Source organism: Humulus lupulus, chromosome 8 (assembly GCF_963169125.1).
Source record: "Humulus lupulus chromosome 8, drHumLupu1.1, whole genome shotgun sequence".
Classification (NCBI taxonomy): Eukaryota; Viridiplantae; Streptophyta; class Magnoliopsida; order Rosales; family Cannabaceae; genus Humulus; species Humulus lupulus.
The window spans coordinates 91273656-91344993 of NC_084800.1; the positions used below are offsets into that span (position 1 = coordinate 91273656).

At 36.5% G+C, this 71338-nt stretch overlaps 5 protein-coding genes, 1 long non-coding RNA gene and 1 other non-coding gene across 11 annotated transcripts; 2 read left to right on the top strand and 5 right to left on the bottom strand.

The window, feature by feature from the left end:
• Positions 1-2831: 2831 nt before the first annotated feature.
• LOC133795808 (uncharacterized) lies at positions 2832-4704 on the bottom strand. The gene is made up of 3 exons (XM_062233266.1): positions 4579-4704; positions 4462-4527; positions 2832-3548 (listed from the first exon to the last, which is right to left on the bottom strand). Exons 1-3 carry the CDS (start codon positions 4702-4704, stop codon positions 2832-2834), a joined length of 909 nt encoding a protein of 302 aa, XP_062089250.1.
• Positions 4705-4838: 134 nt separating this feature from the next.
• LOC133799042 (small nucleolar RNA R71) lies at positions 4839-4945 on the top strand. Its single transcript, XR_009876250.1, has one exon. It is a non-coding gene; the product is annotated as a small nucleolar RNA R71 (small nucleolar RNA).
• Positions 4946-9494: 4549 nt separating this feature from the next.
• On the top strand, positions 9495-17275 carry LOC133798096 (uncharacterized). 2 transcript variants are annotated; one of them, XM_062236286.1, is made up of 15 exons: positions 9495-9743; positions 9821-9955; positions 10295-10381; positions 10766-10837; positions 11573-11771; positions 11893-12011; positions 12247-12633; positions 12754-12888; positions 13515-13646; positions 13814-13969; positions 14225-14464; positions 16364-16530; positions 16623-16737; positions 16811-16891; positions 17034-17275. In XM_062236286.1, exons 1-15 carry the CDS (start codon positions 9615-9617, stop codon positions 17244-17246), a joined length of 2367 nt encoding a protein of 788 aa, XP_062092270.1. In that variant the 5' UTR covers positions 9495-9614; the 3' UTR covers positions 17247-17275. The 2 variants fall into 2 exon arrangements, with proteins under 2 accessions (XP_062092270.1, XP_062092271.1); XM_062236287.1 differs by lacking the exons at positions 9495-9743; positions 9821-9955 and having other exon boundaries at positions 10308-10381; positions 11584-11771.
• A 95-nt stretch (positions 17276-17370) lies between these two features.
• On the bottom strand, positions 17371-23289 carry LOC133798095 (uncharacterized). 3 transcript variants are annotated; one of them, XM_062236283.1, is made up of 9 exons: positions 23007-23289; positions 22214-22307; positions 21886-22071; positions 21406-21517; positions 21224-21255; positions 20994-21146; positions 18363-20845; positions 17926-18009; positions 17371-17790 (listed from the first exon to the last, which is right to left on the bottom strand). In XM_062236283.1, exons 2-9 carry the CDS (start codon positions 22282-22284, stop codon positions 17741-17743), a joined length of 3171 nt encoding a protein of 1056 aa, XP_062092267.1. In that variant the 5' UTR covers positions 22285-22307; positions 23007-23289; the 3' UTR covers positions 17371-17740. The 3 variants fall into 3 exon arrangements, with proteins under 3 accessions (XP_062092267.1, XP_062092268.1, XP_062092269.1); XM_062236284.1 differs by lacking the exon at positions 23007-23289 and adding an exon at positions 22742-22950; XM_062236285.1 differs by lacking the exon at positions 23007-23289 and adding an exon at positions 22449-22704.
• A 1825-nt stretch (positions 23290-25114) lies between these two features.
• Positions 25115-28840, bottom strand: LOC133798098 (uncharacterized). 2 transcript variants are annotated; one of them, XM_062236289.1, is made up of 8 exons: positions 28276-28840; positions 27486-27633; positions 27221-27371; positions 26969-27094; positions 26791-26871; positions 26461-26653; positions 26103-26373; positions 25115-25676 (listed from the first exon to the last, which is right to left on the bottom strand). In XM_062236289.1, exons 1-8 carry the CDS (start codon positions 28480-28482, stop codon positions 25396-25398), a joined length of 1458 nt encoding a protein of 485 aa, XP_062092273.1. In that variant the 5' UTR covers positions 28483-28840; the 3' UTR covers positions 25115-25395. The 2 variants fall into 2 exon arrangements, with proteins under 2 accessions (XP_062092273.1, XP_062092272.1); XM_062236288.1 differs by having other exon boundaries at positions 25115-25679; positions 28276-28838.
• A 9002-nt stretch (positions 28841-37842) lies between these two features.
• LOC133793955 (uncharacterized) lies at positions 37843-38613 on the bottom strand. The gene is made up of 2 exons (XM_062231177.1): positions 38396-38613; positions 37843-38332 (listed from the first exon to the last, which is right to left on the bottom strand). Exons 1-2 carry the CDS (start codon positions 38492-38494, stop codon positions 37961-37963), a joined length of 471 nt encoding a protein of 156 aa, XP_062087161.1. The 5' UTR covers positions 38495-38613; the 3' UTR covers positions 37843-37960.
• Positions 38614-42264: 3651 nt separating this feature from the next.
• Positions 42265-49288, bottom strand: LOC133793956 (uncharacterized). Its single transcript, XR_009875045.1, has 3 exons — positions 49162-49288; positions 48623-48720; positions 42265-42615 (listed from the first exon to the last, which is right to left on the bottom strand). It is a non-coding gene; the product is annotated as an uncharacterized LOC133793956 (long non-coding RNA).
• Between the last annotated feature and the right edge of the window lie 22050 nt (positions 49289-71338).

A 71338-nucleotide genomic window follows, 5' to 3' on the forward strand; every position in this document is an offset into this window, starting at 1 on the left:
TTTCAAGTTCCACAATGGGGACGTACCGTTCGGGATTATAGTACATGTCCTCATCATCCCTGGGAGCCGGAGGTGCTGGAGGTCCTCGAGAATCGGAGGACTCACTTCTCTCTTCAGGTTGAGGGTTCGTCATCGGCTGCTTCCCAGGGCATCGTGGATAGTTTTCTTCAGGAAAATTCTGATCATTCACGGCCATAGCTAATCAGGGATTGTATTGCTTAAGGCTCTCAATGAAAGCACCAAACTGTTGATGCCATTTTTTTGTCAACTTAAAACGTAGAGCGAATAAACAATAGGAACTATGGTGCATATGAACAATACAGTAAAACAACAAGAATTTTATGTGGTTTAGCAGTTAACTCTGCCTAGTCCACGAGTCAATTTTATTAAGACTTTGGAAATTTCAGGAAATTCTTCAAGGATGAATTCTCCAGAAATTCTCTCAAGATATCAAAAATCTGTCCCTCACAAGTGTTCATGATCTATCTATTTATAGAGGGTTCTCAGAGTTCGTTCCCACATATTTCGGGAAGATACTCCTATTTATTAATGAAAATAATGACATTAAATTCTGTAACTCCTATATACAAGGAAACATCCCCTGAAGACCAGGGGGCATATAACAGACTTGTTAATATCCCTTTAATGTTGGGATGTTACAACAATAAATATCTTTTAAATGCATGGACTGCGTCTCATCAGATGACCCACCAAGTCGTTCGAGGTCGGCAATCAGCATCATGCCAGTCCAGGTCTATAGATAAGTTATGAGCTAGGCACCTATCCCCAAGACCAGTTCGGAGCGGGTAAATACCACAGAGGATGTCACACTCCGAGCTTATACTTATGCCAAGCTCGGGCTACTTGATCTGCAGACACCCGACATCAGGTATATCTTGATGCCAAGTCTTTCGAGCTCAGAAAGAACTTCGAGGTTAACAAATGTCTTCGAGATTGCCATCTTGATTCGAGGGTTCGACACCTGAGTCATGCATATGCGTTTCAGATATTTCGAGCTCACAATTAACGAGTCCAGCTTTCGAGATCACAATATCGGGGGTCTCGAAATCTGGGTGTAACAAAAACTACTAAAAAATGCTATCATAACACCATCCAAGCATGGAAAAACTTATCAAATATTAATACAAAAATGACCTTATCAAATTCCCCGACACTTGAATTTTGCTAGTCCCTTAGCAAAACACTAAAATAACAAAAATAAAAATAATACATACTAATCTAGACTCACTAGATAAAGGTCTTGTCAAAAGCTTGAATATCTTTGAGAATTACACAAATATATAATGCTATAATAAATTCAAATTCCACATTCATTAGAATTTCAACCCCATAGTGAATCACTACTTAAATTCAATCTGTATAGCCTCATTCACAATCAATCTTACTCACTTAGATGTATCAAAATCAATCCCTATCCCTACATGTCAATTATTTATATATATGTGTCCCATGTATAAAAAATACTTCTCATGAAAGAACATTCACTTCACAGACATTAACAAATTATTCTCCACTAAAATAAATACACATAACCAAGAATCAAAAGGTCTTTATAAGCTTGTAATGTAAGGCTAAGGTTAGAGGTAGATGAAAAAGTTACATTTAGGCTCAATTCACACCATAGCATACATTTTTTTTCCTAATCTTTAGATCTTCCCACAAACTTCCCATACAAATCTAGAATAAACAATCTTTTATCTTCTTCTTTTTACATTGATCTCACTATTTCCCCCACTCTTATTCTTTTGCAATATACATTTTTGAAATTGTTCATTGCAAACTCTTTTTTTTTTCTTTTTTCAATTCACATTTCATAGGGAAATAGGGAAATAGGAGGTCCTTTACATTCAAAGCACAACCCAAACAAAAGAAACATTACATAATTTTTCCTCCCTTCTTTATAATATCCATCCCACAAAATAAAATTCACTTATGACTATGGTGAATAGTCATTATGGCTCAAAAATGGAAAACTATGGAATAAAATTTCAAGGGTAGGCTAGAAAGGCTCAAACGATCCAAATAACTTGCCTTAATCATCTCGCTAACTATGTGCACTCATGATTTCGCCTCAAATAATTAATCAATGCTTTCTAAAGTGATGGGGACTTTAAATTTCCAACATGCGAAAATTGTTTCCAATACAAATAAAAAGTAAAATCAATTGTGTACATAAATTCCAAAGTACAAGCTCAAGCTTAAGTAGCAATCCCACATGGGTTAAGCACACAAATCATACAAAATTCATCATTATTTAGCATCACATTTTTTACAATCCATAGGTATCATCATCGACCACTACATTCAACAAGACCAACACAAGAAAACACACAAACAAATAAAAAATTAAAAAACAGACTAAAAAAACAAAAACAAAAAAAATAAACCCAACAACAAACAAAATGAAATTGTTCCCTTCCCCCACACTTAAACAGTACATTGTCCTCAATGAAATAAAGCGAAAGATAAGGAAAAGAAAACTCCCTCAAGTACGCTTTGTTTAACGTCGTTAGCTCAACTGAATGCTGCTCTCAAGATCTTTATGTTGGGTATTTCAATGAAGTCTCCTTCCCTTTGATCTTACCAGGAGAATCAAACACATTGAATTTAATAACTTCACCATCAAATTCCATTGTCAGTGTTCCTACTCTAACATCCAATTTTGTATTTGTTGTCATCAAGAATGGCCTCCCAAATAAAAACAGAGTTGGATTGGGTATTGAAGCATCTCCCATTTCAAGTATATAGAAATATGCTGGAAAGACAAGTCCATCAACCTTTACCAAAACATCTTCAACTACCCCTAAACGCTAAGCATTAGTGTGATCGGCCAGCTGAACAATAACCCGTGTCTCCTTTAGTGGCCCAAGATTTAAAGAAGGATATGATGAATACGACATGACATTAATCGATGCTCCCAAATCTATCATACACCGCTCAATCCTTTTATTCCCAATCATACAAGGAATTATAAAGGTTCCAGGATCCTTACATTTTGGTGGTAGCTTCTTTTGGAGAACAACAGAGACGTTCTCCCCCACACTTATCTTTTCATCACCCTTCAATTTCTTCTTATTCGTGCACAACTCCTTCAAAAATTTAGCATAGTGTGGCACTTGTTTAATATCATCAAGTAATGGAATGTTTACCTCAACTTTGCGAAAAGTCTCAAGAATTTCCTTGTTAGCTTCCCCTTTCTTAAACTTTTTCAATCTGCTTGGAAAAGGCGAACGAGGGACATAGGTTAGCATAGTTGGTTTATGTGACTTTTTCTGCATTGATGGTTCATCATGGATGGAGTTGTCTACTACTTGCTTTTGCACTAGAGCTGGTGATGAAGGTTGTGTGGGTGGCTCATATTGTATACCACTTTGCAGTGTTATCGCACTTACATTCTCCTTGAGATTCTTCTCAAGTTGTGAAGGCAATTTATTAGAAAGATGATATTCCAACCTGTTATATGATGCCGCTAGTTGTCCCACCTGATTCTCCAAAATTTTGATGGACGCTTGGGTAGTTTGCTGAAACTAAAGCATATTTGTAGCAATTATATTGATTAAATCTTCAGTAGAGGGTTTTGTACTCGGTGGTTGAGCAGCTTGTGGTGCTTGTGATGGTCTAGGTGCATAGTTCTGTTGAGATTGTTGTTGAAGAGAAAAATCAGGCGGTCTAGTAGGTGTAGACTGCGGAGCAGCTTGTTGGTGATAGATAATATCTTTATCATTTTCTCCATCTCATTCATATATATATATATATATTACTTTTTCTAAATCTATATAGAATTAGTCATGCTATTTCTATGTATTTTATAAATAGTAAAAGTAATACTTGTGTTAGTGGGCTTGGTGCATTGGGCTTGCGTTGGCTTGGAGGGCTACGCTGGAGGAGCTGGCTGAAGGGAGGTGCTGGGCCTGCGTGGGCTGCTGGGGAGTCAGATGGGGCGCAGGTCTCTGGGTCGGGTGGGTCGCCAACCGGGTCGCTGGGTGCTGAAGAAGGCAGGGGCTGGGACGCGTGGCAGGCCTAGAGTGCGCCAAGTGGCGCGCTGGGGAGAAGGGAAAGGAGGAGGTTGGGCCTTCGGTTTGGGCCTTCAATTCTTCAAAAATGTCATTTTCTTCACTATATTTTTAGTTCTAATTCTTTCTTTTGCTTTCTTTTTTTTCTTTGTTTCCAAGTTCCAAAATACACTTTATTTTCTGCAAAATATAAATAAATTAAATTAAAATCACATATTTCCAATGTAAGAATATATCACATTAATTCCATGAAAATATTAATTAAAACTTAATTTATTTTGACAATTAAAATCAACAAATGTGCATTTTTCACCACTAATCAGTAATTCACATAACAAAGATTTGGATGATCACGCTAGCCAGGGTTATAAGTTTGTGAAAAAAATCCATAGTACATCTGGCGTAATTGACCTAGGAAATTACCTACAGCATTAACACCCTCAGTCTCTCCCTCAATTAGAGTAGGGAAAGTATCAGTAGCATGCCCCACAACCTGACAGATTCCACATGGTCACATCCATTGGCTTAAAGCAAGTTATTGTACCACTGTAGTTAATTGAGGCAATTGTTGAGCAAGTTGATTAGTATTAGAAGTGCTCACTTCATTAGCTGATTTGGGTGGTGGATTAGGATCTTGGCGAATGCCAACCTGTTGTGAGTTAGCAACCATATTAGAAATGAAGTTCCTGGCTGCAGCAGGAGTCTTATCAACTAGTGCCCCCCCCCCCCCTGGCTGCATCAATCATACTCCTATCCAATGGCTATAATCCTTCATAAAAGTATTGGATTAGAAGTTGTTCACTTATCTGATGATGAGGGCAACTGGCCCACAACCGCTTGAATCTCTCCCAATACTCATACAGTGACTCCCCTGAATATTGCCTTATACCACATATCTCTTTTCTGATGCTTCCAACTTTAGATGCTGGAAAATATCATTCCAAGAACATAGTCTTCGTACCATTCTAGGTCTCAATGGTACCGGGTGGAAGATAGTACAACCACTCCTTAGCTGCATCCTTCAAGGAGAAAGGAAAAGCTCGCAGCTTAATTTGTTCTTCAGTCACTGCAGCAGGTTTCATACTAGAACAGATAAGATGAAACTCCTTCAAATGTTTATTCGGGTCCTCACCGAGCAGCCCATAGAAAGAAGGCAATAAGTGGATGAGGCCCAACTTCAGCTCAAAGTTTACATCCAAAGGTGGATAATGGATGCATAGCGGTTGTTGGTCAAGATCTGGCGCAGCCAACTCTTTCAACGTCCTATTGTGAGCCATTGTCTTATAAGACTTAACTGAATCGTCTGAATTAGAGTCGTTGTCAGATGGTAATGGCACTTTAACAGGATTGACTTGTTGAGCAAGACGTTGAAAGAGTAGATTATCGGTGATAGTCCTTGAAGAACGAGAAGCTAATGATGACCCAAGATATTGTTTAAGCCTTAATAACCTTTCTTGGGTACCGTCTTCACCAGACATATACACCTGAAATTGCCCGAGTGAAACTAGTTAGTATTAGAAAAATAAATATGAATAATAAAATGAATAGCAATAGTCCCCAGCAATGGAACCAAAAATCTTATGTGTGTCGTGTACCACAACAAATTTAACAATTATTTTTCTTTCAATACTTCCAATTATTTTAGTAAAATAGCAAGCATAGGTCGAACCCACGAGGACTATCGCTCACTTTATTATTCAATAATTATCACTAAGACTTAAAAGAGGGATTTAGATTTTGAACTCAAAATTAAATAACATAAACTATAAAGCAAATAAAGATTGATATTACGATATTAAGAAACAATTAAAGGTTAATACCCACCCTCAACAATCATTCTAAATCAATAATAATAAAAATTATTCCAATTTCTCAATTAAACTATTAACCACACAGATAATGCTAAAGCAGCAATTATCTCAATCTCCCTATTACAAGTAATCAAGGCGCGGCGCTCAATGATTAACTCTTTTAGCCAAGCAATAAATCTATGAAGCATAAAATCTATTTAACTTAGGTAAAGCATTAAATCCTATGGAGACAAGTTAATCTAGACAATAAATTAATAAAGCATATAATTCATTTAACCTAGATTATATTTTTCATCACAATCAGCAATTCTTTTGATATTACTATCAATTGCAATTTATCACATACACTTATAATCATAAACTATTAGGTGAGTAGTAATTCTAAGATGACAATTGAACAATGTAAAACCTTAATTAGTTGGCCACCTAACAAGAAATCACAAAATTCATAACATTCAATTGGAAAAATAGAAACAATTTAATATTGAGAGAAATTAAAGAATAATACTCATTATCAACAATCAAGAATTCATGTATTGGGTTTTTGATTTAACCAAATATCAATCATAATCACAAACATAGTTATAATTAAAATTAAAGAGATTAAAGGAAGAAAAGAAACTAGATTGATGAACAATAGTGTTGTAGTCTTCTCTCCAACCCTTTCTGAGTCTTTTTCTCTCAAAAACCGTAATAAAAATTTAATCTCCAATTAACCCTAATAATCTTTCATAGTCCCTTTAAATTATATTTAAAATATAATTAAAATTTTGAAAATAGCGTCGTAGGCCATGACCTGAACTTCTGCGTGCTGCGGCCTAAAACGGAATATAAGCAAAACTGATCACACAGGCCGCGACCTGAAAAATCTAGGCAGCGGCCCGACTGGAACATGCAATTTGTAACGTCAATTCCAATTAAAGTGTCGTGGCCTGAGTTTTATGGGTCGTGGCCTAGCTTCAATTTCTTCAATTCTCGAACTTAGAGAGCTTGTACGTTGCCGCCACTTCAATACTTTAATCCCAAAAGCCTGGAATGCTCCTAAAACTTCATTTTAACATCATCTCAGCAAGTCTTTTTCGTCCTATGATTCATAAAGTACAATTGCCAACAAAATATCAGATTTATCATCATAAAATGTAATGTGGAAAATATGTTGTAGACTCACGAAACTAAGTTAAAACTACTAAAAAATGATATCATAACACTATCCAAGCATGGAAAAACTTATCAAATATTAATACAAAAATGACCTTATCAAATATGACCAAAATATTTTTAGGTTCTTTAATTTTGATGATTCAAAAAAAATAATATTTTTAATTTAAAAAAGAAAAATACTCGTTCGACCCTGCATTTTATTAAATGACATTTAAAAACTCATGTTTTTGCAAAATGGATCGAAATATAATCCTAGATCTAATTTTGGTCAAAATATTTTAGAATATGACCAAACTACCCATAAATGTTATTAAATATTGAACTTTAAATTAAATTAAATTAATTTCAAATATTAAAACTAAATTTAAAAATTAAAATATTTAAATTAAACAATGTTATAATAAAAAAATTAAAACTGAAACTAAAACTAAAACAAAATTAAAAATCTCTATCCTAAATAAAAGCAATAAAAATAAAAATTAAACTTTTTTGTCTTCACAGCTTATGCTCTTCAGTCTTCATCACCATCAAAACAAAATTTTATCAGTACCAAACTAAACATTTTTTTTCTCTTTAATTGTTCTTCATCTTATTCAAGATCCAAAACAAAAATAAAAACCTCAAAAACAAACCCAAAAACTCAAAAATTAAAACAAAAATCAAATTTCAGCCTTGAACTCATGAAACTCATTGTCAAACTTCACCCACAACCAGATTATGAATGAATGGAGACAATCTTGTCTTTGTGAAGATAATTCATGTTTAGGCAATATGACTATCATATTGGGCAAGCTCTCATCAACTGCCACTGATACACCATATTTTTCCCACGCAATATGACTATCATACCCAAAGCCTTCCTAATTATCTGTATGAATCAATTATTCAAACAAAATATGAGTAACTCTTATTTCTGCAAAATTAAGACAACAAAATTTAATAGTTATACAAAGAAAAAAAGGAAAAACGTACTTTGTCCAATGAGTATAGTCTATGCTGAATATAAACAAGCATGATTGTACATAGAAAATATAAATTTAGTAAATTTTAATAGAAAATGAGAAGAATTATAACTACTAGGTGTTGCGTTTACCGTGAATACATTGTAATTTTTTCCCTTTAGCCTTTCTATATATTGATGTGTAATTTACTTATGAATAACACTATAAATTTATAGAAAATTGTACAAATCAGTTTCACTGGTGAATCTGTCGAAGATAATAAGTAAATGAATAAAAGTATAAATACAGAATTACTTTAACAATCAATCAAATTATATATTAGTGGTTATGGTGTTTGAAACTCCACAAAATAATCAACATAGAGGCACCCCAAGATCACTCCTAACTAGTAACTACATCAATTGATGCCATCTCCATTCCTGCTTTAACCTTCAATAGCCAACAGTGTATAAATAGAAAATAAACAAAGTACTATAAAAAAAATAGAAATCTAGCAATAAAAGATTATGAGCACTGACATATCTAGCACAACAATCCATTATATAGAACAACAATTCAAGTATGATTTTTTTTTAAGGTAGAAGAACTTACCTCAAATTGTAATTCCCGGAGCTGTGCGCTGCAGCCCAGAGCTTCCACGACAAGGTCGCAGGCTAGAGGTGGCAGGGGAGGGCGGAGATGGCAGAGGAGCCTCCAAGTAATTGTGTAAAATGTGATATAAAAAGGGGTCATTTTAGCCAATTATTCTATTGATTATATGTTATATATTCAATATTAATTATAATAAATAGAAATATAAACTAAGTAGGTTTAGATTTAGATAAAAAAAAAATGACAAAATAGTAAATGAAATATGTGTTTTTATGTTTATTTGGAAAATAATGACAATTTAATAAATAAAGTATGTCAGATTTTGTAAACATGTCATATAATGTCTTATGATCGGTTGAAAATGAGGGCTAAATGGTAGCACTACTCTTCTAATTCATGTCCAACTTTTATAACAGTCTAGGTATTTTTTGTGACAGTTTTGCGTTTGTTATCACTTAAAAAAATAGATTTTTATTTAATTAATTAAAAATTTGAAAATTAAACATAAAATGTGTTTGGTAATTTTATTTTTATTTATTATTTTTTAAAATTTTAAAAATAGAATTTTTTCACTTTTAAAATTTTTTTAAACAATTTTTAATTTTTCTTTTTTTTTTCTTCTCTTCTTCAAATTAACACTTTATATTGTTAAACAAAAAATAAAAATAAAAGTTATCAAATGTGTTTATTATTTTTTATTTTTAAAAACAAAAAATAAAAATAGTTATCAAATATATTTTTATTTTTTTAAAATAAAGAAACAAAAATAAAATAATATTTTTATTTTTGTGTTTAAAAAATTCAAAAATAAAATTTTTACTAAAAACATTTAATTGCTAAAAGTAAGATAATCCAAAATTATATCACAAAAAATAATATAGGATTTTGCCACAAAAAAATCATAAAGGATCAAAATTGCCACAAAATATAATAAAGGACCAAAATGAAAGAAAAAAAAATTTGCTTAAGGAAGGAAGTTCCCGCTGGTGTTGGTTACTGTAACGGAGGCTCGACTCGAGTAGACTGACTCACCGTGTTTCAAATCGGAAGCGAAAATGGAGAAGCTGAAATCGGCGATTCCAGAGAGCATAAAGCTAATGTTGTGGGAGAGCACTGAAGAGGATCTTCCTCAAACATGTTCCTCTCTTCTCGACTTTCTTCTTCATTTCCCGCCGTTTCACCAAGTTGGTATCGTTTCTCTCTCTCTGTACCACCGTCTTCTCTCAAACATTTTCTAACTATTTGGAGATTTGAATGTTAGATGGTGAGAGACCTGGCTGACTTGGATAGGGCTTTGTGCGGGAAGAACAAGGAGGAAGCTTTGAAGTGGAAGGTCAAGGGTAATCAGTGCTTCGCTACCGGAGATTATGCCAATGCTTTGGACTCCTATTCCCAGGTCCTCTTACTCTCGTTCGAATCATATACTTGTTAATAGCTTTGATTCGATTTCTCTAATATAAAATATCAATTTTGAAATGTCAATGTAACCATGAGAGTGGGTTGGCAGGCTCGTTGTTTTGCTCCTATTAGGTCTAGTTTTCGATTTTTCATGCCAACTGACTTAGTAATTTGCTAGAGTTTCAGCAACAAGTATCAGAAAAAACTCAAATTATGTATATTTAGGATGCATAAATGATTTTTCAAGTGCATATTTCCTGTTTTATTTTATTCTATTTTGGGGTGTGTGTTTATTAGTATGCATATGCTTTTTCATTTACTTTGGTATGTGACACAGGCATTGCGAGTTGCTCCAATACAAGCTGATGAAATGGATAAAAACCTGGTTGCTACTTTGTACTTGAATCGGGCTTTCGTTCTCTATGTGAGTCTCGTTTTTCTATTTACTCTCTTGCCCTTTTTATTTGCATAATTGAATCTGGATTTGTGTATTCATGTATCTACGTACATACACATGCATGTATTGCATATTGTGAACATTATATATTCGTACATGCTCTCGGGATTTAAATAAAGTATGTGTTGCATTAGTGATTATCTAAAAGCAAAAGATTTAGAACCATCTAAGTTGTGCATCAATTTCTTTTCTTAAACTCTTTAAAACTGACTTGTACTGTAGCTAAAGGTATGCAATTGTGTCAGAGAATAATCTCTAAATCGAAAAGAAACAAGTTTTCTGCATAATATTTTTGTCTGTGTATTAGCGTATCTGTTAATTAATATATTGGCTTCTCCTGTTTCCCTTTAGAAAATGAAACTCCTAACAGAATGTGTACGAGACTGCAATCGCGCACTTCAGTTTTCTCCCAGCTATGCAAAGGTGAGCTGCTTTGTTTGGTGATATTTTGCATATATATTATGCTGCGTACAAAGAGAACATCTATGATTTCTTGGTCGGCTAGTATGGTTGCATTAGAAAAGTTGGAAAAGAATATCAAGGATGAAAAGAAGAAAGGAAAATGTGGTTCAGAATTTAGAAATGTTGTCTATTTTTCCATTTAACTAATTTCTATAGCACCCTTAGGATGGAATGTGTAACATGAATAACAGACAGTATTATTCCCAATTGGGTGATTATGTTCTCTCATCCTGAATGTCAATGCAGCTTAGGCATCGTCATTTCATTATCATGCTTTGTCGGAGATGTATGTTCTCAGTATTACTTGCATATTTCAAGGAATATAGTCCCTTGAAAGTTGAATTTTTATCATTTGGATTGATGTGTCATTGTTGATTTTTAGATCAGGGCTAACAGATATAGTCAGGAAAATATGTTACAGATTAATGGAAATGAATCACATAACTAGTTTGTATAACTTGGTTTTCATTTTTCTCTTTTAGTTGCTTAACTTTTTTGTAGGCATGGTACAAAGGACAGATTAATGGAAATGAATCACATAACTAGTTTGTATAACTTGGTTTTCATTTTTCTCTTTTAAATACTTAACTTTTTTGTAGGCATGGTACAGAAGACAGATGAATGGAAATGAATCACATAACTAGTTTGTATAACTTGGTTTTCATTTTTCTCTTTTAGTTACTAACTTTTTTGTAGGCATGGTACAGAAGAGGTATGGCAAACGCTTCTTTGGGAATTTATGAGTATGCAGTCAATGACTTGAATGTGGCCAAGAGTGTGGAGGTGTCATCAGGGGGAAGGAGTCAGATTGAAAATGAGCTGCAGACACTTTTAGATCGACATAGTAGAACAAGATCACCACAACAACTTTCTTTAGGAGACTTGAATATTTTTGGTATGATAGTTGGCATTATTTCTCATTAATATATCATTGCACTAATTCTGAATATTTTTCTTGTAGTTAAGGGCTACTTCTTAATTTGAAATATTTAGATGATATTGATACTATGTGGCAGATGAACTACACCAAATAAAGCTACAATGTGCCAACTCACCAGATAAAGGAAGGGGTATGGCTTCAACAAGTGACATTCCACAAGCCTCCTTAGTTCATACTGAAGAACCTTTTGCAATTGTATGAACAACCTTATTATAAGTGTTGTCATAATTTGCTTTATAATCACCCTTTATAATCAAATAAATAGCATTCAAGATATTGGTTTCCGCTATTTAGGTGCCACCTAATTGGGCATTAAAATATATTTCCATCTTGTTATAGTTTGGGGAAGAAATTTGTTTGGTCATCTGCTGTCTTGTTTTGTCAAATTAATAGTGAATGATATATATAACTTTGGCCTAATATGTTGCAGGTAATATTAAAGAATTGTCGAGAATCTCATTGTCATTACTGCTTGAATGAACTACCACTTGATAAAGTTCCTTGTACATCATGCTCTATACCATTTTACTGTTCCCAGAAATGTCAACTGTTAGCAGGGGGGAGACTGTTAAATTATCCCAAGGGTCGTGGCGCTCTTGAAAATTTATCTGACACTCTCAAACAGTATGTTGCCCAGATCACCTTAGGTGACAATTCTGAAACAGACATTGAGCATATTCCTGAGCATAAACATGAGTGTAAAGGTGCACACTGGCCTTCAGTGTTGCCATCAGAGATAGTTTTGGCTGGTCGATTATTTGTGAAGTCTGTAATGCAGAGAGGTTCCCAGGAGATTGCTAATCTCATAGAAATTCTGGTATATCTTATGAGTCTGATCTATATTCATCAATAACTAGTTCAGTTCAGCTGATGATCTTCTCCCAGTTTTATTATCAGATTTGATTTGCCTACTCAGGGTCTCCATCATTTTTTATAGGAGCTTTCGCACCATTATTCGCAAATGTCTCCTGAAAGCAAATTGGAATCACATATATATTCCACTGTATTGTTATGCTGTCTTCAGCATTCCAGTGACTTCGAAATTCAGATAAACGGGTTCACCATAGCACAGGTCTCTCTCTATCTCTCTCTCCACCCAAAAAAAAAGGTTTCCTTGTTCCTGTTTGCAGTATGCCCAATTTTTTTGAAACTACTAGTTATTCTCTATTCTTCTTAAATCTGTTCTAAACTACCTATTAATCCCCCCAAAAATAGAAAATAAAAAGCAATTCCAAGAATCACATGAAGGGGCAGAATGGTTCTCATCACTATGTTCCGTTTCCTCACTTTTCTGCAAAAATTAAATGTATAGTTTTTTTTACAGTGGAGACATAATCCTGAAAAATGAACTTGAGTAGCAAGGATAATTTCTAAAAATTGTGTACATAATCAATGACGGAGCTAAAGGGATTGGGGTGGCCATGCCCCCCTTAACTTTTTATTCTATATTGTTGTACCATATAGTTTTGAAAAAAATTACTATAAATATGCGTATAAATGTTTATTATCCCTTTAAAATTAAAAAAAAAATTAGCCCCCTCTATGTTTTAGTCCTGGCTCCATCACTGTTCATAATATTATATCAAATCGTGCTTTCTCATACTTTGTCAATATATTATCAAATATATCTTTACATATGGTATTTAAGACGTACGTTTTAGTTCTTTTTTACAAGATTCAGTTTCTTTATGGTTTCAGGTCGTCATTCTTATATCTCAAATTAGGGTAAATTCTATGACAATTGTTCGTATGAAATCCACTGACATTCATGGGCATGACGATCAATTTGATAAAGTTTCATCAGGAGCTCTTACTAGTAGTGTGGAACAGGTCTGCATTTCTTATTCTTGTTTCTCCTCCCTATTTGCTATGATCTTGTTATACTCCAATAATCATTGGACATCTCTGTTCGAGTTTTCTGGAAATGAAATTAAGTTTGATATTTATGCAATGCATTAGTGAATCTTACTGCATTAAAGTTTTTGTTACTTTTGCAGGTCAAAGTAGGTCAAGCTATTTATAGGGGTGGCAGTCTTTTTAATCATTCTTGCCAGCCAAATATTCATGCATATTTCATTTCACGTACACTCTGCATACGAACAACAGAATTTGTAGCAGCAGGATGTCCCCTGGAGTTGTCCTATGGTCCGCAGGTATACCAACCCTTGACACAAGTAGTCGATGTCCCGTTTTGCAACATGAGAAAATATCATAATTTTCTTTGTTATTCTATCTTTTTGGACAATAAAATTCAGCATCGTCCAAGGGTCAAATAAAAAGTTAAAGCAGCCCTTCTTCACAGAATAACCGTCCTTTTCCCTATATTTTACACTAATATTGTTTGAAGTTTGAACTTTGGATCATGCAAAATTTGATGTTCACAGAAGAATTGTGGTTTTGCTTTACAGGTTGGGCAGTGGGATGCCAAAGATCGTAATGAGTTTCTAGAAAATGAGTACTCATTTCGCTGTCAGTGCAGTGGTTGTTCAAAAGCAAATTTTTCTGACCTTGCTCTGAATGCTTTCCGGTGTGTCAAACCAAATTGTCCTGGCATCGTGTTAGATGGCTGTGTTCTCAACTGTGAAAAGCATAAAATAAAGAAACTTGCCCACATCAGCAGAACAAGCAGCTTGGAACCTTATTTCCAGGTATCTTATATTCTCGCAATATAATTTGAAATAAGCTTCATATGTACCGTATATTGACCATGGAGTAGAATCTTTGAATTCTAATTGAAGGAATTCCATCTATCATTTAATCACAATACAACTGATCACCATCGTAGACAATACTTGTAGGTTTGTGTATGATTGGATTGGATTGGACTAAAAAATATAAGAGAAAAAAAATCGAAGAACGAAGGTGTTGATCATTTTCCAATAACAAATTAAAAAAAAAAAGTTGGATGCAAAGTTGTAATTTTCTTTTTTTCTTACAATTGAAATTCACGAAAATTGGGAGATTGAATAGGAAAAAATTATGCTAAAGTTTTCCAATGGGATTATTTTGGTAGTTTTTAATTTTTTTGATATCCTCTCGAATTTCCAAACAAAATCACATAATAAAATTTACAAAATTACCTAAGATTTAGAAGAAAAAAATACTAAAAATATGGAGTGTGTTTGGCTACGCAAAAATTGTATTTTGAAAACAAGTAAGGATGTTTGGCATTGTTTTCAGAAAACAATTTTTAAAAACAAACTTACAAAAAACAAAAAATTTTGAGAACTCACATAACATTTTTAATTATTATTATCTTACATCATTTTTTCTATCATTAATTTATCTCTACCCACTTTCTCTACCATCACTTTCTATTCTCTCTCATCACTTTTAATCTCTTTATTTTCTCTCTCATCACTTATTATCTCATTATTTTCTCTAGTTACTACTTATATCCTAATTTTCTATCTCTTCATTTTTTCTATCTCGCCATTTTCTCTTCTTTTTTTTTTTGCTTGCATGAATTTCTCTCTTCTCAATTTTTCTTTCTCAAAATTTCTATCCTTATTTTATCTCTCCTTATTTTTCATCATTTTTTCTTTCACCTACTTTATCTAATTATTCATTATAAAATTTTGAAAACAATTATATTTGTAAATATATTTATTAATTTTTTATTTAATTTTTTTAAAAATAAAACTAAAAAATTATTTTTAGAAAACATTACCCAAACACTTGTTGTTTTTTTAAAACTACAAAAACTGTTTTCTGTTCTCATTTCTAAAAACATAATTTTGAAAACAAAAAACAATACCAAACAAGCCCATGAATTCTAGATTAAATTACAAAAATACAGAAGGGTATAATCGTAAATACATATTTTTTTTACCATAGTTTACAAATTTGTAACTAAAGTTTATAAGTTTGTAACTGTAAGTTACAATTTTGTAAACAATAATTACAAGTAGAAAATTTTAACAGATACAAACTATTATTTGTATTTTTATAATTTTTGTAAAATTTCGTATTTTAAAAAAAAAATTAAATTTACAGAGCTATGTGTAATTTTTCCTAATATAAAAGGGTTTTTGTGGCAAAATTACTCTATATTTACATAATGTAGTATTTAAATTCCTAATTTTTTTTAAGTAAAAATTACTCAAAATTGTTAAAATTTAGCATTTAAATACCCAAACTTTATTTTTTGCTGTAAAATTAAGCAAAATTATTAAAACATTGCACCTTTACTACCCAAACAGTTAAAAAAATTAATATAAATATATTTTAAGTTATTAAAATAATTAAAAATATACAAAAAAAAACATAAATTAATTTTAAAATTAAAAATATAGTTTTATGTAATTAAAAAAAGTTTTAAAAAAAATTAATAGCTAAAAACTATTAAAAGTTATCCAATCTTATCTATTCCATCTTGTAAACATCTAGTATTCGGCAAAAATTCCTAATAAAAATTATCCAATCCTATCTAATCCAATCTTTCCCTCCAAATGTAATGCACTTGTGCAGAAATATGCTGAATTTAGCTTCTTTTCCTGCCACTCTGTTTTACTTAATCATTTTCTTTTATCGATTATATTTTACAGGCTGAGAATTTCAACAGTGATAGTATAAATGAAGTGACGCTGGATACATTTTTGCACAGCAATAACTTATCAAATATGAATCCGGGATTTTGTTTGAAATGTGACTCTTACCGCGATCTAGAATCTTCTCGTTCAGCGGTAAATAAAGGTTGGAAATGTATCAGGAGGTATGCAACTGAAATGTGGTTTCTTGTGTTATTGGACGATGGGCATATCTTCCAACCTCAATCTATCAACTGTACTGTTTAACTCCTTACAGGTTACAAGATGCTATAGTTTCAGAAGATATATCTAGTTCCAAACTTTCAGATGCCTCAAGATCACTTCATCTACTGAAGTCAATTCTACATGCATACAATAGGAGCATTGCAGAGGTAAGTTTCAGCCTTCTCCATATTTACCTTCTCAATAGTTGTATTGACTTAGAATGGTTTAATATATTGGTAGGTGGAGGACATTCTTGCGCAGGCTTTCTGTCTGGTTGGAGACTTGCAACCAGCAAAGGAACACTGTAAAGCTTCAATCGAGGTAACTAGTAATGTTATAACTCTTAGAATCGTTTTGCACCAATTATGCTAACCTTTTTTTTTTTTTACTGATTAGTATTAGCAAGGATAACATTTGTATTCTGATTTATTGTTTATTTTTCATACTTATGAATAATTGCCAGATTCTGGAAAAGCTCTACCCCCGTAATCATATTGTCATTGGACACGAACTGGTGAAGCTATCATCAATTCAGCTAGCCCTGAGAGATTCTACTGCCACGGAGACCATAAATCAACTGGTTGAAATATTTTCATGTTATTATGGAAAGCATGCCGATATCATTTTCCCGCCTCTTCAATTCTTTCGTAAAGAAACTCAGAAGATTGTCCTGTAAAATGCTGAATTTATTTGATTTCTTTTTTTTTAGTCTTCTTCAAAGCACCTATACAAAGTTTCTAGCGAAATTTTGTCTTTGGAAAGATAGAGCTTTCATGTGATCTTAGGTAAGGTAACTGAAGTACAAATTTGAAACTGGAATATATTATTAAGTAATTTCACAAACGAGATACAAAAGCAGTGGTTAGTTGACTAAACAAATTGCAATCAATGAATGTTCAAGATATCTAAGCAGCAAGGTGCTAAGCATAGTGAAATCCTAGAACCAGGGCAAATTGAATGTACAACCCAGAAAATAAGAGGGGAAAAGGAAGAAATCTTTTAAAAACATCTTTTTTCCTGCACCTGGAACAGTACAAACTATGCTCGACCGATGTAAGAAAAGTAGAATTTTGCTTCTTGCTAAACCTGCATTGCATTTGGTCTTGAACTAAAAGCAATATAGAATCATCATCTCGAACTTATAGCTATTTATGAAGAAAACTTTCAATCTCATTTCGCGCCGCCTCTAAAGGCTGAAAGGGAGAAGAATGATCTTGTTGCTGGCACACCAAAAAAGTAGATGGTATTAAAATTTGGATATTGTGCTTCATAAGAGGTATGTATGTAAAGAAAGAAAAAAAATTATATATTGAAGGAAAAGGGCCAAGAAAATAAGAAAATAACGTGAAGACAACCTTTAGTTGTTGACACTCCAGTGGAATCGTCTTGCAACTTATGCAAGGAACTCCTGGTATTGACTTTGCTAATATTTGATTGAGCTGTGTCCATATAATTCATATCAGTGATAGAAAATGATTAGTTTAACGGACCAATAAATAGAGCAAGAATTCTAAATAAGTATGAATCCTTTCCATGATCTTTATATAATTTTTCTTTCAATTTCATGGGAGGCCCAGTTTTTCGACTGCATGCATTATTTTTGCCAATGAAACAGAAAGGTAAGAAAAAGGTTGTCTTTAACATCGTGAATTATAATAGCTATCTAGCTCTTTCTTTCTTTTTAATTTTTGTTTTCTTATTTAGATTTTGATATGAAAAATTGTTATCATTATCAAACGGTAAAGCAGGTCGCTGTGTATGGTCAGCATAAGTAATAAAAGAGAAAACGTACCTGAGTATACTTCACGAGCATCATAACCATCTCCTAATGAAGTTCTTTGCTGCCCATAGTTACTCTTCGCATTAAGACTAGCCTTTCTCATTAGATTGTCAGCATCATCTTCGCCTTCGGAAAAAACTGATGGGCTAGACCAACCACTTATATTAGCATCTCCTTTACTCTTCCGGGCAAACTTTAATAGCCTCTTCAATCCTTTGGGTGCATCTTTCTGGTAGACTATTGCAGGAGGATTTTCAGCATTACCCCATTCAATAATATCAGGTTCATTACTCTCCTCTTGCAGCATTTGGGACAAAGAATGACGCACACGTGGACTTGTTGATCCAATTGGTGCAGCAATGGTAGAAGAGGTAGGCTGACCTGGCCTGTCATCACATGGTGGCATGGCTTGATGTTCTTCTGTTTCAACCCAGGCCGAAGGGGAGATTATTGCTTCTTCTTCAACTTGAATTTCTGTTAAGGAGTCTGTGACATTTTTGGGCAAGGCACCATTACAATCAGCAGGGACTGAGTCAAAGTTCTCTGCCCCACTATTACATTCATGCCAGCTATTTTCCAGAGCTTCTGATTCCATAGCAGCATCTTGATGATCTACTAACATGACATCCTCTCCTTGACGCTGACTCGCCGTTTCAGAAATATCAGCAACCACTTCTGTTTCTTGCTTCTCAACAAGATTTTCGCTGTTTCTGAGCAATTCTTCTGATTGAGAATTTTTTGTCTTGTTAACAGTGGGACTAACACCAGGAGCAGTCCTAGAACCCTTGCGGAGAAAAGGTTTTGTTTCGACTGGCACTACAGTACTTTTTTTAGTTACCCTGCTATATAGCCCAGGCTTTGCTGGAATCACATCTGAACAATCCTCAGAAGCTGTCCCTACTTTTGTTTTTGTTGGTTTACTAGTCTTTTTCGGTGCTTGCTGTTGTTTCTCGTTAACAGCTTTCACATTTTTCAAGCCCTTGCCACTATTAGTCAGAGACTCCTTTCTTTGCAGCTGCTGGGGCCTTTCCACTTTAGAGCTAGGTCGAGGAAGTGATGATTGTTGCTGGGTTTTTCGACGCGTTGGAGTAGTGCCAGCAGAGGAGTTCCCAACAGGAGTTTTAGCTGGTGATGTCCCTACAGCTCTTGCTGGTGGTGTCGATGGCCATGACTTGCGTGTAGGAGGCAAGGGTGATGTTTTTGGCAAAGTCTTCTTTGCAGAAGGTACCTTTGATATTTCCTTTTTGGTTTCCTTTTTGGGGTTGGCAGGTTGAGGCAAACTTCTAACTGATTTTTGAGACTTGCGCATAACAGGCTTTTTATCAACATCTTTTACCTTTTTGGAGGCCATTTCGGATTTTCTCTCATCAAGAATTTTCTGCATTGCTTTAAATTGAGCTTCTTTCTCTGCTTTAATCCTAGAATTCTCTCCTCTGAGCTTTTCATCCCTCTTCTCCTTGTAGTGATCATAAAATCCACCTCTTTGCCCAGAAGGTAGACTTTGTTTTCTGCTAGTTTGAGTCTTTGCATGTCTTCCAGGCTTTGTTTCCATCATTTGCATCAACATCTGATTCAACTCAGCCTCCTTTAGTCTATTCCATTCAGTTGTTGCTGTTGACTTTTTGACACTCTCTTCTTCTGTGATAATAGTATCTGCTTCATTATCTGTTGGGTCAGACAAACTCTTATCCAATTTTTCCAAGTTCATGTGAACTTCAGGGGTTTTAATGGTCTCCTGACCTGTAGGTACAGTTTCTGACTCTGATTTCACGTCTGTTGTATACTTCTGATTCTCTTCATTTTCTACATCATTAGGCACAAAGTCCTCAGGCTCTGGTTCGCATGGGGTGGAAGTTTCACCCATACCTGAACTCCATCTTCTCAATACAGCTTTACTAGCATTTATAGATATATTTGATAATGACTTCCTCATTTGACCATCACCAGTTTGATCCCTTTGCTTGCTTTCAAAAAGATGGATGGCATCTTGAACGGACATTCTTCGTACATGATTCTCAGGTTTCCTATTTGGTTGCTCAAATCCTTCCTCTTCACTACTATTTCCAGATGCATCTCTGTACGGAAAACTTTTATCCCTTGCTGGGAAAAAGCCGAGGCTCTTAATGGTCAATGCAGCCGCCCTGCGTGACCCTCCTCTTCCTATTTGTACCCTCCGCATTGGAGATGCTGACCTTCTGGGTGATGCAGATCTTATCATAGTTCGACTTCTTTCTGCAGATCTTCTGTCCTCGTCACTTGATTCAGAAGACTCCTCACTTCCCGATGAAATCTGTCTCTCAACCTGAGCAGCTTTTGCAGGCGAAACTCCAAACTTTACTGGTGTATCTGAATGCACTGCTTTTGATATCTGAACATTTCCCTGTGTCTCATTTACATTGTGATTCCTTGGTTTTGGCATGAGTGAGCTCTTGACATCATTTTGGTGATCACTATTGCTCTCCTGGTTCAGCTCTAAAAACTTGTGCAAAGAATCCCTGCAATAGCCCATGCCCATATGCCTTTTTGTAAAATACACAACACACACATATATATATGTACATATACATGGAATTAAGATATTGAGCCAACCAAGTTATCAATGCCCACTTTTTCCTTCTTTTTTTCGTTTGGTTTACAGCTTACCTCAATTCTATTCCTCCAAAGTGTTCAGAAAATTTGGCTAAATCAGTAATCTCTTTGGTGGAGCAAATGGAACATGCAGCCTCGCTAAAACTAGTGGCTAATTCACTTTTTAACGCCGTCAACCTCAAATCCAGAGCTCGCAAGAGTTCATTCCTGAAATTATAAACTGCCTTATTTTAGTGATACTTCAACTAAAATGAGATGCTAATGAAAAATAAAATATGACATACTTCGAATTATCTGATGCTTTCTCAACTTGGGGCTGTTGTCAAGTAACAATACACATTAGTAAGTAGATAGCCAAAAGAGTTATAATGAAAATATAAAATGACTACTGAAAATAGAAAGAAAAAAAAAGTAATAAAAAAAGACAACTGATAAATATCATATTTCATAGTAAGCAGTGCATCACCTCGCCATACAACGACAGATGGAACCTTCTGGCCTCCTCCAACTGTGACATCTCGTCTTTCGTAAAACTAGCTGTATGCATCAAATCTGGCGAACTCATAGTCTGGAAGAATCTGATAAGTAAAAGACATGAAACAATCAGGAAATAGAACTGCTCAAAAATGCCTGCAAAAAACTAAATATAAAAAGGGATAATTGTTTGGACCGTAGGGGTTTCTATTTCTGCCGTGTATGTATGTGTATATTATAGTTATAGGAGACATCCCACCAATTTATTTTCGAAAAATTCCAAATAATTTACAATGTCCAAATCAGAGTTAAAACACACAATTGCACGTGTGACTAAGTTTTTATTATTAATTTTCTAAAAAAAATGGTGAATGCAATTGGATTATAATTTTTACAAATAAAAGAAATAAAATTACTGTAGAATTATCCTATAAAAAAGAGATAAGAAAAGAAGCACTTAAACAATAAGAACCTGTTTAAAGTTGACTTTGTAAACCATGCTGCACCATTCAGGTTTTCCGGGAGTAAGAGTTTGACGGAGGCATTGGTTCCATTAGAGTAAATTTCATTAACTTTTGGTAAATGAGGCAACAGTGATTCTAGAACTCCAGTTTCCACAATTTGTATTTTGCCTTTACAGCAAACACTTGCTTCATACCTGATGCACCCGTCCCAGACCCAAAATTATATCAACTAAAAGCTTATAATAAATGAACAGCAATCAAATTGAGTGATTAGAAAGCTCATTAACATACAACCAGATTCACGGCAGTGGAAGCCATTAGATAATCAAGATTTACCTGTTCTGTGCTGGGAAAATCTGGATTTCAGCATAATCAAGAGGTGCATCACCATCAATTTCACCCAGCATTTTACCACTGAAGCAGGAAAATCCTGAATGAGTAAAAAGGGAAAAAAAAATTAGTGAAGCCCACTATGGGATTGTGTTTCACTTAAAATATTACTAAAAGTTCAGAAAGTAAAGGTAGCCAAAATTAAAATATTCTGCAAGAAAAAGGAAGAATGCCGTCGTACACATCCACAAGCAATGAATTTAAACGGTGAAAAAAAGGCCACAATAGGATCTATGTTATCTTCTCATATATGCAAAGCACGGTAGCTAAAGCTGCCTGCCATTATTGTGTATCCATTAAAGCTCAAACCATCCAACAAAGTAAGACATAGTTACCCAGAAAAGCAAAGCAATCAAACAAAATATAAATAGAACAAAATTATAAATGCAACTCGAATAACAGGCAGCATCTTTCAGATTCCACACCAAAAAATGTCGGCATCGTCGGTCAGATCTAGACAAAGAAGGCACCTACCTTGGCCAAAACTTAGGACTTGGATACAAAATTTATATTCACAGCCACGGTAATCACGCAAGCTAACAACTCAATTTAACAAATACCCACATCGAAAAAAATTCAAAACCAAACCAACATTCACACTAAGCTCCTTTCCTTAAATAAAAATTCTTAAATTTTAAAAACTAAAAAAAGCAACAAAACCCAGAACGAAAAGGGAAGAAATCCAAAAACCCATATGAGCAAATGCAAAGATACTAAATGGGAAATCTTCCATTTTTACCTTAGAGAAGGAAAATAAAAAAAGGCAACTAGACTGGGACAGCTAAGACGACTACTCCCCGAGTGAATGCTAGAAAGAAAATAAGCAAATCCGGAGATGAAAATCAATGGTGAAAGAGAAATCAAGAAGATAAAGATGATGACGACGACGACGGTGGTGATGATGATTGAAGAGTGTAAGAGAAGCTGGCGATTGAGAAAATAATAGAAGAAGAGAAGAGCATAGTAGTGGCAGCTACTGCTCAGCTAATCTTGAACAAAAGAGCAAACTCTAGTTTCAAAATAATAAATAAAATATAAAGAAAAAGAAAAGAAAAATATAATTCCACGCCACCAATTTCCTAAATCATATTTATGACACAACACTCTTGCGCGTGTCGTTCACCCTCTCATTTTTATTGCATTTATCTGTTGTCGGTTTTTTTATATTAATATATATATAATTTATAAATAGCTTTTGCCTCTTTTTATTAATTTTCTTAATTTTTTTTTTTGTATTTATTCGTTTTTTGAAAGCAACTGCGCTCGTTCTTCTTTTTTTTTCCTTATTCCTAAATCACATGGTCGTGTCGCTTTACTTAAAAGACTAATAATTTAAAAATAATAAATCATTGCAAACTTTGTTTGGTTTTCTATGGTTTTGGTCTCGTTCTCTTTACCATTCCAAAAAATATATTTTTTTTAATTATTTTTAATTTTCAAGATCTAAAACCTACCCTTCATTTTAATTTAAGAACTCTTCTTTTTGTCAGCTTTCTTGTCTTTATTTAATTGTTTTTAAGCCATACTACATAATTTAATATATTTTCCCCCCTAAACCAAGCATGAGAAATTTTAAAGGAAAAAAAAGATACATGTAATTTGATTCAATAACTACAACAAATAAATAAATGAAGTCTAAAAAATAAATGGCACCGCCTAACGTGTCTCAAAGGAAAATCATTGAAATCAAAATGGGTCGGAAAATCTCTAAACGAATACTATAATTGCAATTATGTCAAGCCAGAAATTTATCTAATTAATTTCAAATAAATGCAGAGTAGATTTACTATAAAAGTTACAACAAACGAAACAATAAGTTATCTAATTAACAATTTAATTTTGCCGAAATTATTAAATGTAACAAAATATTTTATTTTTTCGTATATGTAGTAATAGTAGGTGGTCATATTTATTTACACCTATTCAATACATAAACGAATACAATACAATACATCAACGCACTATGGTGCTTTTTCACTTTAATGGGTTCGGTTGGCAGTGGTGGTGGTGGTGGTGGTACGCTTTTACACTAGCCCAAAGTGCAACTGGCAGGATGACTTTGGCAATAAAAATGTCACAAAAAAGAGTCATCAATTTGGGGACTACTGTACAACTAGTAGTAGTAGTAGTGATAGCTAGGTGGACAAAGTATGGGGATTGCCAAATCTTAAAGCTTTAATTCCATTGATGGCTTCCTTTGCTTCAACATCAATACTGATGAAAATTCCTATCCATGTGTAGCTGGAATGAATTTGTAGATGTAGTTCATCATAACCTCTTCTTAAAAAGAGTCCCAATTTATAAAATTGGGATCAAGTTAAAAAAAATAGGTTTGGGCGAAGCTCTTTTACCTTATTGATTCAACAACTCAGTAGTATATAACTTCGTTACCAAGGATTAGTGCTAAACGGTCAGAAGTCCAAATTATGCACTGGTTAATGTCAAGTGCAAATTAGACTGGTTGGAGCTCCAGAGAACAATCACATAAAAGTCATATGCATGGTCCATCTAGTTGAAAAATATCACTTGGGTGCCCCTAAAACAAGGCATATATAGAGTATAGATTGTCCACAAAATAGCTCATTTGACTAGACAGATTAAAGCCATATTTTCTAAAAGGTGTGCCCCAGTGGTCACACCCTTTTTTAGTCTAGCTCCAACATTTCAAGATGTAAATATTAAGTAACCAAAGGAAGAAAGATAAAATATCAAGCTCTATGCTTTCACCGGTAGTATTTAATACTCCTCATCTACAAAATATGCTTTTAGAACAAGCCCTTTACGGCATTTATAGGTTCTTGGATAGAGAACATGTTTATGTCACCAGAGTCGCTTGGATCTAAAAAATGAAGAAACAAATTAGCAATCATTCATTTCAGAACAAGATTTGTACGGCACATTCACTATGAAAAACCATTCTATGAATAGGCTGTTTCACTTCCAATACAGGGTACAACAGGCACAAGACAAGAGGCAAAGGGGATTTAGTTAAACGGGTATATGACATGATACAAGGCAATTTAATGATACAATTGTTCCCAACTCTTGCTTACATCAACACAATCAATTCAACCACTAAAAACAGCAATAATGAATCTAATGAACACAAGAAAGGATAGTAGAAACCATTAGTTAGACCACACGTGTACTAGACCATGCCTATTGCCTGTATAGATCTCATTCCGCTCTTCATCGTAGAATAGAGCAGTAATATCTTCCAATGCTTCAGCAACTGTGCTCCGAGTTCTGGCTGCTTGGGAACGCTTCTTTGATTGGCATTTGCTGCCGCTGCCGCTGCCACTGACACAACACTTACTACAGCAACCTTCTATTTCCAATGGGGTACTGTTACTTGCTCTAATTTTAGCAAGGCATTTCCCAGTCAAAATATTGCTGATATTGATCGACCCTGCTGCAATAGAAATGCAGTGTAAGATATCATATGATCTATTTATGAAATGGATAGACCAATAAGGCTATCATTTAGATGAAGGATAAGATGTAAAAAATTCAATCGGATTCTTAAATAGCACAAGAGCAAATGATGCCATTTCATCTACTCCCCCCAATTTACTCCTAAAGATATTGGGAAGTATCGCAGACTCAATTGACAATCATGATTACTTAACAAACACACACACACACACACCCCAATTAATTCCAGTACCATCTATACCAATTAGAAATTCAAATGTATAATGTTATTCCACTACATAGGCTGCATGCAGTTTCCTTACTTTCACCTTTATATAGGTGGTTCCCCAGTCTGAGAAGTGGGTAGTAGAACTTCTAAACTTATGTGTAGAGTATAAAATAAATCACAGAAACAAATTACCACTTCCTTCGGACAAGGGATCATCAGAATCAGCCTTGCAGTAAGATATAATAAGATCTTGATCACTAGTAATGTATATGTTATTAGTATTGCAGTCGGGGTGCCACAAAAGGTGATCCTCAAACGAAGTTACAAGCTCCCCACGAAAGTTCCATACAGCCACAGTTCGATTTCTAAACGTTAAGAATAACTGGTTCTCATACAGAAATATAAAAGCTGACGGTGTCATAAATTCAGTTCTGCTAACTTCTGTTAGCTCAAAATTACGAACCTAGACAAATGACAAACCAACAGTTAGAACATGAAAGGTACACGAACATATACAAATGAAAAGGCTAGATTTCAAGAAGATCCTCACATCAAGAATCTGGAGGTTCTCATTTTCTTGCTTGACAAGAAGCTTCTCGTTGAACTGTTCGATAAAATCCACCTTCTTATTCCGGTGAAGGAGATGATTAAATGATTTGAGAACTGTACCATCCTCTATAGAAAGAATCTTAAGGGGCACATGGCCACTAGCCTTAGTTAAAATCAACAGCATGATCCCAGGACTGTTAAAGAAAGGGAAAGAACAATTTTTTTTAAAAAAAAAGTATCAATTAGAGTAAAAATGGTGTGACACATATGTATATGCTCGTACACTAAGCTAGTATAAATATGATAGTGAAGAAAGTTAAGATAAGATTACCTTATCTTTATTTCCTGAACATTTTTATCAGATATGGAGTAGAGCATGGTATAGTTCTTCAGGTCAAACACCTTGTATATACTACAACAAAGAAAATATAAAGGTATATCAATTTTAAGAAGCCAGTAGTTTTAAATCTCAGTAGAACACTCAATACTGACAAAACAAAACTATTTACCTATCCTGTGCGGAATATGTGAGAACCTTCCCATTTACATCGTCAAACTCAACAAAACCCGGCCATTTTAGCGACTCGGATTCAAAAAGAGCAAAGCCAGCATCTGGTTTGCCCCTTCGAATATATCTGAACCATACAAAAAGGCCAGTCTTTAGCAGGATATGGAGAAAAAGAAGAAGAAAATCACCAACGTATTCTTTCATGTAGAATTCCTTTTTTTCCCTTTCTATATGTACATTTTTTGGTACTTACTCAATCCTTGTGCTTCTACATTTTAAAGAACTGAAATTGTCTGAAGCATAAACTGAAACTGTGATAAGCGAGTCATTATTTTTATTGTAAAACAAGCTCCGTATAACTTCATCGGGACTGACATTGAGAAAGCATATCCTCTGATTAGTCTCTGCATCCAATGATGAAACATTTTACGCATTCATCAATTAAGTGTAGGTCCAAAGATCTTAAATAACATCACACCAAATAGAAGATCAGAACAGAAATATTAAAGCTATTTTACCTCTGCTAAAAGCTGCACAAACACCGGATTGTGCAAGAGCAAACACAATGTCACGAGCTGCTACAATCTCAATGATCTTGGACCTCTTCCTTAAAAAAGGCAGTACCATAGAACAATGACCCTTCGGATCATGTGTATCATATTCTTCCTACACAAATGTTCGCGCAAATATAATCACTTGCGAAACTAAAAAATCCAATCTGCATACACTACCACCAATACTGCTAACTAAACTACAATTTCATAAAGAACAAAGTCAAGCACCAAGTTTCAATATTACTTCAAAGCATAATTGAGAAAGTAAGACTAGTGACTAATGACAACTGTCCTTGCTATTCTCCAACTATCATATTAAGCAAGAACACAGTGAATTAATACCAAGGCCTTTCATTTCGACTACTACGAAACAATCTACTTTCTCAGTGTGTCAATTTATAGTAAGAAAACAGAGATTTCAAACTCAACCAAAATTCTCTTCTTAAATTTGGTGGAGAACATAGCATGATTACTTCAAACATTAGCAACACTTCAAAACCGACACAACGGCTGCAGTTTGATTTAGTACTTAACTATTGATTCATCCAAAATCAGAGAGGATCTCACATCTTAATAGCGAAAAAACACAAAACCTAAGTTCCAAACCTTCTTTATTTAACCAAAACAAGCAATCCGGCCCCGACCCCGACCCCGACCCCGACCCCACACACACACAAAAAAAAAGCATGGAAACCCATAATACTATTAAGGTAAGAAACAAAACCCAAAAAATAAAATATGCAAAGAAAGTAACCTGGAGACGAATATTGCGAAATCTCTCTTGGGCATCGCTCATGGTGAAAGCACGGTCCCGTTTGGAACTGATTTCTCGTCTCTGGAGCTTCTTAACACTGTTGACAAACCCATCAACGCCTCCAACTCGGGGCCTTTTCTTCGCCACCACCCGCCTAACACTGCATGGTCTAGGGCTCGCCGAAATCCTCCTTCCCCCACCTTCCATCTCACTTTGTCTCTCTCTCCAAACTTTTAAACCAATATTCTAAACATTTACATTTCAGTAGACCTACTAAATTGCAAGATTCTCATGAGTTCTTCCCATAACAAACATAAACCCTAACTCCCACTCTCCTTCTCTACCAAAGCAGCAAAACGACGATTACAACAGTCTAGGGCTAACTTTTTCGTGGTTATATTTTTCAAAGGGACCCCAAAAGAGGGCTGATTTTGGTTGAAGAATAAAATAGCCCTCTCTCGCTATCTCTTTCTCTCTCTCTTCTGTGCAAAATTTGAAATTTCTATGAGTGTGTTAGAGAGAGAGAGAGAGAGAAGTGAATGAGAGGAATAGAGCTGGCATGTATTATGAAAAAAATAATACCTGTATTATGATTTCCACGAGAGAGTGTCTGAGCCTCATTCAAAATTGGAATGACGGCTTGGGCTTTTTAGTGATATTTAAGCCCATGGACTTATTCTGGCCTTGTTTTGGACTTGGAATGCAACTATCATTACCCATGGACTATTCAATTTAATTGAGAAATTTACAAAAATATGGTAAAACTTAAGTTAATTGTTATAAATATCTATAGCTAAAATTAAATACACATATAAAATATACAAAATATATTATCATAAATAAAAACACAAAACTCAATCTCTTCCCCCCAATTTCTCTCCATTTTCTGATCTCTTTTTTCTCCCACCTCCCACAAGTCATCATCTCCATTTTCGGTAGCATAGGCCTCTATTTTCCATCAGTCCCTCTCTCAGCCGTTGAAGAGCACCAGTTGTGGAGCCTCATAAGCCTGACCCCTCGCTACTCGCTACCCCATTCTCTCAATCTCGGGTGCCACCTTCCATTATGTCATTGTCGGTCCTATGTTCTTCTTCTTCTACTTCTTCTCGTATCTATTTTTTTTTAGATCTGATTGTTTTTCCAATCCTGGCTTAGTACCAATTACTTGTTACTTTGATAGGGTAACCGGTTACCATATTCTTCTTCTTCTTCGATGGTTATATTTAAGATCTGGTTTTTTTTTCCTTCACATGTGGCTAAGTAATCAGTTACAATTCAGTTGATATTTTGATAGTAGTAACTAGTTACCACCACATTACTAAAAAGATGAGTAAACGACGGCTAAAATATCCAATGTTTTCAAAAAGTTGTACTTTTATACCTAATCTTTTTTTGCGGTAAATATACTCAATGTCTTCAAAATGTAGCACTTTTATATTTTTTTTTTGCGGTAAATATACTCAATGTTTTTAAAATATTATACTTTTATACCTATTTTTTTATTTTGATAAATAATAAGAAAGTTACGGAAAAATATAGGATTTTAATTATTTTTTTAAATTTTAAATTATTTTACCTTTCTTATTCTTTCTCAAAATAACTATTTTAAATTAAACATTAATAAATGTTTTATTAAAATTAATAAAAATGATTTAAAATAATTAAAACTTATATATTTTCATCAATTTAAATATAAGTTTTTAAAAAAAATAAAGGAAAAATATAAGTTTAATTATTTTGATTAATTTTACTAATCTTAATTATTTTTATTATTTTGAAAGTGAAAATAATTTAAATGTTTAAAAATAACTAAAATCGTATAATTTTCCTTCACTTTCTTATTATTTCTCAAAATAATTTTAAAAAATATGTATAAAAGTGCAACATTTTAAAAACATTAGTTATATTTACCGCCAAAAAATGTTTAGGTATAAAAGTGTAACATTTTGAAAATATTGAGTATATTTACCAACAAAAAAAATTGGGTATAAAAGTGCAACATTTTGAAACTATTAGGTATTTTAGCGACCATTTACTCAAAAGATAATTATTATTTTTATAGTGGTAAACGGCTACCACAACATCACTAAAAACATAAAAACTAATTTCATAGTGATAACTGGTTACCACTACATCACTAAAAAAAACTAACAGTAGTAAACAGATACTACCACATCACAAAAAAAATTAAAACTTGATAGTGGTAATCAATTATTGTGCATAAAATGTTGAAGAAAAAGAAAAAATGGAAGAAACGAGAATAAAAAACGTGGTGAAGAACAAGCTACTCAGTCAAGTACCTGCATGGCAGAAACGAAGAGATGTTATCTTAGAATTTTTTTAATTATTTTAAAAAGAATATAAAAAAGGAAAAAATGTTTTATAAATATGAATAATAAAATTATTATAATTATATTAATATTATAAAAATAACATAACATATTAAAACCAGTTGTACTAAAACTGTATAAAAATAAAACATGGTAATATATATATATATAGTATTACAAATATATAGGGGAAAACTACATAAAAAACCTGAAAAAGCCATAATAAATGTACAAAGTTGAAATTCCAAAAAAAAATCATATTTCATATCATTTTTATATTGGAATAACGAGATGGGTTTTTAGTGATATTTAGGCCTATGGACCTTTTCTGACCTTATTATTTTGGACTTGAATACACCTATTATCACCATTAACCAAAATTTGGAAAAACGAGATGGGCTCTTTTTAGTGATATTTAGGTTCGTTGGACATTTTCTTGCCTTCTTATTTTACTTAAATGCAACTGTGATTATCCTTGGACCATTCAAAATTGGAAGATAAGTTGCATAAATATGGTCAAATTAAAGTTAGTTTTTATATTTATGGACAAAAAAATATGTAACCACAAAAAAACAAGTTTAAAATATAAGAATTCAATTAAATATAAAATATATATATATAAGATTACGATAAGCAAAATCATAATATCATTTTTCTTCTTCTGCAATGGTGGTTTCACTGGCCCTATCTTTTTGTTGCAAAAAAGCATCATTGTTCTTCTTCTTTAGTGGTTAGATCTTGTTTTATTTTTCAGATCTGTCTTTTCTTTTTCTTTTTTTCCTTTTTAGATTTGGTTAGCATTGTGTTCTTCTTCTTCTTTTGTCGTGGTCAAATCTGGTTTTGTTTTCAAATCATGGCATCGCAATCTGAAACATATATATTTCATATCTATTTCCTTTTAATTCAAGTTTAGGTTAAGTAACTTATTTTATATTTAGGTTTCAAATCTAATTGTTATTAGCATAATTGATAGTGGTAACCGATTATTGTTATCCCCAAAAATTGAAAATCGATGACGTGGCAATAGAGGTGACAAGTGGCAGTGCATGGTCAGTAAAAGACACATTAATAGTTAATAAATATATTGGCTCCTCAGAGTTATGATAAAGTTACCCGGTAGACTGATGAAGAATTTTGACTGGCTTGAGAAGTGTCATGACCGACCAGGAGTGACTTGTCTGCCCAGTAATGACTTTACTGCCCAGGAGTGACTTTACTGCCCAGGAGTGACTTTGCTGCCCAGGAATGACTTTGCTGCCCAGTAGTGACTTTGCTGATCGGCCATGCACATGTCCGACCAGCAAGTGTATGTCCTACCAGCAAGTGCATGTCCTACCAGCAAGTGCATGACTGCCCAAGTAGAGACATGGCATGCTAGACCAGAGTGCCATGTTAGACCAGAGGAGTGCGTGTCCTACCAGCCAAGTGCGTGACTGTCCAGTAGAGGTGTGTTCGACCAGAGTGGAGGTGATGTGGATCAACTAGATAGAGGAGGACTAAGTCAAGATTCCCATAAACGGCTTCAACAAGAACCGGTCTTGGCACACGCGGGAATCTCTCATTCTTCCCACAAATTTGGTGTTCTGTTACATTTTGAATATTTTTTTAATTTAAATATAATAAATATAATAAAATATCTCGATTCTAGGGGATATCATATGTATGATCATAAGCCTATAAATATATGGCTTATGGGATTAGAAAGGGGCTTCTTCTTCTTCTTTTTGGACTCTTTTGGGAAATTTTGGGTCTGAGTTTTCTAGAGAGAGAAAGTGCTTGTATCTGAAAGAATTCTTGTATTCTTGTAATCTGTACTGAAGAAACTCAGTTGGCTCAGTTCATCTGATCTTGAGTGCAGATCTATAATCACAACTCTAAGTGGATTAAGATATTACCAACATATTGGGGCTGAACCACTATAAAAATTGCGCGTGTTATTTATTTTCTTTTCAAACCCGTCTGTGTCGTTTAATTTCTCTTGAAGGCTTTATCATTTTTGACGTTCTCACGTCGTTGGCCAAAAACGCGGTCAACAATTACCACCACATCACCCAACAAAAAAAAATAGTTGTAACTAATTACTACCACATCACTAAAAACATAAAAACTAATTTCATAGTGATAATCGGCTAGCACCACATCACTAAAAAAACTAAAAAAAATAGTGTTGACCACGATTTTGGCCAACGACGAGTAGACGTCAAAACTACAATGAACCTCCAAGAGAAAAATACGACACAGATAATTTTATAGTAGTTCAGCCCCAATTTATTGGTAATAGCCTAATCCACTTGTAGTTGTGATATATATCCTACACTTAAGATCAGATGAACTTGAGCCAACTGAGTTTCTTAAGTGTAAGTAGAAAAATACATAGTTTCTCTCTCTAAACTCTCTTAGAAAATGCCCCAAGAATACCCCAAGTCACAATCCCAAAGTCTCCAAACTAGAGAGTTTTTCTCAGTCTCAAAATATCCGATCCCCAAAATGATGCCATGAGCCATTTATTCATAGGCTCATGGATCGTACATCAGATATTCCTTTTGACCGAGTCATTTCTGTTACTCTTACAATATTTTGTTAATAATAATATTTAAAATACAACAATACACTACTTCTTTGGGATAATCTGAGAGATTCCCGCGTAGGCACGACTGATTCTAGTCTAAGCTGTTGCTGGAACTTCGCTTGCATAACAATAATCTGTTTAGTATGTCGACGTCACTCCTTGGAGAAAGACTGGTCGGCCAAAACATTTGACCAGTCCGCCATGTACTCCATTGGTCGGCCAAACACCTCACTGGTCGGCCAAGCACCTCACTGGTCGGGCAAGCACTCCTCCGGTCGGTCAAATACTTCACCGGTCGGCCATGCATTCCACCGGTCTAACATGACACATCTCTGGTCTAACATGGCACATCTCTAGTCTAGCATGAAGAGAAGAAACACACGACTCGGCCAAAATCGTGGTCAACATTTTGGTGCTTTCATTGAGAGCCTGAAGAGAAGAAACACACGACTATTGTATCAAGATAGCGCCTAAGAATACCAGTGTGGCATCCAAAAAGTCAGGCACGTCAAAAGAGCCTGCTAGATCAGAAGGTCCTGGAACACATAACCCAGAGACTGAGCCCAGGCTCTTTCTCGAGGAGACCATTCCGGAAGTTGAACAACTCCAGGAAGCAATAGGTGCTTTCCAAGAGGAGATGGTGCAATTCAATGCTCGACATGAGTCTTTCGCTGAAGAGATGGCTAGGCAGAAAGCTGCGTTAGAACAGTAAAGGCGCGATATGGAAGCCAGAAGCGACGAGCTCAGACAGCGACAGGAGGAAGTCGACCGGAGACATCGTGAAGCAGCACTTGCTCTAGAAGCGGCTACCCAATTGGCCCAAGCCAATGCACAAGCAGACACCCAGGGAGCAAGAAATAATAATGATGGTCGGAGGACCACTGACAAAGTCAATTCTCGGGGACCGAACAGAAGCAGGAGTAACCCCCCTGGTCAGGAAGACGATGGGGAACGATCTAGAACTACCTCAATGCAAAGGGAGCACTCTAGAACCCCCTCCAGGAGCCACAGATCAGAAACTTCTAGATCACGGAGTCACCAATCGGGTAGTAAAAAGACTCCACCCAGGCAGGATCAGAACAGGACTCCTCGAGATAAGAGGACTTCATAATTCAGAGATGGGCATGGTCGTGATGAGGCTGATAGTCATCACACCGAACAGTCAAAGGAAAAGAGGGGCAACGACCAACAAGGAGGAAAAGACTGCCCGGGACGTACCGAAAAGCCTCCACTACACCTCGGCCAGCAGCGTAGCGGGAGAGAGCAAGTCCCGCGTAGTAAGCCCTCTGAAAAATCAAAGAATACGGTGTTCGATCGGGCAGGTTCGCATGCTTCCCAGAAGGATCTAAGGGACGTTATCACCAACAAGAGGAGGACCGTCCCGGTCGAAGGGAAAAATCTAAACTGCCATGCCCGTCAAGTAGAAATACTTGACGACAGTGCACCAGATGGTAATGCCCGACCAGGCGGTCAAGACCTTGGAACTTCGTCAGTTACACCAGCCATCCAAGCCCAACTTGACATGCTAACGGCTGCAGTGCAAGGTTTGTCAAAACGACCTTCCGGGATGGATGCGATAGACCACCGAAGTGGCAGCCCATTTTGTGCCCGAATTAAAGCAGCCTAGCCGCCGGCAAAATATAAAGCACTGATTCTGCCGGTATATACAGAAAAGGCAGATCCCATCAGACATGTTGAGAAATTTGAGGACCAGATGGAATTGCTTGGAGTAAGTGACGATTATCGGTGTAGATTTTTCCCGACTACTTTGTCAAATACCGTCCAGGAATGGTATTGGAAGTTTAAGCCGAACTCCATTATCTCTTGGGAAGCATTCAGGAAGGAGTTTTGTAGAAAATTCAACACTGCCCGGACTCCACCAGTTTATGCCAACCACTTGGCAGATATCAAACAAGGAAAAGATGAGTCTTTAAAAAATTATATACAGAGATTCATGAGAGAAGCCAATAGAGCAACTGTTGTAGGAGACGAGGGGAAGATGGTTGCCATATCCGCTGGGATAACTTATCGGAGCCCTTTATGGGATAGTATACATATAAATCCAATTTCAACACTTCAACAATTTCTTGACCGAGCAGACAAGTATATGAAATTGGACGATGCAATCGAGGAAGAGGAGAATGGCATAAACAATTCGGGCGGATCAACTGACCCTCCTAAGAATGATGGAAAGAAACGTGGAAATAACGGGTCTGACCACCATGAGGAAAAGAAAGCAAAGTTGAGTTCAAACGAAAAGCCAACCAAGTATGAGCCTCAGTTCACTAATTACACCACTCTCTCGGCCAGCCGAGCGGAAATATATCTTGCTAGTCATGAAGAGGTTCCCTACAAGAAACCTCCACCCATCAGGAAAGAGATAAGGAAGAGAGATATGAATAAGTTTTGTCGTTTCCATGGAGATTATGGTCACGACACAAATGAATGCAATCACCTCAAGGGTGAGATAGAGTTTCCTCTCCAGTCGGGCAAGTTGAGAAAGTACCGGGCAGAGACACCCCAAGGAGAAGGAGGCAGCAGCAATCCTGAGTTCAAACGACAAAGATCTCCACCCTTGCAGCCCGGACCTGTGGACTCTACCTTAAACACTATATGTGGAGGTCCACACTTGGCTGAGGATAGCAATGAAGAAGGGAGAGGTATGCTGAGCGGGAGTGCTAGGATCAAGAGCCACTGGAATGGCGAGCGTCTGTGAATATATTATTTCTAAATACCGCTTTCAGAGTGGTAGTTTAATTTCAAGATGTTTAACTTGTTTATTTAAATTTGGTTTATGAGCTGGTTATTTGCTAACCAGTCATCTATTTTTTGAACAATTTTTGTTGTTTAAGGCTCGTTATTAGACATGTATTGTCTTTTTTTAATTTAGGAGTAATAAAAGAGATTACACGCAGCGTGGTTGATTCTTGCTACAAATGTGCATGTGTGTTAATTATTCGAACAGTGTTCAACTGGTCGATACGTTCAAGTAGTGTTCAACTGCTCGAATATTTTCAATATATTCTATGTGTTTCACGAGTAATTAACTGCTCGAACAGATTCAGTCAAGTAGCAAGTGACTAAGGATCTTACAACCCTCGATCATTTGTGGGGCACATGAGGTATACTGGTATGTAATTTAACACAGGCAATGAGAGCACGAATTAAGATATCTATTTTTAGGCTGACTTGTAAATTTTCGAATTCCAAAAAGGCCATTAAGCTAACTTGTTTGACAAAGCTTAAGTAACTTGGAATTTTTTAAAATTTCAAGTTAGAAGTAGATATTCATGTGACAATAAATATCATGCTCATAAAATGTTAGAGCAATAAGAGTGTGAGAAAGTATACTTAGTATGGACTTATGAAATGTCTAGAATTTCAAAGTTAGAAAACTAAGTACTCATGCGAAAATATAAGGCATACATTAGAGTGACTTTACTATTCATAAAAAACTTATAACTTTTTATGTCTAAAAGGACTTAGAATGTTTTAAGTTAACAAAGAAAAGTAAAGTATAAATGCCAACAACTCGACTGTACGAGAAAAATACCAAAGCTGCTAAGCAACAATTGTCTTCACAAGAAAAAAGAGTAAACTACTGGCCAGGTACAAATTTTAGTTGATCAGGTGCAAAGTTTTCCTGGTCGGAAGAGCAGATACAACGTCCCTGGTCGGCTGAGCATATATCACTGGTCCAGTAGGAAACTCTGTTGTTAAGCATGACTAACAACGATGGGTCCCTGGTGATAACTCTACAAAATAGAGTCATTTTACCACTTTTTATGTGCTAATTGTTGCTTAATTCTTGAGTTTTTAATTGATTTATTAAGTTTTAAAGTAATTTTGAATTTATTGGGTTTATTTTGATTTTATATATTTTTGTGTATTTTTATAGTTATATTTATTGTAAAATGTTATAGTTTAATTATTTAAAATTTGTTATCCAAAAAACAGGCACGAGTGACGTGGCAGACATTTTTAACACGTGGCTGACACCTGGCAGAAGGTCTGTTCGACCATCGACCAGTAAGATTCCCCTGACGAAACATTTGAAGCTTATATACGACCCGCCTGGTCGTATACTCCATATATTTAGAGATAATTTTGTACAATTGTGATCATATCCGAGATTATCTCCCATGATCCATGATGATCCAATTATTTACACTACAAGAAAATGGGGTCTTTACCTACCAATTGTAAGTGTAGGTAAAACTAGTCTAATGGTGGGTAATATGGTTTACCTACCAATATTGAATTGGTAGAGATTGGTAGGTAAAAGTTAGTGGGGAAAGAGTCTTTACCTACACTTATTAACACTGGTAGGTAAAAGAATCAGTGGACCCCACTAAGTTATAAATCAATTGATGAGTCATCAGATGACGTGTTTGATGACATGGCATCCTACGTGTATGCTGACATGGTTTTTGTAGTTTTACGTGTTTGATGACGTGGCATCCTACGTGGCATTCTGCGTGGCATCCTACGTGGTGTCATTTTATTAGCCCACATAGCATTATTTTATTGGTTTGTTACACAATTTATATTTTGTTCAAATTTAATGGTTATGTGTAGGTAAAAGATAATAACAGTTATTTATAAATGTTCTATATTAGAAATAAACTAGAAAAAAACCATACAATAATAAAAAGTTTAATGCTAAAATTCTTTATGATGTTCAATACTAAAATAAGTCATAAAGTTATCATTTTAAGGTTACCCCTACCAAAATAAAAAAAAAAACTTCATAAAGTTCATTCCTTAGTAAATTAATGTAAATAAACTAAGAATCATCTTGTGACTCCCGAACTGAAATAGATGGCGACTCTCTTAAATGTGCATCTGAAGCTTGGTCTGTTGGAGGTGGTGGAGGCGGTACCATCAAATTGTTATGACGAAGTATATCCACAACTACACTAAGTTGTTCGTTAGTAGCATTAAGGCGGGAAGTTGTATCATTAAGTCGTTCAACTAACTCTTCATAAGTTGGTTGATTACCCACAATATTTTCACGATGTGAAGTAGAAGTTGTGACACTAGGAGACCGCCCCCACCCTCGCAAGTATACCGAATCACGTCCAAGTACACGCTCCATAATCTCTTTATCAGACAGTTCTTCTAGAGGATGTTGACCCCTTAACTCCATCATTTTATCCTAATAATATATTTAATTAATTATTAGTAAGAAATATAATAAATAAAAATTTAAATTACTTACATATAATGGCCCGAGCTCTATTCCAGTCCATCCAATCTCAGCATCATAATGCTTTAGACGCCATGTCTCAATTTGACCGGTAGGAGAAGTTAACACCATTCCACGTCGAATGTGATGTCGTGGTGTGGAGACTGAACCATTTTTCGACTCCCATTTCCTCTTTGATCGATTGGTAGTATTCTTTAATGCTCTTTCCTAAAGAAATAAATCCAAATAAAATTTATTAGAAAATTTTTTACACAACCTTTTCTTTTGAACAACACAATGTCTATTTATTACAAACTTTATTGAACAGTTTAACACTAAAATCTGTAAATCAAAGACAAAACAAAATACTAGAAAGAGTAGATGTTGTTTATGTAGGGCCAAATACTAGAAAGTAGGGCTGATCATTGGGCGGGTTGGTTAGGTTACAAGGTATTTTTACCCATCCAATGTCATAATCGAGTTAGCAAAAGTGACCCGTAACTTGCCCAATTAAGAAAAAATTTTAACCCGTCCAATAATTTGGGCGGGTTGGTCGGGTTAACCCGCCCAAATCGAAATTGTATTTTTTTTTTGGCGGGTTGGTCGGGTCAACCCGCCCAAACAAAAGTGATATATATATTTACATTTTTTATATTTTTTTTCTTTTAAATACTAGTACTAATAGTGTGAAGTTTATTTTTTTAAGCTTAAAACAATATTTTAAATTTATAGTAAAAAAATTAAAACAAAACATAATTAATTTATATATTTATTTGAATATATTAAAAATAATAAATTGATAACAAATTCTTAATTGGGCGGGTTGGGTTATATTGGGTGAGTTGATAATTATTTTCAACCCGCCCAATGTAACAATTGGGTGGTTTAAATTTTGGTCGGTTTATTCGGGTTGCGTTTTTTGGCGGTTTTTTCGAGTTGGTTTGGGCGGTTTATTCGGGTTGGGCGGGTTGTAAAACTTTCTGTACAGCCCTAATTCAAGAGTCCAAAACATCTAAACCAGCTTCAAAGTAAAAGGTAAAAATCCTATATACAGTGATATATTACCTTTACAGGATATATGCCATGGTACAATATCTTATCTTATATATATATATAATCATCATCTTCTCAGATAACCAAATTTATCTTTTTGAGGTATACAATACATTGTATTATTCCATTCCACCTGATCATCATATCATAGTGCAAATATATATATAGTATTGCATATTATATATATATATATAGTATTACATATTATATATATATAGCTATGTGGGGACAATAATTCTATCCACTTCAATGGACTTAAATCTTATTAATTAAACGAATTAAATATTATTTATTAATTTTTCTATATATACATATTATTTCAAGAAAAATGCAAAGTGGGTTGGCATTATAACAAACAATCTTAATGCTCTTTATTAATTCTCACCATCCACTAAAAAGGTACCTACAATAATTTGTTTATAAAAAAATTAATGACCGATGATCGATTTGGAGTATAAAATATATAACATACGTATATTCATTATAAATATAATCAATATAATATTCATTGTCAATATTTAATTTGGGTATGTATAGTGATACTTCTTATTCCTATATTTATATAAATTACTATTTTGAAGAAAAACAATTAATACCAATTAATTCGTGCATGTGCACAACATGAATAGATTTATAATGAGAATTATTATTACAAGGTAAATACTTTTTCATTATTAATTCGTGTGTATTTATATACCCCTATAATAGGGATATATATTATAAAACTAGGGAATGATTGCAGCACATCCTTTTTTTTGCAACACTGATGCATCGGCACCTGGATAGATATATTCATAAATTTTTTTATATGACGGTGTACATTGTAGGTATTTAGAATATCCCGCAAATTTTCAAGAAATTCTGAATAGTTTACGAAGCCGAAAACAGGGTTCAAACTGTCAAATTTTACACATGTACACAAAAAAATAGGCATGTGTGCAACATGCAGTTTAGACCCTGTTTTCGGTGCCATAATTTATTCGGAATTTCTTGAAAATTTGTAAGATGTTCTAGATAGCTATAATGTACACCGTCGTATAAATTTTTTTGGCATTATATCTATCCAGGTATCAAAAATAAAAAAAATAATGCACTAGTATTGCAAAAAAAAAAAAGATGCGCTGCAGTTACTCTCTATAAAACTATTATAAATATTTTATCCGAATAATATTGGAGTAGCTATAGTCTCTCTCTATATATATATAAAAAAAAAATAGGTAGCTAGGTAGGTTGTTATTCAAGGTATGGCTGATCATTGGGCGGGTTGGTCGGGTTACAAGGTATTTTTACCCGTCCAATGTCATATCGGGTTAGCAAAAGTGACCCGTAACTTGCCCAATTAAGAAATTTGTTTTTTTAACCAGTCCAATAATTTGGGCGGGTTGGTCGGGTTAACCCGCCCAAACCGAAATTGTATTTTTTTTTGGGCGGGTTGGTCGGGTCAACCCGCCCAAACAAAAGTGATATATATATTTTTTTTACATTTTTTTCTTTTAAATACTAGTACTAATAGTGTGAAATTTATCTTTTTAAGCTTAAAACAGTATTTTAAATTTATAGTAAAAAAATTAAAACAAAACATAATTAATTTATATATTTATTTGAATATATTAAAAATAATAAATTGATAACAAATTCTTAATTGGGCGGGTTGATAATTATTTTCAACCCGCCCAATGTAACAATTGGACGGTTTAAATTTTGGTCGGTTTATTCGGGTTGCGTTTTTTGGCGGTTTTTTCGGGTTGGTTTGGGCGGTTTATTCGGGTTGGGCGGGTTGTAAAAATTTCTGCACAGCCATACTAGAAAGAGTAGATGATGCCAAAACAATAACATTAGCTTTCATTTTTTCATTCAAACATTTAACCAAACACCTTAACTACATCAACTACATAGTCAGAAAAAACTTCATTCCCACAACCAAAATGAAATAAACACAACAACTGATTGGGTATCACATTCAAAGAAAGACAGAAATTTCAACAAAGAGGTCATCTATAGCCAATACAATATTTCAAAATTAAGCAGTATTTCGACATTTGTGTACAATCATGGAAACATACAACAATATAAATTCAATAAAATAGAAAAAATAGCAAAAAGCTAGATGTTAAGAACAATAGTAATATGTAAATAGTATGTCAGGTCTCTTGTTCCTATCATAATAGCAATATTATGATAAAAAATGTTACCTTAAATTCAGGAGAACACCAACGATCACACAAAACCATCCAATCTTCTTGATGTTCTTCTTTTAAGTCTGGATGACGTTTGCTCTTGGCCATCTCAAGATCATTTTCTCCTCCAATTTCTTTGAAATATAAGTGCAACTTGTACTTATGACCCTTCCAAGCTTTTCTCATTTGCTCATCAATGCATTTTTTAGTTGTCTCACCATTCAAGTTGATGTCAAAATGTTCCTATAACATAAAACAAAATTAATTATAAATATTACAAATATAAATGTAATATTGTGAAATGACTTACCAAAAGATAGTGTCGCAATGGAGCTCTCACATCTTCTAGGACCATTCTCCACTCTTTATAATGAAATGTACCATGATTCCGAATAATGAATCCAATCTCATTATTAAATTTCTCAGCATTAGTACAAATTGGTTGACGACACTCCGCATTAAAAGTCACTGACAACTTTCCAGTTGATGATGCCTTAGCTATAGTTGTAGTTGTCAAGCCGCGAGTAACTCCACGTGGCTTAAAGGAAGATGTTTGTCCTACAATACAATATAATCTTAATTAAAATAAATAGAAATTTAAAGAAATGAACATGAAAGACATTAAATTTACTAGATGGAACTTGGGAAGACTGATTATCATCTTCGGTATCAAAATGGGTCATCACATTGACTTATTCACCCTGTACAGTAGGGTGTGTGGAGCCTTGAGGGTGTTCTCTCTCTACATTAGATTGTGCGGTGGTTCTAGGTCGTTGACTTAGTACCGTAGATCGAGTGGTGCGACAAACTTGTTGATTCTCTAAACTCAACTGAGTAGTGCGAATAACTTGTGTAGGTGGAGCAGGAGGATCAATGACTGGTTCAACTTGTTGATTCTCTATACTCGACCGAGTAGTGCGAACAACTTGTGAATGTGGAGCAGGAGGATCAATGACTGGTTCAACTTGTTGACTTTGAGCAGTAGATCGAGTGGTGCGACGACCAGGTGCCATGACTAAAATTCTGTGAAATAAAACAAAGAAAATGATTAGTAAATAAATATATACAAATATTAAGAAAATAACTATGAATTAAGAATCTGGATATCTTGTTTCATCTCAGTTTTTGCATTCCTTAGTTTCTGTACTTGTATTTCTGTTTGTGTACAGGGTGCTTGGCTAGTTGGCTAGTTGGGGAAGAACATTTGTAGACAAATTTGACGAGGCACTAATTGATCAATGACAAGATGACTAACTATGAATTAAGAATCTGCATCATCGTCACATTCTGATTCTGTATAACTTTTGGTATCATCACTTGAGAGAAATGTTTCATTATTAGAGAATATATTTCCTTCATCAAAATCTTCATCTAAGTCATTATCCTTGTCAACATTTTGATTTTGGTTTAAAAATAAATCAACAACAAGTTGGTCTGAAAGAGTTACAGAAGGAACATCTAATCGAACTAAAGACGAACTTTCAATGAAATCCTCAGTTGGTTGAAAAGGTGGCAATTGAAATGATTCTTCTTCTTGAAACACATCATTATTTACTGTCTCTTCCATAATTTCAGGAATGTCATAAATAGATCGATGATTTACTTTTTGAACAATCCGCCAATTTGAACCACGCTTCATATCAAGTAAATAGAAAACTTGTTGTGCTTGAGTTGCCAAGATAAATGGTTCATTAGAATACCAATCAGTAGATGTATTGATGGAAGTCAAATTATGATCCACATCAATTGATCTATCTTTTGGATTAGAGTTATACCACTTGCAACGAAATAAGAACACCTTCCAATCTAAAACGAATGACAACTGCAAAATCTCAATCAAGACACCATAATATAGGATATTAATATTGTCATGATCACCTTCAGTGCAAATTCCAGAACATTGTGTCTTAAGAGTATCGTCACGCTCTTTACATCAAAATCGAACACCATTTACAATACAACTTTGGTAGGTGTTGTATCGTTCAAGTGGACCTTGAGATAAAGAGTACAAATCATCATTGGCAAGAGGTGATTTTTGAACTAGCATTTGAGACACCTATAGTATGAAAGAATTTGAATTATGATGAATGATGTCACAACTTAAGAATTTAGTAAGAAACCATTAATGATAATCTCTTACTTTATTCTTAAACCAAGAAGGAAATTGTTCTTTGTGCTCTAAGGCAACTTCTGAATCTGAAAGACCTTTTTCTTCCAACAACTTTATATGATCACTACATTCAAATTCATTTCTATGAATAAGTAAATGATATTTTGTTGAGATAATTTAGAAGAAGAAAAGAAATTGTTACTTACTCGATAAAATCTTGGATATCATCTACATAATTGTTCAATATATACCATTGAATGACTTGTCTCCAATTTTGAAGCAATTTGATAGTAGATGCCCCTAATGGACAAACATTGGAGTTGAAAACATCTAACTTATGATTTGGAGAAGGTATATCCCAATTACGCTCGGGTCTTGTGAACCTTATCTCTATGTTAGAAACATATCTTGACAAGAAAGTTACAGCTTCATCTACAACAAAAGCTTCTGCTATTGAACCATCAGGCTGAGACATGTTTCTCACATATTTCTTGTACAAACCCATATGGCGTTCTGTCCCAAACATCCATCTCGAAGCAACTGGACCACCTAATAACACTTGATCGGGTAGGTGAACACAAAGATGAACCATTATGGTAAAAAATGATGGGGGAAATATCTTTTCCAACTTGCGCAAAATTATTACAATTCCATCTCTCAATTCTTCTATGTCAGAAATTTGTAATGTTTTTTCACAATTTTTTTGAAAGAATTGGCAGAGTTCAATCAAAGTACCACGAATGTTGTCTGTCAGAAAAGGAAGTAATGCAGTTGGTAATATCTTATGAAGTAAAACATGACAATCATGAGTTTTCATTCCTCCTAGTTTGTCATTATCTGTTACACATCGACTAATATTCGAAGCATATCCATCCGGTAATCTAACACTCTGAATGAATTTACAAAAATCTTTGCATTCTTCTCTCGTCAAAGTGTAACTAGCATAAGGTTTTTCAAGCTTGTTATTAGATGGGTCCTTCTTCAGCCAAAGCTCTTCACGAATATTAAGATTTTGTAAATCCTTACGAGCTTTTAAAGTGTCTTTCGATTTACCTTCAATGTCTAAAAGTGTTCCAATAATGTTATCACATACATTTTTCTCTATATGCATCACATCAAGATTGTGACACAACAAGAGCTTTGACCACTATGGCAATTCAAACAAAACACTTCTTTTACACCAATTCAGCTCTTTCTCTCCACGCTTACGTTTTCTAGAAGAATTACTTGGTGCTTTACCAGGGGTATGAATAGGAATTTCATCCAATTGCTTTAAAATGCCATCACCAGTAAAAGTTCTAGGAGGGCCACGTAATTCAGTAGATCCATCATATTCTTTACTTTTTCTCCAAGAATGGTTTCTTTTCAAATAACATCGATGTCCCATGAAACATTGTTTGTCAGTTATTCTTCTAGATCTTGTATCTTCAAGACAAACAGGACATGCTAATTTACCAGCAGTGCTCCACGCAGACAAGTATGCATAAGCAGGAAAATCACTAATTGTCCACAAGACTGCAGCTCGAAGTTTAAACATGCATTGACCATACAAATCATATGCATTGACTCCATCCCATAACTCTTTAAGCTCTTCAATTAATGGCATCAAGAACACATCATAATATTTTCTAGGAGATTTAGGACCTGGAATTAACAAAGACATGAGATAGTTTGTTCCATTAGGAGAAGCCCAAGGTGGCATATTGTACGGAATTAATATCACTAGCCACAAACTATAGGTTGATGTCATATTAGAGAAAGGGTTAAACCCATCTGACGCCAACCCCATTCGTACACTCCTAGAATCAGCTGCAAAGTCAGGATAAACATTGTCGAAATGCTTCAAAGCATCCCCATCAGTAGGATGACGTAAAATCCCAGCTTCATTTTTTCGTAGCTCTTTATGCCATCGCATATCTTTAGAAGTGTGCTTCGAACTAAACATTTTTTTAAGTCGTGCCTTGATTGGGAACCATCTAAGTCGTTTATGTGGGATTTGATTTCGTACATAACGACTAGACTTGCATACATGACATGACACTGCATTTGCATTTTCACCATAAAACAATGCACAATCGTATTGACAAACATCAATTTGCTCATAGCCTAAGCCCACCTCACGAAGAAACTTCCTCGCCTGGTAATAATTCCCTGGGCACTGATTACCCTCGGGCAATATCTCTCTCAAACACTCCAAAAGACTGTCGAATGATTTATCTGTCCATTTGTTAAGCACTTTGAGATTCATCAACTTCACCGTCGCGCTTAAGACAGAGAAACCTTTACAATTATTGTACAAAGGCTTATGAAGTGACTCAAACAATGCATCATACTTGTCATCCACATTAAGTGGAGATTCATCATTGAAGTCACTAGTTGGACCAATGTCAAAATACTTACTACCAATAGCATCATGAAGACCTGCCGCCAAATCATCACTCTGATCCGAATCTTCAACATTATCCTCGGTATCAAATAATCCATCATCTTCTACTTCCTCTACTTGCTCACCATGGTGATACCACCTTGTGTAAGTACTAAGAAATCCATGAGTGATCAAGTGCAACTTTATCACATGCATGTATTGTGATTTCTTATTCACGCATCGACAACAAGGGCATAGAACCATCCTGTTGACTGCGTTTTTAGCCAACGACGTGAGAACGTCAAATACGACGAACCTTCAAGAGAATGTAAACGACAACAGACGGTATAAACAAGAAAAGTAAATAACACAGAATTTTTATAGTGGTTCAGCCCCGATTGTCGGTAATAGCCTAATCCACTTAGAGTTGTGATTTATAAATCTATACTCAAGATCAGATGGACTATGCCAACTGAGTTTCTTCAGTATAAATTGTGAAAATACAAGAATTCTCTCTAATTTCAGCACTTTCTCTCTCTAGAATAGACAGACCCAATTTTATCTCTCTAGAAAGAATAAGCAGAAGGGACCCTCTTCTCATCCCATCAGCTCTCTATTTATAGAGATGGGATCCTCAACTGATATCCCCTTATAATAGGGATATTTTACTATATTTATTATATTTATATTACAAATAAACATTCAACATTCAAAATGTAACAAACTCCCTATTTGTGGGAAGAATGAGAGATTCCCGCGCATGTTGTTGAAGTTGTATCTGACTTAGTCTCCTCTAGCTAGTTGGTCCACCTCCTACTCACTACCCATGCAAGTGCTGGTTAAACATGCATGGTGGTAGGATATGCATGGTGGTAGGACATGCTTTGGGTGGGCTGAACGTGCATGGTTCTCCTCGAACATGTACTCTCCTCCAGCATGCCATGTCCCTCCTTGAACCAATCTCCTTAGCTTCTCCTCGGACCAAGGTGGTCCGAGGCAACTTCCTTGGCACCTCACCTTGAACAACATTGAGGGAACCTCACCTTGGACAATATTGAGGGAACCTCACCTTGGACAATATTGAAGGAACCTCACCTTGGACAACATTGAGGCAACCTTCTTTAGCATCTCCCAAACATGTCCGATCGAACATTGTATAGACTTTCCTTATGAAAGTCTAAGTCTCCATTCTCTTGCATGAGACTCCTCCTCCTTAGCTATTTACCTTGGACACGTTCGAGCCAACACTTAGAAAACCTTGGGAGGCTTGCCTCCTACACACCCTTGGGGTCTCCTAGGACCACACCCTCCTTGGGGTCTCCTAGGACCACATCCTCCTTGGAGTCTCCTAGGACCACTCCCCTTAGCTCTCCTAGGAGGCACTCTCCTAGATGCATTCTCCTTAGCCTCCTAGGATGCATTCTCCAATTTTTGGGTATAACACATCCCATTGGAGTCCATGGAGTGTCTTGCAACACTAATGAATTCATTCATTCCAGCAGCATATTCTGCTGAAAGTTTATTTGGTATATTTATCCAATGACGATCCATGAACCAACAAAATGGGGTCCCTTGTTGTAGTTGGTAGAGCTGATGATGAACCCAAATTCTAGAAAGAACACAGAGGAGAACAAGAGCAAGAAAAAGAATAAGAAAGGATGGTAAATATTAAAGATTTTTCTCTTTTGTAGATTATTATAAATGAAATAGGAAAATAAAAAAGAAGTGAGAGTGGGAGATTGATTTGGGGGAAGTGAAATGAAAATGGAGAGGCTAAAAAGGATGAGGAAAACAATGAAAATTGTTATGGTTCAGCTACTTGGGGCAGCTAAATTGAGAATCATGGAAGTTGTTGCTAGACAAGCACCTCTCATGGACGTTGCATTTTTTGGGGAGGTTCAATTAGTAACATGGGATTTGATCTATCTGAGAAGGATTCATGAATGCATCTTTATTATTAATTCTTTCTTTTTTTTTTTAAAAAAAAACAATATTGAATTGAAAGAACTATTGTCATTATATAGAAACATATAAATATATTTATGTATATATATGTGGTGCACATATTTTTGTACATATTCAAAGGTTACTACTACTGCCAGGAGGAGGCTTTAAAGATTCTTTCCACCCCAGTAAACAAGGGGCTTTAATTTTTCTTCTTCCACATGAATTATTAATATTTCACAAAGCAAATAAACCATAACAGTTTGTCTCTGAACTGTAAACTAAGTACCAGTAGAAAAGGACAGTAAGCTTATTAATTAGTGTTAATTTACTGATTTTTTATTTTATTATTTTGTAGTCTCTTCCAAAGAAACTAGACTTTTAATCAATCTTAGTACATAAACAACATAGGGAAAGCCACTAACAACAACTCATAAACAAAGTACCAAAGACAAAATACAAAAGAAATAGCATAGACAAATTCAAATGCATAAACAACCAATCACAAACACTATAAACAAAGCACCAAAAAGTGCCTCAAGACAATGATTCATCATCAAAATTTCAGATTAGTAAGGATTTGATATCACTATAAATCATAAAAATGTTACCTCCAAGCTTCCAAGGCTAAATTCCAAAAGTGTTAAAGCCGCCAAGCCTAATTCAAAAATCACAGAGCCACCCAGACCAAGCCCAAAACCTCAAAGCACTACAAGAAATTCATATTACAATTAAATTCTGATTGAAAATAATGATCAACAATAAAAACAACAAGAACTCAATCATGCTCATATTTACACATTCAAAATCAATCAAAACTAAAATAAAATCAGATCTGAAAGTTATACAAAATTTTTAGAAAACATAACTTGCAAACAAATATAAAGAATCAAATCAAATAAAAAAATGCAAAAATAAAAAGACAAATCATATATAACCAAAAATTACCTCAAAATAATTTCTACAAGACATTTCTACAAGCAGCTTATAAGCAATTTACCAAAATCTTTCTAGAAAAAGATCACTGTCGAGCTTGGCTAACCAACTCAAAAACCCCAAAATCCTTACAACCCATAAAGCATAAAAATGTAATTCTAGCTAAAAAGAAATTCAAAAATATTGAGAGAAAAGAAAAAGGAATAAACCAAACCTAAATCAAGATTGTGTCACCAAGGAAGAGCTGGAGTCGTTTTTCTTTCTTTTCTTTTTTTGCGTTCCCTTACTGTCCAAAAGGAAAAACTCATAAATATGGAGAACTAAGGCCTTTACAGAGATAAGTTATGTATGGCGTAATTAAGTCCTCTACTTAGTAACTTACAGATCAAAAGAATGAGTCACAGGAGAGAAGAAGACAAAGCCGATTTGGTTCTGAGAACTGGAAAGGCGTAGAAGACGATTTGATTTCAAAATGAACAAAGCAAAAAAAGTTAAGAATGAAAAAACAGAAATCAAAAGAGAAATTAGAAGAAAATTTACTTATTATGAACGAAACTAGAATATGTCTTTACTTACAAATTTAGAAAAAGAGATATTGTGTGTCCCACATACATAATTAGAGGAATCGATAGAGAAATAAATAGCTACCGCAAATGTTTATGCAAAATTATTGATTTATTTCTGGGCAAATTAAGTGGTCCTCCTGCTAGAGAAGGTAAAACGGATTGGGGGTCTAACATCATACTATATCATGGAATCAAAGCACTATACATAGTATGATTTACAACAAACAACATTTTCAAGTAACAAAATAACTATTTTAAAATATATATAATTTAATAATTAAAAAATCAATTAGCAAAAGTGCAGGTTTACTAGCTTGATATTTAAAAAAGAACTGAATGAAAATTCATCAAAGATATTAATTTCATGAGTGGGACAAAGATAATAGAGAAAAGAAAATGTAAAAATATCTACAATTGAAATACAGTAATAACAATAATAATGGTGATTCAGTTTTGTTTCTAGAATATCACTGAAAACATAAACCACTTATTAAAGAAACTAACCGAAAGCACAGATGAAAAGCAAATACTTTTAGGAGGTCATGCAAGCAGAAAAAAACATGAAATATTTTGAATCTTTGATCGGCTAAAACTATCTAACTGAGCTATTGAGCATTGAAATATTAATAACCTAGAAAGAAAAACTAGCTAATGAGAAGTTGATGCAAATACAATTCAATTAATTTGATGATACGAGTTCAGACCAAAACAAATTATGCTCTCCATATGTGGGACAACAGGGGAAGTGAATAACTAAATCAAGAGTCACATTAACATGTTAATTAAAGCCTAAAGTCAAATAATGATATTATTTTTGGCCTTGTCTTTTGCTTTCAATATATTTTATATATACATACACAAGCACACACGCTTGCCTAATTTATAACCAATAATACTAATATTCAAATGTTGAAAATGACAAAAAAACGTTCTCATTTTGCATATGTTTCAAACTAATTTCTATCTAATATCTAACATAAAAGGCAATAGCAATACAAGTTTTCTTGTCAGCCCAAGACCTTTTTCCCATTGGCACCACTGCAGAATGACAAGTTGGTAAAGTTTAATGGTGAGGCTGCCTGTTTGGTTAGTTAATTGGAACAATTTTCCATTACATTTATGGTTGGATGTGTTCTTATATAGGGGTTCATGGAGGTTGGATGTGTTCATGGAGGTTCCTGGTTCAATTAAATATTATGTATCAGATTAAAAAAAGTTGGTGGCAAGATGACCTTCCATTATTTTCTTATGGAAAGTGCCCCAAAATCAGAGAGCACCAAACTACAAAAGCAACTGGCCAACACACTACAACGACATGGAGAGACATCAGCACTAATAGCTGAGAACTCAAACAGAAATACTGCAAAACAAAAAACAACCTTACATAAGACTATCTACAAAACAACATTACATTAATACTTGGACATGATTGTTCAAAAGAATGAACTCTTAACTCAGAATCGTGGGTCACTCTATTTCAAGCAAGTGATATCTTGTACTAGAAACCATGAATATATGTTTGTAATAGTTATGTAAATAATTTTTAATAATTAAAAAATAAATCATAATTGGAATCCTTCAGCTTCTTGGAGAAATAAACAAAACAAAAGAATAGCTAACATTTATTACTGAAAGAGGACAAAAAAATCATAACTAAAGAAAAACTGCAACACAAAAGAAGAATTATGGCATCAACAAACCAAATAGAGAAGCACAGCTTCCTACAGAAATTCAGAAACCATCTCTCTGCTCCATAATCAGCAATACTTCTGAACTGTATCCCAAAAAGCTCAATCGCAATCATATATAAAGGTCCTATTTTTTTTATGGTTAGAAAAACCAGGTCCTATTTTTTTTACTAGGGAAGCTTTACATTTTCTTTATTTCTTTTAAAGTTTCAACTCAAAAGTCATTATTCTGATAATGGTACTCATATTCTAATAATATAAGGAGTAGTCATTATTCTGACCTATTAGAATTGCTTAAAGTTTCAACTCAAAAGTTTCAACTCATATTATTTCTTTACTTACCCATATTATTAGTAGATAATCATCCTTCCAAAATGTTATAATATTGGCAATATTTACCTACCAATAAATCTTAGGATTAAATATTGGTTGGTAAAGGTTTCCTTTACTTACCAATATATATTGGTAGGTAAAGATCAGATTTCTTGTAGTGTTAGGAAAGAATATCTGTAAATAATTCGTGTAACCCTTCTTGAGCCTATAAATAAAGAGAAATAGCTCAAGGAAGGGAACTTTTTGGCTGATTTAAGTTTACGCTTTACAAGAGAATTAGAGCTATTATCTTACGATTGTATTATTCATCTCTCTCAGGTCTGTGAAACTTAGAGAACCCTAGTTCTTTGATCACTCCTTTGAGAACTGATATCAATAATAGCTTAAGTGGACGTAGGTCATTACCATTTCGTGGGGCCGAACCACTATAACTTGTTGTGTCATTTACTGTTTTTTCCATTAAACCCATTTCAACACATTTATTCATATCAAGCATTTGACTCTGTGTCAGTTGACCAAATCGAGGGTCAACATTATGGTGCTTTCGTTGAGAGCTTGAGACGAGATTGTTGAAGCATTAATGGCAAAAACAACAAAGAAGACTGGGCAGGCGGCTGGCGCTGCACCATCTCAACCTTAACCTCCTCCTCCTCTTGACATGGCTGAAAATGAGCCACACTTGGAATTTGATGAGGAGGAACTGGACTCCGAAACGCTGAGAAATACCCTGGGGGTATTGCAAGATGAATTGGCCAATCTGAGGGCCAGTCAAGAAAGTGTTGCGGAGATTATGGCGCGACAGCAGCAAGAGATAGAGCGTCAGCGCCAAGAGCTAAGTGAAAGACATGCGGAGATGGATCGTCGTCAGAGGGAGGCCATGGTAGCCCTCGAAGCAGCCTTGCAATTGGCTAGGAATCAGGCTGCACCTGCCTCACAGCCTGAGCAACCCTCGAATGGGCCACCTCAAAGGGGTCCCAATCCTAGCCCTCCGATCCAGCTAACGAGCCCCCAAAGGCCCAAGCATCCTCCAATGCCTCAGGATGATGTCCCACCCAGGGATCCTGAGATGCAACCTCCTTCCCAGGCTGGTCGAGGCAATCCCCTGCAGCCAAGGCAGAATAGGGCCGGGCAACAACCCTGTAGTCCTAGACGCCATGGGGGTGAAGAGCCGAACCCTCCGAGCAGGGGACATCGTCCTTCTGGCAACAAAAGGAACTCAGAGATAAGCTCTGCGGTCCGGGGCCCCCCACGGCATGATAATGCACTGGGACCTACCGACCAGCGCAGGCCTCCCCCTAATGCTTGGGAAGTTCTAGCCCGAGGAGGCAGCTGAGGGGACAATCGGTCCCACCATAGCCAATCGAGGTTCAGAGATGGCCATGGTTACAATGAGGCCGAATCAGGCAGAGGGAATGCCGGTCGGAGAAATGAAGAGAGAGGTGGAGGCATAAGCCCACCACCTAGGGAAGACCAACAAGAGAGACGTAACGCTGGGGGGCAGCCCAAACAAAACAACGTCTTTAACCGGCTCGGAGCAAGTGAGCAACGCCGAAGAGACAAAGATTTAAGGGATGTACTCAATGAGCACCGGGAACGGCACGACAAGAACATTCCCCCAGCAGCAGAGGCTCCGATGATCCCTGAAGTCGTGCAAGCCCAGATAGATGCTCTGAACCAAGCAGTGCAACAGCTGGTCGGGGGAAGAACGTCTCACATGGAATACGACAGGAGAAGGGGCACTCCTTTCGTTCAGAGGATAGCTATGGCAGAAACTCCCAACAAGTTTAAATTGCCCACACTTCTGAACTTTGACGAGTATGGTGACCCGGTATCTCATGTCAATAAGTTTGAGATACATATGGACATTCAGAAAGTGTCCGAAGATGCTCGGTGCAGGATCTTTCCTGCAACACTTTCTGATGCTACACATGAGTGGTTTTTTAAATTCCCTCCTGCAAGTATTGTATCTTGGGAGATGTTCGTAAAGGAGTTTTACGGACAATTCTATGCGGGTTGTGTGCACCCAACTGAGGCAAACCAACTGGTTGAGATACGCCAGCAAGAAGGAGAGCCACTGAAGGATTACGTCCAGCGTTTTATGCGGGCAGCCGCTGGAGCCAAAACATTGGGAGATGAAGGCAAAATGATGGCCCTAACTGCAGGTGTTAGGCGTCGTACGCCTCTGTGGAGTAGCCTCAGGAAGCATGGGGTTAAGACTACCCAAGAATTCTTGGATCAAGCTGATCGATACATCATGCTCGAAGATGCCATTGCCAGCGATGGAAAGCCCCCAGGCAAAGATAAGGGGACTGAAGACCCTGCCAAAGCTGCCAATGGGTCAAAACCCAATGGCAACGGTAAAGGCAACGGGAACGGCAATGGCAACAGCAAAAATGGGGGGAAGAGACCCCATAATGAACCTTCCACCTCCGAGAGTAAACGCGCTAAGGGCAACCGTTATGAGCCACGATTCACTAACTACACTACCCTTGTCGAGTCTCGAGTAGTGGTGTATCAGGCCACAAGTTCCAGTGTGCCTTATAAGAGACCCGCTGCCATTCGAAAGGATATTTCGAAAAGAGTTACCACCAAGTTCTGTCGTTTTCATAACGACTACGGACACGATACGAACGAATGCAACCAGTTGAAAGATGAAATCGAGTTCCTTATTAGACAAGGACACTTGAGGAGATACGTACGAGCCTCGGGAACTTCCCAACGAGAGGCTCCAGGTGGCAACGAGCAGGCGCCTGCACGCCAACGCTTGCCACCTTTGCAGCCTGATCCTGTAGCTGGCACTTTACTCACCATCTGCGGCGGCCCGCACCTTACGGGAAACAGCGGAAAGGCAAGGGAACGATATGCTCGGACCCTACGCCACGACCAGGACATCGAGATGATGACTGTGAAGGACGGGGCATCAAAGAAGGCTCGGTCAGAGGATGGTGAAATAACCTTCTCTGATAGCGACGCCCAGCATGTCTGGTTCCTGCATTCCGATCCACAGGTCGTGGATGTTCAAATTGCCAACATGATGGTAAAGAGAGTGCTGGTCGATATAGGAAGTTCAGTTAACATCCTTTATAAATCTTCGCTGGAACGGATGAAGTTGTCCGTCAAGGACTTGGAGCCCTGTAACCAAACAATTTAGGGCTTCTCTGGTGAGGGACTCACTCCAACAGGGTCAATCAGACTTCCGGTAATAGTAGGTACAGTGCTCGCTACCAGGACATCACTCACTACTTTCATAGTAGTTAATTGTCCTTCGGCTTACAATGTTGTAATCGGAAGGTCCATACTGGTTGACCTTCGGGCCGTCACCTCAATATGGCACTTGGCCATGAAATTCCCAACAGACGCAGGGGTAGGACGCGTGTTGGGAAATCAGAGGGAAGCAAGGGAGTGCTATAATGCCTCAATTACTAAGGCCAAGAAGGGAACGTCGAGGAGCACTCCCCCAGAGCGGTTGCAGATGGCCATTGATACACAAGCCCAATCAGGTGATGAAGTCACCAAATAGGGTGTTGCCCAAAGTGAGGATAGAGACTTAGATCCTCGCTTTTGGGATTTTGAGGAAGATGTTGGACCTGTCGAGGACCTAGAGGAGGTCTAGCTTGACGAAGAGTTTCCGGCCAGAGTAGTAAAGGTCGGTAAAAATTTGGAAGCAACAACAAAGCACGCACTGGTGGCATTTTTGAGAAAGAACCAGGAAGTTTTTGCCTGGTCACATAAAGACATGGCTGGGATAGATCCTGCAGTCATCAGCCATGTCCTGAACGTTGACAAAAGCTTTCCACCCGTGCAACAGAAAAGAAGGCTGTAACGACCCAAATTTACTAATGAGACTTAAGGGCCTAGATTAGTGTGATGGGAGGGCATAATTGGAATATATGTGATTTAATGATTAAAAGCATGTTATATGACTATTTGAATATTTGGGATGCATGACTATGTATATTAGTATGCATGTAGGCCCTGATTAGGTTAGAAGGGCATAGTCGTAATTTTGGTCCGTCGCGAGCATAACTGTATATATATATATGTGATAATTGTTGAGACCACATTATTATGTGGATATATCTGTGATCTATGATTCGAGACGATCCTAGTGAGCAGATTAACGAAAAAGTCACGGTGGGGATTTATACCCAGCATGGGGCGAGCCTAGGGGTATAAATGGGAATTTAGAGAATATATTGAGGTTAATTTTGATAATGAGGAATATAATTGGTGATTAATTAGGTATCGGGAAGTAAGTGGTAAATATTAGAGACACTCGAGGAATTAGCGGGAATTGGGGTAAAATGACTAAAATGCCCTAGATGCACTTAAAGGTTTAAAATTAAGAGGGAGGACATTATGGTCAATTGACTTACAAGAGATAAGTGTGCTGAGGCTTTATACTTAGTGGAAATTGTAGAGTAATGTAGAAGTCTGAGGAAAGAAGGAAAAGAAAGAAAAAGAAAAGGAAGGAAAACATAGCAGTTTACTTAGGGTCGGTTGGTGATCTTCTTCACCATTTTCTTGAGGTATTTTGGAGAAGAAACCCAGGGGAAACCAGGGTAAGCTTGAGGCAAGAGTTCTTGGTCTGACTTGAAGACTTGGCAAGGGTTTAGCAAGGATAAGCCATTTGGTTGAGGTAAGACTCTGAAGTTTCTTCAGTTCTGGTTTTGATTTTCAACTAAGGTATCTAAGCTGAATTGATGGGGAATTCTAGGGAAATTGGAGCCAAGGATTGAGGAAGAGCAAGCTAAGGAGGTCTAGTGTCAACTTAAGGTCAAATTTCCATCAAAGGTATAAATTCTGAGCTTTAAACTTTGAAGTTTTGACTGTGTTTTGCTAGGTTTCTGAAGTCTATGAGCAACTATGGTGAATTTTGGGATTAGGGATGCATGTGATTGGGTTTTGAGTATTTGGGATGCTTGGGATGATTGGAGTGTGTTAATAAGCTTGTTTTAAGTTTGGTGAAGGTTTGGAGAAGTTTTGGTTAAGTTTGGCTCGGGGAAATCGCAGGAAGGGAAAATGTGGCGTTGGCTGTCAGTGACTAGCGCTATAGTGCTAGCCTTTGGGCGCTGTAGCGCTAGGCCATGCTTTCTGGGGAATTTTGGTTCTGCTTGTAGTGCTGTAGCGCCCTCCTTAGAGCGCTGTAGCGCTGCCCTATTTCCAGAAAGGGATTTTAGGGTTATTTACAAGGGTTTTTGACCAAGGGTTCGGGGTTCGATTCCACCACCCTGTTTGGTGGAATTAGGACTTCCCGGGGGCTCGGGATTGGTCCCGAGGCTAGGTTTCAGACTTGAGGGTTGGTGATGACTTTGATCTATGGTTGTGATTAGGTAAGCGCTAAGGCTCGAGAGGGATCGTGCTCAAGGAATCAAGTGAACAAAGCTAGCAAATCTAAAGGTAAGAAAACTGCACCCGGTTATATGTTTGTGATGGGACTAAGAGCTCCCGATATCTGTACAATGTCAATGATGGTATTATGCCATGGGACATGTGAAAATGGCCTAAGGGTGTCGTATACAATATTTGCGCACAGGGCGCGGCTTGGCCACTGGTAGCCGAGGACAGCTTAATATTCACTGAGCTCGGTTTAAGCGGGCCGGAGTCAGTGGGATAACAAAGGTTGCGGCCTGAGGGCGCTAACCCTAGTTATCATTTGTAAATTGATATATGATATGAGTTGATATGTTTAGCATGCTGAATACTTGATTATTCTTAATGTTTATATGGTTGAGAATATGATATGCAAAATGAGATATTGAATTGTCTGTTGGTTGCTTATGCTCTGTTATTGTGTTTTCTTGCTGGGCCTTGGCTCACGGGTGCTACGTGGTGCAGGTAAAGGCAAAGGCAAGTTGGACCAATCCTGAGATGGAGAGCTGCGGGGTTGAATGTACATAGTCAGTTGTTCAGTCACCATGGCCGAGGAGTGGGTCAGCACGGAGATTGCCTAATTGTCTGTTTTGCCTTAATATGGCTAGTACTGTATATAACTCTTGAATCTTTTGTAAATGGTTTTAATCTTAATATTTTTGGGATCCCGTGTAAACAGGAAATGTTATTTATAAGAAATGTGACTTTTAAGACCAAAATCTTTTAACCCTAGTTCCATTATAGTTTCAGTAACACTGTTTTTAACTAAATGACTTGATTAGCAAGTCTAGCACTTTTATAAACACGCAGTGTAACGGTCTTTGCTATCCAGGGCGTTACAAAGGCTGCTCGATAAAGACAGATCGAAAGCCTTAAAAGAAGAAGTTGAAAAACTGAAGGAGAATGGGTTCATCAGGGTGGCGTTTTATCCATCGTGGGTCTCTAATCCAGTACTGGTTCCCAAGCCTAACGGCAAATGGCGAACCTGTGTTGATTTCACAGACCTTAATAAAGCCTGCCCAAAGGATTGCTTCCCACTCCCAAGGATCGACCAGCTGGTCGATGCAACCGCAGGACATGAGATCCTCTCTTTCATGGATGCATACTCAGGATACAATCAGATTAGTATGCATCCTCCTGACGAGGATCACACTAGCTTTCAGATCGATACAGGGTTATACTGTTATAAAGTAATGCCCTTCGGACTGAAAAATGCTGGTGCGACTTACCAGCGACTAGTTAACCACATGTTTAAGGAGTTGATTGGAGTAAACATGGAGGTATGCGTGGACGACATGCTGGTAAAGTCGAAAAAGGCTAAAAAACTGATGAAGGAGGTACATGAAGGCTTCTGTGGAGATCATGCTGGGGGGCAGAGCTTATCGAAGAAGATTCTGAGGCAGGGTTATTTCAGGCTGACTATAAACGAAGACTCGATGGAGTTTGTGCGAAAGTGTGATAAGTGTCAGAGGTTTTCCAAGATCCCACGCGCAGCTTCTAATGAGTTAAAGCAGATGCAAAGTTCGTGGCCCTTCGCAGTATGGGGTATAGATTTAATCGGGTCATTGCCAACAGGAAAAGGTGGAGTAAAATACGCAGTTGTAGCAGTTGACTACTTCACCAAATGGGCCGAAGCTGAGCCACTTGCTACCATAACGACAAAGAAAGTTCTTGACTTTGTCATCAAGAACATTGTTTGCCGATATGGATTGCCTCGGAAGATTGTCTCAGACAATGACACCCAGTTCGACAGCGACCTATTCACAGACTTCTGCAAGAGGCATGAAATCATCAAGAGCTTTTCTTCAGTTGCGCATCCACAAGCAAATGGGCAAGTCGAAGCGGTAAATAAGACACTAAAGGATACCCTGAAGAAAAGGCTCGAGGAAGCTAAAGGAGCATGGCCAGAACAGCTGCTTGAAGTACTCTGGTCGTATAGAGCTTCTCATCGAACAGCAATAGGTCATACCCCGTTTTCCTTAGCATACGGGTATGAAGCTGTGACAGTCAGAATCTCGTGATCCGTAAGGGGAAAGACCGGGTAAGCTGTGCAATCCCACACCGCCTGGGGAAGGTCAAGTGTGATGATTCTAAGACTGTGTATGTATGGGACTACATAGTTGAAGAGGGCTTAAATGGATTGATGGGTACTACCTATATCAACAAGATGCATCTTCTTTTCGGTAGCCCATCACTTGAGAACTCCAAAGTTAAGCGTGCTTGACCTAGAGTAATCTCAAGATGGGTGACCTCCTGGGAAGTTTTCCCAAGAAGTGTGCGAGTGAGGACAAAGCACACTGGAAAGACTTGTGTTGGTTCGTAGGGCCAGTCATCATTCTAGAAAGCAGCCATAGTGATGTGGGGCGTCACAAATGGTATCAGAGCCTTGACCCAGCCGGAAGTGTGGCCGACGGGGACGTCGGACCCGGAAGGGGGGTGATTGTGACAGTCAAAATCCCGTGATCCATAAAGGGAAAGACCGGGTAAGCTGTGCAATCCCACATCGCCTGAGGAAGGTCAAGTGTGATGATTCTAAGACTGTGTAGGTATGGGACTACACAGTTGAAGATGGCTTAAATGGATTGATGGGTACTACCTATATCAACAAGATGCATCTTCTTTTTGGTAGCCCATCACTTGAGAACTCCAAAGTTAAGCGTGCTTGACTTGGGGTAATCTAGAGATGGGTGACCTCCTGGGAAGTTTTCCTAGGAAGCATGTGAGTGAGGACAAAGCACGCTGAAAAGACTCGTGTTGGTTTGTAGGGCCAGTCGTCATTCCAGAAAGCAGCCATAGTGCGTGGGGCGTCACAGAAGCTATGTTGCCAGTCGAGTTAGATCCACCCTCACATCGAAGAATCACATACGACCAAGACCAAAATAGCCAACTGTTGATGGAGTCCCTAGACTTGGTTGAGGAGAAACGAGAAAAAGCCCAACTCCGAGTAGCTGCGTACCAGCAAAAAGTCGCCCGGTATTTTAACTCTAAAGTAAAAGAAAGAAAGTTCAGCATCAAAGAGTTAGTACTTCGAAGAGTTTTCTTAACACCCGCGACCCGGCTGCTGGAGTACTCAGACCAAACTGGGAAGGACCTTACTAGATTGAAGAAGTCCTTCATCCAGGCACATACAAACTTGCACGCTTAAATGGAGATCTCGTTTCGCGCTATTGGAATGGAGAACACTTGCGCAAGTATTATCAATAAACAGTCCTTCTTAAAGGGCTGGCTTGTATTAATTTTTACTTTTTACAAGTTTTGAAAAAGGGTTAGTCATGTTATATGGCTAATCGCTTATAAGTGTAAGATCTTTTAAAGATCACTCGTAAAGACATGTTTAGTCCATTTAAATAGGATAATTATAAGGGATTGTGCGCAACAAGTCATTCTTGCCAACTTTTGTAATTTTTTTACAAGTATTTGTTCATTACATGTGTTGTTTTGCTGTATTCTAAGTTTTACATTTTATACCGAGCAGCAATGTTCGTACAGGTCGTGGTCAAGGCAAGTGACCAAGGACCTAAAACTCCTCAGTCACTTGGGGGGCATATAAGGTACATCGATAGCAAAGCATACCAAGAGGTATGTAAACACATGAACAAAATAAGTGAAAGCATGCTACGGTACTTAGAGTATTTTCAAAATTTATATTTTGTTAAATCAAGCGAAAGTACTATGCTAAGTTCGGTCATGCGAACAGATGTTATAATAAAGCAGAAATATTATAATATCAAAGGGAATTCTTTTACACCGCAAGCAGTACTGCTTGGATGTAATTGTCTTAAAGTAAAAGTAAAATAAGCTGCCCGTGCAGCAAAATCAAACCAAAGAAAAATCAGTCTTTATAGCACGACCCGTAGGTTGTATGTTTAAAGAAAAAAAAAATTAAGCTTGAGGAGCAGGAGGATCCTGAGGAGCGTTCTGATCGACCACGTCTCCTGCAGCCTCACTTCCCTCCACTCCGGCAGCCGGCGGAATGTCTGGGGAGGCAGGAATCCTGACTCTCTCTTCAGCAGCCAGCAGAGCAATGCAATGAGCTAGCTTAGCCTTCCTGGCATCCTCTGGAAGGTAGTTGAAATTGGCACTTTGGTTGTGTTTCCAGAAATCATAGAAACACCGAAGTGTTGTGTTCTTGTATCTTTCCAGGTCCTTGGCATTTGTAAGCTTGAGCTGTTCCACCTGGCTCTTAAGGACAGCAATGGTCGTGTCCTTAGCAAGATGCTCCTCCTTAAGTTTTTTGACTTCGCACCAGGAGGTCAGGCTAGCATCTTGATATTCATCCCTCTGCTTTCTGGTATTTTCCAGAGAAGCTTGCTTTTTTGCCAGCTCCACGACCAAGGAATCCTTCTGCTGGGTGATCACCTCCAGCTCCCCAGCGTGCCTAGCCTCCACGGCTTGAAGCTCCTCAATAAGCTTCGCTCGGGACTGCTCGATGCTTGCACCCGTGCGGGCACGAGCAGCAGTCATTGTCAGCATGGCCTGCAATCAAAGAATAAGAGTTAGGCCATCTTCAAAGAGGGAAAAATCAAGACCATGATCACAAAAAGAGAAAGAGTGCTTACACTGGCCACTTCATTGAGGGCCCTGTTGAGGATCTGGTCGACCCCCATGGATTCAGCTTCAGCCATGGCCTCCCTGCAACGGTCATGCTTAAGGATATGGGTGAGGTGATCCTTAGCTGATCCCAGAGAGCAGCTCGAGAGTTTGGCCCCAGGGAGTTCGGCTTGCTGGGCCTGTTCGGTTGGAGCCGCAGGTGAAGGATATGTGGAAGCAAGAGGAGGGATTTCCTTCTCAGCAGGAGCAGGAGGTTGGGCAGACGGTTGGCTAGAGGGCCCATCCTTTGAAGGATCGGCTGCTCGATTCTTCTTGGCCGGGGGTACTTGGCTGGACTCACCATCGTGTTTCCTGACAGATTTCCTCCTTTGGACCAGAGGAACCTCTTCCTCCTCCTGAGTGTTGTACAAGTCGAAAACGTTTGCGGAGGCCATTTCTGCAGAAAGAGATAAATATGCAGACAGTAAGCAAAAAGTAGATGACAAGTTATGGCACATCAGAAAAAAGATAAAGAAAATTACAAAGACCAATACCCGAGCTATTACTACTTGTCGTTACACTATTGACTCTACTAGTCATACACTCACTCTCTGGCACGAAGAAGTCTGGCCCTAGATTTGGAGTATATGTAAAATTGTCATCCCTGTCAAATAAATGACAGGGAATTGGCAAGTTATCTAAGAGTGAAATAACAATACCATTTTCGTCTGAAGACTCGTCTAAGTCTATGACAGTCTCGACTGCCTTTTGTTTTCCATTCCCAAGAGGGGCAGAAGGCCTTTCTGCTGAGGGAGTGCCAGTAGGTTCCCTGATTGTAACCCCAGTCGGTCTCCATCGAGGAGGAGACACTGGAGGTTGCTGCTCGGGAGTCCCCTCGGCAGTGGCACTAACCGCCGCGGGTTCCCTCATATCTTGATGAGGGGTCAGGAGGCCAGACAGCCTCAAGTTCTCTTCGGTGACCAGAGACTTGACGCTCTTCTCAGCATCCGTCATTCTGGCCAGCGTGTTGGACCTCAACACCATGTAAGGTGTCGGGTCTGGTCGCAACCATGGGCCTGAAAGTCGCAATATGCTTCAGAAAAGTATAAGGAAAATTACTGAGTAAAAATAGCGACCAGTGGAAAAGGGCATTTACCTCCTCAAGCGAAGGCCAGGTTATTTGCAGTCATGTCAAGCGTGAGGAAATACTCCTGACTGTATTTCCCCACGTTGGAGATATGGGTGGTGTCACTCAGGAATGTGCGGTTCGTCTCCTGGTGACAAAAGTGAAAAAAACCCCATCCCAGACTGTTGGGGGTTGGACTTAAGGTCAAAAAGGTAATTGACCTCATGAGGAGTGGGCTCTGGCCATTTTTTAAGTTTATAAAGGATATAGAGTGCAGCAAGCATTCTATATCCGTTGGGGGTAATTTGGAAGGGGGTGACACCGAAGTAGTTCGCCACCCCCTGATAGAATGGATGAAAAGGAAGGGTAGCCCCCGCCTCTATGTGATACCTCGACTAGGCGCTGTAAGCGCCTCCGGGCAAGTTAGCCCTCTCATCCGCAGTGGGGATCTTGAGATTTACCCTAGTGAGGGGATACTTCCTGAGATAATTGGCAAGCATCCTGGGGGTTACTTGGCTAAGGGGAGAAAGATACCACTCGACATCAGGAAGAATTGAATGCCGAGGGCGAGCCCTAACCTGGATGCGAGGGTCTGGGACAATGTTTTCTCGACCACTGGTCGAGGGAACCCCAGACTGCAAATCAGGCTGAGCTGGAGAATTTGAAGTGTGGTCAGAATTTTGTTTCTTTTGGCCAGTGGTTTCGAATGAGTCATTCTTGCTGGAGATGGTTGGGGAAGAAGAGAGTCTAGAGAACGGAATCTCATGACCGCGTTGGGCAGGCTGTTCTTCGCCTTCAAGTAGTTGTGCGAGAAGATCGTCCTCGATCGGTCTTTCACCTCCCCACAAATCTGGCATTAAAATCTATGAACAGAAAAATGGGGAGGTGAGGATGAAGAGCCTAGAAAGTTGGTTAGAATAACGCTGTTCGTGTATAAAAGTCAAACTTTTATACAACAGCATTCTAACGAAAACAAAATTTTCCACACAAACAGTTTGAAAAACAGATCAAAAAGTGAAAGCAAAAAGTTTTTTGAAAAAGCTTTTTCAACTCCAGTTAGGGCGGGAAAAACTCAGTTTTTCAACTAGCAAAATTCGATTTTACATCCTAAATTTATGATCTCGACTATCAAACTGGTTTACAACTCCTAAATGGCAAAGATACACCATCCTATCTAGCATCACTCGATAAATCCCCTATTTTCATGCATTTCAATCCAAGAACACAGGCAATATCAGAACCTAAAAGCTAACTCATAGCGACATGCACAATAAAAATAAAGAGTTGAAAAGTTCTGAAACTTACCGGAGAAAAGATTATGGAGGTTTGGAGAAATTCTGAGCGTAGGCGAGCGAACGGCTGGCGGTTCTTGGAACGTCGAAAGGTGATCTTCAGAGAAAATGAAGGTTCTGATTTAGGGTTTCTTGATAGAGAAATAACTTGCGTAAAAAGAAAAAGGAAGCTCTTGGGAGGGTATATATATTTTGTCTGTGGCATGAAAAAAGAGGTAATCATCAGTTTCCTCTTTTCAAAGCACGGGGAAGAGTGATAGCCATCAATGGATTGCTTGGGAACCAAAAAGCCATGATTAGACAGGGGTAGGTCACTTTTTCCAAGAAGGCACGAACTACTCTGACAGATTTGGTGGGGTAATCGAAGAGTCGTTTTCCTTAAAGTTCATTTATTACTAGTCGTAATAAATAAACTTGGGGGCAAATGTTATCCAAAAAATAGGCACGTGTGACGTGGTAGACGTTTTTAACACGTGGCTGACACCTGGCAGAAGGTCTGTTCGACCATCAACCAGTAAGATTCCCCTGACGAAACATTTGAAGCTTATATACGACCTGCCTGGCCGTATACTCCGTTTATTTAGAGATAATTTTGTACAACTGTGATCATATCTGAGATTATCTCCCATGATCCATGATGATCTGATTATTTAGGAAAGAATATCTGTAACTAATTCGTGTAACCCTCCTTGAGCCTATAAATAAAGAGAAATAGCTCAAGGAAGGGAACTTTTTAGCTGATTTAAGTTTACGCGTTACAAGAGAATTAGAGCTATTATCTTACGATTGTATTATTCATCTCTCTCAGGTCTGTGAAACTCAGAGAACCCTAGTTCTTTGATCACTCCTTTGAGAATTGATATCAATAATAGCTTAAGTGGACGTAGGTCATTACCATTTCGTGGGGCCGAACCACTATAATTTGTTGTGTCCTTTACTGTTTTTTCCATTAAACCCATTTCAACACCTTTATTCATATCAAGCATTTGACTTCGTGTCAGTTGACCAAATCGAGGGTCAACAAAATTAATATTGTTAAGTTAGGAGTAAAAATATGCAATTTTGAGTTTAAATGTTTAAGTAAATTAAGTTTTAATTAAAATTTTCATGGAAATTATATGGTATATTTTATTAGTGAAAATATTTAATTTTAATTTAGTTAATAATTTATTTTGTAGGGAATTTATTGCATTTTTGTGGTTGAAAAGTAAGGAAAAGAAAGAAATAAAAAATGGCAAAATTGAAAGAGAAAAGTAAAAGTGTCAAAACTGCACCACCAAAGCTGCCCATGGGCCCAGGCCCAATCTCTCCTCCAGCTTCAATTTTCTTGCCCAGCCGTGTGCCAATTTGAAGCTCCAGCCATCAGCCACGTCTCCTTCAGCTTGCCTTCACATGCCCCAGCCGAAGCACCAAGTCTGCAGCTGCCACCTCACGCCCCAGATGCATGCTTCCTTCAGCACCACCATTTTCTCTCCAATGCACTGCCCCACCAAAGCCCACAGTGGGCCTGCCAATCCAGCCGGCCCAATCTCACCACTTTTCCCAGCCGCCTGGTCCCCTACCACAGCCCACCTAGCCACTTTTCTTTGTTCCCTTGTCCCATAATACCCAAAAATGCCAACTTTTTACCCATTTTTCTACACATTTTTCACCACAACATCATTATTACACCCTATAATTTACCTCTACATACCATATTTATTTTATTTAATTAATCTAATCAATTTAATTAATTTAAATTAATTATTTTAACAATCTCATTTTGGCTATAAATTTGGACTTTCAAGACCATTTTAGGGTGCTTAATTTTTGGTTACCATCTCCTTTTCTCTCATTTTCTCTCTACCATTCTCTCTTCCATTTTTGGTTTTTCAAGAGCATTTTGCAAGTATGTATGTCATTTATTTTGTAATTTCTACTCTAGTTATGTGCTTCTAATCTTTTTCATAAAATTATTAAGATCATGATGAAGCAACTTGTAACTAGGTAATATTTATCTTGTATGTTGATTTCCCTTGTAATGCAACAAGGTTTATGAATTTTTCTTCTTCATATATGTCTTTCATCTTTAATATCTCATATTTTGGATTATTAGATAATATTTACACTTTGTTCTTCATTAGTGCAAAAACATAATATTCTTTGTGTAAGATGTGTCATTAAATTGTACACATCCATGCTTAGAACAAAAATATTATGTTTTGCCTTATAAATAATGTTCATTGATTTATTTGTTATTTCATTATATTGATTTACACTAAATGCTTTGAAATTATAATTTTGAAAAGTGAAGAAAAATCCTATCTTTTTAGAAGTAATTTGTGCTTAAAATTATAAATCTATTTGGAAAATGGTAGTTTGAATTATTTTAACTATCACTAAAACTTGGGAATCAATATACTAATAAATATTATTAAACTTACATTTTGTGGATTCTAGTATCTTAATAATCTTTTCTTTTAACATTTATTTTCAAATCATTATTGGTTTATTTTTATTCTCTTAAATAGCTTTATTTTTCAATCTTTTATTTTATGTTCATAATATTAAAACTCATCAATCTTTGGAGCTAGGTTAGAATTTATTACTTTTGATTTAAAATAGTTTTCTTTTTTATTTTAGACAACTCCTTTGGGTTCGATCTCGTGCTTACACGAACACTATATTTCATATACGATTCGTGTGCTTGTGAGTATAAATTTTTAAAACATACTCGTTTTGGGTCCATTACCTGGAGTGAATCAAACAAACACGAAAAAATGAATGCAAAGTAAATACCACATAGTGGAAACATGTTTTTGAGAAGAGAAGTCAATTTTCCCCAAGATTGATTGAGAGAAATCAATCTCTCAAAATACTTTTGAGAGATTCGAACAAGGTGTTTTGATGGTGTTTGGTGGGATAAGTTTTAGGCATGTGCTTAAATGGCTATGCCATATGCCCGATCAGTTGGGTGATGGCCGAGCGGATGCCGAGCAAGCCCGCGCGTGTCCGAAGGCTGGTGTCCGAGCAGCCGAGGCTGCGTCCGATCGGGTGTGGGCAGTGTCCAAGCAGCTGGGATTGCGTCCGAGCGGCTGAGGCTGGCATGTGTGCATCCGAGGAGATACACGCCTGAGCGGTTGGGGTGCATGGCCGAGCGGCTGGAGGAACTGCATGTCCGAGTGGCTCGAGGGGGACGCCTAGGGGATGCACATCCGAAGAGTTTGCCATCCGAGGAGATGCACACCCGAAGGGCTGGGTGTCCGAATAGCTGGGCATCCGAGGAGCAAGGGCATGCATCTGAATAGTCCGATCGGCTAGGAGTGGCCAAGGTTATGGGTTTGATGGGCTAAAAGGGGAACCTATTTTCTTGATTTTAAACTATGCAAACAAGATCAAAAATTTGAATTTCAAGGGTTCAACAAACTTCAAGATAACATCAATGATTATCCTATACCCGTGAGCTCGAAAAAGCAATGGAAATGGGAAACTGATAACTACCGTTTTTATGGACAGAAAAGTTAAGTTGTGGGTTTACTACAAAAGTGAAGGTTATTGACCGGATGGAAGCTTTTGGATGACCACGAAAACATTTTTCTAGAGGAAAATTTTATCATACGAGTAAATCATATAATAAACTTGGGGGGCAAATGTTATCCCCAAAATTTCAGTTCGATGATGTGGCAATCAGAAGTGACAAGTGGCAATGCATGGTCAGTAAATGGCACATTAATAGTCAATAAATGTGTTGGCTCTTCGGAGTTGTGATAAAGTGATCTCACCGATTTGATAGAATTTCTGTCCGACCGGTGAAGATTTTTGACTGACCAGTCAAGTGTTTTGCTAGACCAGAGATGTGTCATGCTAGACCAGAGAAGTGTCATGCTAGACCAGAGATGTGCCATGTTAGACCAGAGATGTGTCATGTTAGACCAGAGAAGTGTCATGCTAGACCAGAGATGTGCCATGTTAGACCAGAGATGTGTCATGTTAGACCGGTGGAATGCATGGCCGACCGGTGAAGTATTTGACCGACCGGTGAAGTGTTTGGCCGACTGGTGGAGTACATGGCTGACCGGTCAAATGTTTTGGCCGACCAGTCTTTCTCCAAGGAGTGACGTCGACTTACTGAACAGATTATTGTTATGCAAGTGAAGTTCCAGCAACAGCTTAGACTAGAATCAATCGTGCCTACGCGGGAATCTCTCAGATTGTCCCAAAGAAGTAGTGTATTGTTGTATTTTAAATATTATTATTAACAAAATATTGTAAGAGTAACTCTCTATCTGATGTACGATCCATGAGCCTATAAATAAATGGCTCATGGCATCATTTTGGGGATCGGATCTTTTGAAACTGAGAAAAACTCTCTAGTTTGGAGACTTTGGGATTGTGACTTGGGGTATTCTTGGGGCATTTTCTGTTATATTATTTTATAATATAATATAATGTAATATTATATTATATTATAATATAATGTTTTAGATTAAATAAATGTGACAAAGAGTGTCACGTATTGTAACATATAATAGAGAGTTATAATATTCAGATATATGAGATATATCCAAATAATGTAACATATTTGGTGTTACAAATTTGTTACTTCCAAATATTACCATTTATTGTGTAAATTTGTTGTTACACAATATTGAGATGAATTTCATAAAGCCATATGTGAAATGGCTGTTAGAGATATGATTTTAACCCCAATAATGTGTTTTGGGAGGGTTTGGAACCGTTTGGAAAAATAGCACATTTTTTGTGATGAAATTGGTCGGTGGCTGGAGACTAGTGGCCGCGGCCACAGGCCAAAAACTAACCAATTTTTTCAGTTTTTTCAATCTTTGTTGAACGGCCCAAAAAACCCAAATAACTCCCAAATCTCATTTTTAATTTCATATTAATCCAATTAAACATTGGTAACAGCCATGGGGGTTGGTGGAATTTGAAATTCAAAGGGTGTCTCTAAGCTCTATAAATAGGAGCCTATAGCTCACTTGTAAGACACAACATTTCTATCAATTAGAGCACTTGGCTAGAAACACCTTGAGGCTTGATAATTCCAAAAAGCATTTCCAATATCTGAGAGAGATCCCTTAGTGCTTGAGTTAAGGGGAAATAAGCTTTTGGACAAAGGTTTTATACCTTGTTCAAGTTGGTGATCCCCAACATTCTTCACTTAGGTTGTGTAAGTGAGAGTTTTCTTTGTTTTGTTCTTACAATTTCCTCTATTGCTTTTCTTCTCATTCCTCTTGTTTTATTTACTTGTAATTTTGTTTAGAGTTGTAATCATCTCTTCTTTGTTCCAAACACTTTTACTTTATTTGTAATATTTTGCTTAGAGTTGTATTTTTCACTATTCCATTATTCTTCTCTTCTTCTTCTTCTTCTTCTATTTTGTTTATTTGTACTTTCAGTTATAGGGTTGTAACCTTATTTAATCAATCTATATTTATTTGTAATATTATTGCATAGAGTTGTAATATTCTTACCCATATCCATTGAGGCAATATATATTTTCCTAACATTTTCTAAGAGAGTTTAGAGAGAGAAACTATGTATTTTTCTACTTACACTTAAGAAACTTAGTTGGCTCAAGTTCATCTGATCTTAAGCGTATGATATATATCACAACTCCAAGTGGATTAGGCTATTACCAATAAATTGGGGCTGAACCACTATAAAATTATCTGTGTCGTATTTTTCTCTTGAAGGTTCATTGTAGTTTTGACGTCTACTCGTCGTTGGCCAAAATCGTGGTCAACAAATAGACAGTGGTAATCGATTACCTCCACATCACATAAAATATATATATACTATATTGATAATGATAACCAGTTACTATTGTTGACTGATTTTTTCATCACACAAATAAATATAAAAAGCTCAAAGAAAAGAAAGATCACACAGAGGTTTTTACGTGATTCAGGCTATTAATTAGTCATAGTCCACAAGTCAATTATATTGAGGATGAAGAACTTGCAAAGCTTAAGTTCTCTAAAAATTTAGGCAGCGTCTTGGCAAGCATCAAAATTGGGATCCCTTGACAAGTGATACCCTAGCCCTATTTATAAGTAGTTGAGGGTTTTTAAACTCATTAATTGGAGCTAATTGCCATAATATTCCCCTAATGGAATTAGATTACACATAAGTTGTAGGAAATACTTACTGCAGGATCTTTATTTATTTTCATGCAATTTACATATTATTAAACAAACTTGCAAATTCCTAGAACATGCTTTTAAACAAAGCAATTAAGGAAATCATCTTTTCCCTTCTCATACAGAAGTTATAGATTTCATATCTATGAATAATACTCTCACTCAATTACATATCTAAATCTCCAAGATGTAAGTAAGGGCTAAACCGTAGGGTAAGCTGGTAACGAACAAGTCAAAAGATTTAAATAATATAATTAGCATAATATTATCACTCAGAATTAAGATCGACTTAACCTATGGTCAACATTGTGATATTGATTAGATTCGATGACAACGATACTTATTTATCAATCAATAATCAATATCGGTCATAGTCCGATGTAACCAAATACATCCGATATTATCTACTTGGTCAATGTCTTGGACAAGGCACCCCGAATGTGTAAGTAGATCATATCGTAGATTCCCTAATCAGTGAAAATCCAATGCACTGATCTAATCTTAGGACTTGTTCTTTTGAACATATAATTACAACTATAATCCACTGTGACCTAGTCATTATAATTGTAACTATCCATATGTTCGGATTTTATAAATGTTTGTATTATTTCAATAATCATGTAATAAAACAAGCAAGCAACACGGTTGTCAAACTAAATAATTTCTACTACTTTTATTGACAATATGAAATCGTGTTACATGTCCGGCATGGTTTTATAAGGGCATAAAACCCAAAAACTCCCACTTGCCCTTTTAAAACAAATGGGACATGTTTCTCAAAACCATGCATTCTACATACTTCACAATTATGCTTTCTGCTTATATCTTTGTAAAAGGATATGAAAGATTGCCTTCCAATGCTGTCTTCATCACCTCCACATCATGCCTTCTAGGGCGGCATGGGTTGGGTTGGCCGGGTTAGGGGTGTTTGAATGAGCCAACCCAATTACATAGGCCTAGAGAATTATAACTCATTTAAAACATTTTTAATATATAACCCAACCCTACTAATTACATTAAGGGTTGGGTTGGGTTATAACCCATTTAAAAAAATCTATTCAAAAACTAATCAATAATGTAGAAAAGATGATCAAATTAAAATCTAAAATGAAGAAAATAATGTCTTAGTAGTTTCTACTACTAGTTAGTACTTAACAATTCAAATATTACAGTCATCCAAATTTGAAACAGATGTCTTAAAATCATTACAATCATCCATAAAAGTAAGTACATAGTTCATAGAAATTTAAACAGAGTAAAAAAAGCTTGATTCCATCAATCAACAATGTTGATGAGTGCATTGGTCTTCTTTTTTGTTGTCGCATTTTCCTTAAGTTTGTTGT

Coding starts and splice junctions, on each gene's coding strand:
- LOC133793955 (XM_062231177.1), bottom strand. CDS start 38,494: ATGGTGTTAACTTCTCCTACCGGTCAAATTGAGACATGGCGTCTAAAG. Junction 38,333..38,395: donor TAGAGCTCGGGCCATTATAT/GTAAGTAATTTA, acceptor ATATATTATTAG/GATAAAATGATGGAGTTAAG.
- LOC133798098 (XM_062236288.1), bottom strand. CDS start 28,482: ATGGAAGGTGGGGGAAGGAGGATTTCGGCGAGCCCTAGACCATGCAGT. Junction 27,372..27,485: donor TTGTGCAGCTTTTAGCAGAG/GTAAAATAGCTT, acceptor CATTGGATGCAG/AGACTAATCAGAGGATATGC. Junction 25,680..26,102: donor TCCCTTGTCCGAAGGAAGTG/GTAATTTGTTTC, acceptor TTTCTATTGCAG/CAGGGTCGATCAATATCAGC.
- LOC133798096 (XM_062236286.1), top strand. CDS start 9,615: ATGGAGAAGCTGAAATCGGCGATTCCAGAGAGCATAAAGCTAATGTTG. Junction 12,012..12,246: donor CTGAAGAACCTTTTGCAATT/GTATGAACAACC, acceptor AATATGTTGCAG/GTAATATTAAAGAATTGTCG. Junction 16,892..17,033: donor ACTGTAAAGCTTCAATCGAG/GTAACTAGTAAT, acceptor AATAATTGCCAG/ATTCTGGAAAAGCTCTACCC.
- LOC133798095 (XM_062236283.1), bottom strand. CDS start 22,284: ATGCTGGGTGAAATTGATGGTGATGCACCTCTTGATTATGCTGAAATC. Junction 22,072..22,213: donor ATTTTCCCAGCACAGAACAG/GTAAATCTTGAT, acceptor CGGGTGCATCAG/GTATGAAGCAAGTGTTTGCT. Junction 18,010..18,362: donor TGCTCGTGAAGTATACTCAG/GTACGTTTTCTC, acceptor ATATGGACACAG/CTCAATCAAATATTAGCAAA.
- LOC133795808 (XM_062233266.1), bottom strand. CDS start 4,704: ATGGTTGCTAACTCACAACAGGTTGGCATTCGCCAAGATCCTAATCCA. Junction 4,528..4,578: donor TGCCTCAATTAACTACAGTG/GTACAATAACTT, acceptor GGAATCTGTCAG/GTTGTGGGGCATGCTACTGA. Junction 3,549..4,461: donor AGACTGAGGGTGTTAATGCT/GTAGGTAATTTC, acceptor AATATGCTTTAG/TTTCAGCAAACTACCCAAGC.